The sequence below is a fragment of the Triturus cristatus genome, chromosome 1_1 (genome assembly GCF_964204655.1).
Source record: "Triturus cristatus chromosome 1_1, aTriCri1.1, whole genome shotgun sequence".
Taxonomy (NCBI): domain Eukaryota; kingdom Metazoa; phylum Chordata; class Amphibia; order Caudata; family Salamandridae; genus Triturus; species Triturus cristatus.
Genome location: NC_140579.1, coordinates 589615073 through 589687161, shown reverse-complemented (window position 1 = coordinate 589687161; position 72089 = coordinate 589615073).

The following is a 72089-nucleotide window of genomic DNA, read 5'->3' as shown; positions in this document are numbered from 1 at the left end:
GTGACAAATGCAAAAAGAACTATTGATGGACAGAATGCAGAACAATGTCATACATTCACCCCAGTACAGAGATCAGGGCCTAATACCATCGTTTTTTTGCTCACCATGCCATTCCAGTTTGGGCCTAGCCATATGCAAATCAGTCTACACCCTGTGCCCGATGGGAACAGTCCAACCCGAACTGCCAGGCCAGGTACTCCCTGGACTGGAAACAAGCATCCTAGGACCGGCTTCGGGGTTTCAACCCTCTTCAGCCAGGGTAGCTTGATTCCAGTGGCATGGAGAGCACGGGACTCACGTCTGAGCATACCCGTCCCACTCGGGGTGACAAATGCAAAAAAAACTACTGATGGACAGAATGCAGAACAATGTCATACATTCACCCCAGTACAGAGCTCTGGGCCTAATTCCTTCTTTTTTTTGCTCACCATGCCTTTCCAGTTTGGACCCAGCCATATGCAAATCAATCTTGACCCTGTGCCCAATGGGAACAGTCCAGCCCGAATTACCAGGCCAGGTCCTCCCTGGACTGGAAACAAGCATCCTAGGACCGGTTTCGGGGTTTCACCCCTCTTCAGCCAGGGTAGCTTGATTCCAGTGGCATGGAGAGCATGGGACTCCCGTCTGAGCATACCCGTCCCACTCGGGGAGACAAATGCAAAAAGAACTATTGATGGACAGAATGCAGAACAATTTCATACATTCACCCCAGTACAGAGATCTGGGCCTAATTCCATTGTTTTTTTGCTCACTATGCCATTCCAGTTTGTACACAGCCAAATGCAAATCAGTCTTGACCCTGTACCCAATAGGAACAGTCCAGCCCAAACTGCCAGGCCAGGTCCTCCCTGGACTGGAAACATGCATCCTAGGACCAGTTTTGGGGTTTCACCCCTCTTCAGCCTGGTTAGCTTGATTCCAGTGGCATGGAGAGCATGGGACTCACGTCTGAGCATACCCATCCCACTCGGGGTGACGAATGCAAAAGGAACTATTGATGGTCATAATGCAGAACAATGTCATACATTCACCCCAGTACAGAGATCTGGGCCTAATTCCATTCGTTTTTTTGCTCACTATGCCATTCCAGTTTGTACACAGCCAAATGCAAATCAGTCTTGACCCTGTGCCCAATGGGAACAGTCCAGCCCAAACTGCCAGGCCAGGTCCTCCCTGGACTGGAAACAAGCATCCTAGGACCGGTTTCGGGGTTTCACCCCTCTTCAGCCAGGGTAGCTTGATTCCAGTGGCATAGAGAGCTCGGGACTCACGTCTGAGCATACCCGTTCCACTCGGGGTGACAAATGCAAAAAGAACTATTGTTGGACAGAATGCAGAACAATGTCATACATTCACCCCAGTACAGAGATCTGGGCCTAATTCCATTGTTTTGTTTCTCACTATGCCATTCCAGTATGGACCCAGCTATATGCAAATCAGTCTTGACCCTTTGCCCAATGGGAACAGTCCAGCCCGAACTGCCAGGCCAGGTCCTCCCTGGACTGGAAACAAGCATCCTAGGACCGGTTTCGGGGTTTCACCTCTCTTCAGCCAGGGTAGCTTGATTCCAGTGGCATGGAGAGCACGGGACTCACGTCTGAGCATACCCGTCCCACTCGGGTTGACAAATGCAAAAAGAACTACTGACGGACAGAATGCAGAACAATGTCATACATTCACCCCAGTACAGAGATCAGGGCCTAATACCATCGTTTTTTTGCTCACCATGCCATTCCAGTTTGGACCCAGCCATATGAAAATCAGTCTTGACCCTGTGCTCAATAGGAACAGTCCAGCCCGAACTGCCAGGCCAGGTCCTCCGTGGACTAGAAAAAAGCATCGTAGAACCAGTTTCGGGGTTTCACCCCTCTTCAGCCAGGGTAGCTTGATTCCAGTGGCATGGAGAGCACGGGACTCACGTCTCAGCATACCCGTCCCACTCGGGGTGACAAATGCAAAAAGAACTATTGATGGACAGAATGCAGAACAATGTCATACATTCACCCCAGTACAGAGATCTGGGCCTAATTCCATCTTTTTTTTGCTCACCATGCCATTCCAGTTTGGACCCAGCCATATGCAAATCAATCTTGACCCTGTGCCCAATGGGAACAGTCCAGCCCGAATTGCCAGGCCAGGTCCTCCCTGGACTGGAAACAAGCATCCTAGGACCGGTTTCGGGGTTTCACCCCTCTTCAGCCAGGGTAGCTTGATTCCAGTGGCATGGAGAGCATGGGACTCCCGTCTGAGCATACCCGTCCCACTCGGGGTGACAAATGCAAAAAGAACTATTGATGGACAGAATGCAGAACAATTTCATACATTCACCCCAGTACAGAGATCTGGGCCTAATTCCATTGTTTTTTTGCTCACTATGCCATTCCAGTTTGTACACAGCCAAATGCAAATCAGTCTTGACCCTGTACCCAATAGGAACAGTCCAGCCCAAACTGCCAGGCCAGGTCCTCCCTGGACTGGAAACAAGCATCCTAGGACCAGTTTCGGGGTTTCACCCCTCTTCAGCCTGGTTAGCTTGATTCCAGTGGCATGGAGAGCATGGGACTCACGTCTGAGCATACCCATCCCACTCGGGGTGACGAATGCAAAAGGAACTATTGATGGTCATAATGCAGAACAATGTCATACATTCACCCCAGTACAGAGATCTGGGCCTAATTCCATCCGTTTTTTTGCTCACTATGCCATTCCAGTTTGTACACAGCCAAATGCAAATCAGTCTTGACCCTGTGCCCAATGGGAACAGTCCAGCCCAAACTGCCAGGCCAGGTTCTCCCTGGACTGGAAACAAGCATCCTAGGACCGGTTTCGGGGTTTTACCCCTCTTCAGCCAGGGTAGCTTGATTCCAGTGGCATAGAGAGCACGGGACTCACGTCTGAGCATACCCGTTCCACTCGGGGTGACAAATGCAAAAAGAACTATTGTTGGACAGAATGCAGAACAATGTCATACATTCACCCCAGTACAGAGATCTGGGCCTAATTCCATTGTTTTGTTTCTCACTATGCCATTCCAGTATGGACCCAGCTATATGCAAATCAGTCTTGACCCTTTGCCCAATGGGAACAGTCCAGCCCGAACTGCCAGGCCAGGTCCTCCCTGGACTAGAAACAAGCATCCTAGGACCGGTTTCGGGGTTTCACCCCTCTTCAGCCAGGGTAGCTTGATTCCAGTGGCATGGAGAGCACGGGACTCACGTCTGAGCATACCCGTCCCACTCGGGTTGACAAATGCAAAAAGAACTACTGACGGACAGAATGCAGAACAATGTCATACATTCACCCCAGTACAGAGATCAGGGCCTAATACCATCGTTTTTTTGCTCACCATGCCATTCCAGTTTAGACCCAGCCATATGAAAATCAGTCTTGACCCTGTGCTCAATAGGAACAGTCCAGCCCGAACTGCCAGGCCAGGTCCTCCGTGGACTAGAAAAAAGCATCCTAGAACCAGTTTCGGGGTTTCACCCCTCTTCAGCCAGGGTAGCTTGATTCCAGTGGCATGGAGAGCACGGGACTCACGTCTCAGCATACCCGTCCCACTCGGGGTGACAAATGCAAAAAGAACTATTGATGGACAGAATGCAGAACAATGTCATACATTCACCCCAGTACAGAGATCTGGGCCTAATTCCATCGTTTTTTTGCTCACCATGCCATTCCAGTTTGGACCCAGCCATATGCAAATCAATCTTGACCCTGTGCCCAATGGGAACAGTCCAGCCCGAATTGCCAGGCCAGGTCCTCCCTGGACTGGAAACAAGCATCCTAGGAACGGTTTCGGGGTTTCACCCCTCTTCAGCCAGGGTAGCTTGATTCCAGTGGCATGGAGAGCATGGGACTCCCGTCTGAGCATACCCGTCCCACTCGGGGTGACAAATGCAAAAAGAACTATTGATGGACAGAATGCAGAACAATGTCATACATTCACCCCAGTACAGAGATCTGGGCCTAATTCCATCGTTTTTTTGCTCACCATGCCATTCCAGTTTGGACCAAGCCATATGCAAATCAGTCTTGACCCTGTGCCCAATGGGAACAGTCCAGCCCGAACTGCCAGGCCAGGTCCTCCCTGGACTGGAAACAAGAATCCATTGGACCGGTTTCGGGGTTTCACCCCTCTTAAGCCAGGGTAGCTTAATTCCAGTGGCATGGAGAGCACGGGACTCACGTCTGAGCATACCCGTCCCACTCGGGATGACAAATGCAAAAAGAACTATTGATGGACAGAATGCAGAACAATGTCATACATTCACCCCAGTACAGAGATCTGGGCCTAATTCCATCGTTTTTTTGCTCACCATGCCATTCCAGTATGGACCCAGCTATATGCAAATCAGTCTTGACCCTGTGCTCAATAGGAACAGTCCAGCCCGAACTGCCAGGCCAGGTCCTCCGTGGACTAGAAAAAAGCATCCTAGAACCAGTTTCGGGGTTTCACCCCTCTTCAGCCACGGTAGCTTGATTCCAGTGGCATGGAGAGCACGGGACTCACGTCTCAGCATACCCGTCCCACTCGGGGTGACAAATGCAAAAAGAACTATTGATGGACAGAATGCAGAACAATGTCATACATTCACCCCAGTACAGAGATCTGGGCCTAATTCCATCGTTTTTTTGCTCACCATGCCATTCCAGTTTGGATCCAGCCATATGCAAATCAGTCTTGACCCTGTGCCCAATGGGAACAGTCCAGCCCGAACTGCCAGGCCAGGTCCTCCCTGGACTGGAAACAAGCATCCTAGGACCAGTTTCGGGGTTTCACCCCTCTTCAGCCAGGGTAGCTTGATTCCAGTGGCATGGAGAGCACGGGACTCAAGTCTGAGCATACCCGCCCCACTCGGGATGACAAATGCAAAAAGAACTATTGATGGACAGAATGCAGAACAATGTCATACATTCACCCCAGTACAGAGATCTGGGCCTAATTCCATCTTATTTTTGCTCACCATGCCATTCCAGTTTGGACCCAGCCATATGCAAATCAGTCTTGACCCTGTGCCCAATGGGAACAGTCCAGCCCAAACTGCCAGGCCAGGTCCTCCCTGGACTGGAAACAAGCATCCTAGGACCGGTTTTGGGGTTTCACCCCTCTTCCGCCAGGGTAGCTTGATTCCAGTGGCATGGAGAGCACGAGACTCACGCCTGAGCATACCCGTCCCACTCGGGGTGACAAATTCAAAAAGAACTATTGATGGACAGAATGCAGAACAATGTCATACATTCACCCCAGTACAGAGATCTGGGCCTAATTCCATCGTTTTTTTGCTCACCATGCCATTCCAGTTTGGACCCAGCCATATGCAAATCAGTCTTGACCCTGTGCCCAATGGGAACAGTCCAGCCCGAACTGCCAGGCCAGGTCCTCCCTGGACTGGAAACAAGCATCCTAGGACCGGTTTCGGGGTTTCACCCCTCTTCAGCCAGGGTAGCTTGATTCCAGTGGCATGCAGAGCATGGGACTCCCGTCTGAGCATACCCGTCCCACTCGGGGTGACAAATGCAAAAAGAACTATTGATGGGACAGAATGCAGAACAATGTCATACATTCACCCCAGTACAGAGATCTGGGCCTAATTCCATCGTTTTTTTGCTCACCATGCCATTCCAGTTTGGACCAAGCCATATGCAAATCAGTCTTGACCCTGTGCCCAATGGGAACAGTCCAGCCCGAACTGCCAGGCCAGGTCCTGCCTGGACTGGAAACAAGCATCCTAGGACCGGTTTCGGGGTTTCACCCCTCTTCAGCCAGGGTAGCTTAATTCCAGTGGGATGGAGAGCACGGGACTCACGTCTGAGCATACCCGTCCCACTCGGGGTGACAAATGCAAAAAGAACTATTGATGGACAGAATGCAGAACAATGTCATACATTCACCCCAGTACAGAGATCTGGGCCTAATTCCATCGTATTTTTGCTCACCATGCCATTCCAGTTTGGACCCAGCCATATGCAAATCAGTCTTGACCCTGTGCCCAATGGGAACAGTCCAGCCTGAACTGCCAGGTAAGGTCCTCCCTGGACTGGAAACAAGCAACCTAGGTCCGGTTTCGGGGTCTCAGCCCTCTTCGGCCAATGTGGCTTGATTCCAGTGGCATGGAGAGCATGGGACTGACGTCTGAGCATACCCGTCCCACTCGGGGTGACAAATGCAAAAAGAACTATTGATGGACAGAACGCAGAACAATGTCATACATTCACCCCAGTACAGAGATCTGGGCCTAATTCCATCGTTTTTTTGCTCGCCATGCCACTCCAGTTCGGACCCAGCCATATGCAAATCAGTCTTGACCCTGTGCCCAATGGGAACAGTCCAGCCCGAACTGCTAGGCCAGGTCCTCCCTGGACTGGAAACAAGCATCCTAGGACCGGTTTCGGGGTTTCACCCTTCTTCAGCCAGGGTAGCTTGATTCCAGTGGCATGGAGAGCACGGGACTCACGTCTGAGCATACCCGTCCCACTCGGGGTGACAAATGCAAAAAGAACTATTGATGGACAGAATGCAGAACAATGTCATACATTCACCCCAGTACAGAGATCTGGGCCTAATTCCATCGTTTTTTTGCTCACCATGCCATTCCAGTTTGGACCCAGCCATATGCAAATCAGTTTTGACCCTGTGCCCAATGGGAACAGTCCAGCCCGATCTGCCAGGCCAGGTCCCCCCCGGACTTGAAACAAGCATCCTAGGACCGGTTTCGGGGTTTCACCCTTCTTCAGCCAGGGTAGCTTGGTTCCAGTGGCATGGAGAGCACGGGACTCACGTCTGAGCATACCCGTCCCACTCGGGGTGACAAATGCAAAAGGAACTATTGATGGACAGAATGCAGAACAATGTCATACATTCACCCCAGTACAGAGATCTGGGCCTAATTCCATCGTTTTTTGCTCACCATGCCATTCCAGTTTGGACCAAGCCATATGAAAATCAGTCTTGAACCTGTGCCCAATGGGAACAGTCCAACCCAAACTGCCAGGCCAGGTCCTCCCTGGACTGGAAACAAGCATCCTAGGACCGGTTTCGGGGTTTCAGCCCTCTTCAGCGAGGGTAGCTTGATTCCAGTGGCATGGAGAGCACGGGACTCACGTCTGAGCATACCCGTCCCACTCGGGATGACAAATGCAAAAATAACTATTGATGGACAGAATGCAGAACAATGTCATACATTCACCCCAGTACAGAGATCTGGGCCTAATTCCATCGTATTTTTGCTCACCATGCCATTCCAGTTTGGACCCAGCCATATGCAAATCAGTCTTGACCCTGTGCCCAATGGGAACAGTCCAGCCCAAACTGCCAGGCCAGGTCCTCCCTGGACTGGAAACAAGCATCCTAGGACCAGTTTTGGGGTTTCACCCCTCTTCCGCCAGGGTAGCTTGATTCCAGTGGCATGGGGAGCACGAGACTCACGCCTGAGCATACCCGTTCCACTCTGGGTGACAAATGCAAAAAGAACTATTGATGGACAGAATGCAGAACAATGTCATTTATTCACCCCAGTACATAGATCTGAGCCTAATTCCATCGTTTTTTTGCTCACCATGCCATTCCAGTTTGGACAGAGCCATATGAAAATCAGTCTTGACCCTGTGCCCAATGGGAACAGTCCAGCCCGAACTGCCAGGCCAGGTCCTCCGTGGACTGGAAATAAGCATCCTAGAACCAGTTTCGGGGTTTCACCCCTCTTCAGCCAGGGTAGCTTGATTCCAGTGGCATGGAGAGCACGGGACTCACGTCTGAGCATACCCGTCCCACTCGGGGTGACAAATGCAAAAAGAACTATTGATGGACAGAATGCAGAACAATGTCATACATTCACCCCAGTACAGAGATCTGGGCCTAATTCCATTGTTTTTTTGCTCACCATGCCATTCCAGTTTGGACCCAGCCATATGCAAATCAGTCTTGACCCTGTGCCCAATGGGAACAGTCCAGCCCGATCTGCCAGGCCAGGTCCCCTCCGGACTGGAAACAAGCATCCTAGGACCGGTTTCGGGGTTTCACCCCTCTTCAGCCAGGGTAGCTTGATTCCAGTGGCATAGAGAGCACGGGACTCACGTCTGAGCATACCCTTTCCACTCTGGGTGACAAATGCAAAAAGAACTATTGATGGACAGAATGCAGAACAATGTCATACATTCACCCCAGTACAGAGATCTGGGCCTAATTCCATCGTTTTTTTGCTCACCATGCCATTCCAGTTTGGACCCAGCCATATGCAAATCAGTCTTGACCCTGTGCCCAATGGGAACAGTCCAGCCCGAACTGCCAGGCCAGGTCATCCCTGGACTGGAAACAAGCATCCTAGGACCGGTTTCGGGGTTTCACCCCTCTTTAGCCAGGGTAGCTTGATTCCAGTGGCATGGAGAGCACGGGACTCACGTCTGAGCATACCCGTCCCACTCGGGGTGACAAATGCAAAAAGAACTATTGATGGACAGAATGCAGAACAATGTCATACATTCACCCCAGTACAGAGATCTGGGCCTAATTCCATCGTTTTTTTGCTCACCATGCCATTCCAGTTTGGACCAAGCCATATGCAAATCAGTCTTGACCCTGTGCCCAATGGGAACAGTCCAGCCCGAACTGCCAGGCCAGGTCCTCCCTGGACTGGAAACAAGAATCCATTGGACCGGTTTCGGGGTTTCACCCCTCTTAAGCCAGGGTAGCTTAATTCCAGTGGCATGGAGAGCACGGGACTCACGTCTGAGCATACCCGTCCCACTCGGGATGACAAATGCAAAAAGAACTATTGATGGACAGAATGCAGAACAATGTCATACATTCACCCCAGTACAGAGATCTGGGCCTAATTCCATCGTTTTTTTGCTCACCATGCCATTCCAGTATGGACCCAGCTATATGCAAATCAGTCTTGACCCTGTGCTCAATAGGAACAGTCCAGCCCGAACTGCCAGGCCAGGTCCTCCGTGGACTAGAAAAAAGCATCCTAGAACCAGTTTCGGGGTTTCACCCCTCTTCAGCCACGGTAGCTTGATTCCAGTGGCATGGAGAGCACGGGACTCACGTCTCAGCATACCCGTCCCACTCGGGGTGACAAATGCAAAAAGAACTATTGATGGACAGAATGCAGAACAATGTCATACATTCACCCCAGTACAGAGATCTGGGCCTAATTCCATCGTTTTTTTGCTCACCATGCCATTCCAGTTTGGATCCAGCCATATGCAAATCAGTCTTGACCCTGTGCCCAATGGGAACAGTCCAGCCCGAACTGCCAGGCCAGGTCCTCCCTGGACTGGAAACAAGCATCCTAGGACCAGTTTCGGGGTTTCACCCCTCTTCAGCCAGGGTAGCTTGATTCCAGTGGCATGGAGAGCACGGGACTCAAGTCTGAGCATACCCGCCCCACTCGGGATGACAAATGCAAAAAGAACTATTGATGGACAGAATGCAGAACAATGTCATACATTCACCCCAGTACAGAGATCTGGGCCTAATTCCATCGTTTTTTTGCTCACCATGCCATTCCAGTTTGGACCAAGCCATATGCAAATCAGTCTTGACCCTGTGCCCAATGGGAACAGTCCAGCCCGAACTGCCAGGCCAGGTCCTGCCTGGACTGGAAACAAGCATCCTAGGACCGGTTTCGGGGTTTCACCCCTCTTCAGCCAGGGTAGCTTAATTCCAGTGGGATGGAGAGCACGGGACTCACGTCTGAGCATACCCGTCCCACTCGGGGTGACAAATGCAAAAAGAACTATTGATGGACAGAATGCAGAACAATGTCATACATTCACCCCAGTACAGAGATCTGGGCCTAATTCCATCGTATTTTTGCTCACCATGCCATTCCAGTTTGGACCCAGCCATATGCAAATCAGTCTTGACCCTGTGCCCAATGGGAACAGTCCAGCCCGAACTGCCAGGCCAGGTCCTCCCTGGACTGGAAACAAGCATCCTAGGACCGGTTTCGGGGTTTCACCCCTCTTCAGCCAGGGTAGCTTGATTCCAGTGGCATGCAGAGCATGGGACTCCCGTCTGAGCATACCCGTCCCACTCGGGGTGACAAATGCAAAAAGAACTATTGATGGGACAGAATGCAGAACAATGTCATACATTCACCCCAGTACAGAGATCTGGGCCTAATTCCATCGTTTTTTTGCTCACCATGCCATTCCAGTTTGGACCAAGCCATATGCAAATCAGTCTTGACCCTGTGCCCAATGGGAACAGTCCAGCCCGAACTGCCAGGCCAGGTCCTGCCTGGACTGGAAACAAGCATCCTAGGACCGGTTTCGGGGTTTCACCCCTCTTCAGCCAGGGTAGCTTAATTCCAGTGGGATGGAGAGCACGGGACTCACGTCTGAGCATACCCGTCCCACTCGGGGTGACAAATGCAAAAAGAACTATTGATGGACAGAATGCAGAACAATGTCATACATTCACCCCAGTACAGAGATCTGGGCCTAATTCCATCGTATTTTTGCTCACCATGCCATTCCAGTTTGGACCCAGCCATATGCAAATCAGTCTTGACCCTGTGCCCAATGGGAACAGTCCAGCCTGAACTGCCAGGTAAGGTCCTCCCTGGACTGGAAACAAGCAACCTAGGTCCGGTTTCGGGGTCTCAGCCCTCTTCGGCCAATGTGGCTTGATTCCAGTGGCATGGAGAGCATGGGACTGACGTCTGAGCATACCCGTCCCACTCGGGGTGACAAATGCAAAAAGAACTATTGATGGACAGAACGCAGAACAATGTCATACATTCACCCCAGTACAGAGATCTGGGCCTAATTCCATCGTTTTTTTGCTCGCCATGCCACTCCAGTTCGGACCCAGCCATATGCAAATCAGTCTTGACCCTGTGCCCAATGGGAACAGTCCAGCCCGAACTGCTAGGCCAGGTCCTCCCTGGACTGGAAACAAGCATCCTAGGACCGGTTTCGGGGTTTCACCCTTCTTCAGCCAGGGTAGCTTGATTCCAGTGGCATGGAGAGCACGGGACTCACGTCTGAGCATACCCGTCCCACTCGGGGTGACAAATGCAAAAAGAACTATTGATGGACAGAATGCAGAACAATGTCATACATTCACCCCAGTACAGAGATCTGGGCCTAATTCCATCGTTTTTTTGCTCACCATGCCATTCCAGTTTGGACCCAGCCATATGCAAATCAGTCTTGACCCTGTGCCCAATGGGAACAGTCCAGCCCGATCTGCCAGGCCAGGTCCCCCCCGGACTTGAAACAAGCATCCTAGGACCGGTTTCGGGGTTTCACCCTTCTTCAGCCAGGGTAGCTTGGTTCCAGTGGCATGGAGAGCACGGGACTCACGTCTGAGCATACCCGTCCCACTCGGGGTGACAAATGCAAAAGGAACTATTGATGGACAGAATGCAGAACAATGTCATACATTCACCCCAGTACAGAGATCTGGGCCTAATTCCATCGTTTTTTGCTCACCATGCCATTCCAGTTTGGACCAAGCCATATGAAAATCAGTCTTGAACCTGTGCCCAATGGGAACAGTCCAACCCAAACTGCCAGGCCAGGTCCTCCCTGGACTGGAAACAAGCATCCTAGGACCGGTTTCGGGGTTTCAGCCCTCTTCAGCGAGGGTAGCTTGATTCCAGTGGCATGGAGAGCACGGGACTCACGTCTGAGCATACCCGTCCCACTCGGGATGACAAATGCAAAAATAACTATTGATGGACAGAATGCAGAACAATGTCATACATTCACCCCAGTACAGAGATCTGGGCCTAATTCCATCGTATTTTTGCTCACCATGCCATTCCAGTTTGGACCCAGCCATATGCAAATCAGTCTTGACCCTGTGCCCAATGGGAACAGTCCAGCCCAAACTGCCAGGCCAGGTCCTCCCTGGACTGGAAACAAGCATCCTAGGACCAGTTTTGGGGTTTCACCCCTCTTCCGCCAGGGTAGCTTGATTCCAGTGGCATGGGGAGCACGAGACTCACGCCTGAGCATACCCGTTCCACTCTGGGTGACAAATGCAAAAAGAACTATTGATGGACAGAATGCAGAACAATGTCATTTATTCACCCCAGTACATAGATCTGAGCCTAATTCCATCGTTTTTTTGCTCACCATGCCATTCCAGTTTGGACAGAGCCATATGAAAATCAGTCTTGACCCTGTGCCCAATGGGAACAGTCCAGCCCGAACTGCCAGGCCAGGTCCTCCGTGGACTGGAAATAAGCATCCTAGAACCAGTTTCGGGGTTTCACCCCTCTTCAGCCAGGGTAGCTTGATTCCAGTGGCATGGAGAGCACGGGACTCACGTCTGAGCATACCCGTCCCACTCGGGGTGACAAATGCAAAAAGAACTATTGATGGACAGAATGCAGAACAATGTCATACATTCACCCCAGTACAGAGATCTGGGCCTAATTCCATTGTTTTTTTGCTCACCATGCCATTCCAGTTTGGACCCAGCCATATGCAAATCAGTCTTGACCCTGTGCCCAATGGGAACAGTCCAGCCCGATCTGCCAGGCCAGGTCCCCTCCGGACTGGAAACAAGCATCCTAGGACCGGTTTCGGGGTTTCACCCCTCTTCAGCCAGGGTAGCTTGATTCCAGTGGCATAGAGAGCACAGGACTCACGTCTGAGCATACCCTTTCCACTCTGGGTGACAAATGCAAAAAGAACTATTGATGGACAGAATGCAGAACAATGTCATACATTCACCCCAGTACAGAGATCTGGGCCTAATTCCATCGTTTTTTTGCTCACCATGCCATTCCAGTTTGGACCCAGCCATATGCAAATCAGTCTTGACCCTGTGCCCAATGGGAACAGTCCAGCCCGAACTGCCAGGCCAGGTCATCCCTGGACTGGAAACAAGCATCCTAGGACCGGTTTCGGGGTTTCACCCCTCTTTAGCCAGGGTAGCTTGATTCCAGTGGCATGGAGAGCACGGGACTCACGTCTGAGCATACCCGTCCCACTCGGGGTGACAAATGCAAAAAGAACTATTGATGGACAGAATGCAGAACAATGTCATACATTCACCCCAGTACAGAGATCAGGGCCTAATACCATCGTTTTTTTGCTCACCATGCCATTCCAGTTTGGGCCCAGCCATATGCAAATCAGTCTTGACCCTGTGCCCGATGGGAACAGTCCAACCCAAACTGCCAGGCCAGGTACTCCCTGGACTGGAAACAAGCATCTTAGGACCGGCTTCGGGGTTTCACCCCTCTTCAGCCAGGGTAGCTTGATTCCAGTGGCATGGAGAGCACGGGACTCACGTCTGAGCATACCCGTCCCACTCGGGGTGACAAATGCAAAAAAAACTACTGATGGACAGAATGCAGAACAATGTCATACATTCACCCCAGTACAGAGCTCTGGGCCTAATTCCATCTTTTTTTTGCTCACCATGCCATTCCAGTTTGGACCCAGCCATATGCAAATGTAAATGTAAATGTAAATGTAAATGTAAATGTCAAGGTACTTATAGAGCGCACTGTCACCAGACGGCCACCTTGCAGTGTCGCCTTAGCGGTTTCCTGGCGCTGATACTCATACCGCTGTGGAACCCCTCCTGGCTTTCCCTGTGAAGTGTCCACTCCTGGGCACCCCCAGGGTGAAGCCAGGCATCCTTAGCGCTGTTGGGGCCGGTGTGGAGGCTAAGCAAGCTATTGCCCAGAGTTGCAGCGTGGGGCCCGTGGTTAGAATAGGCACCGAGGCGAGAATAGACAGGTCCAAGGAAATTGAGCCCGAGCCCCGCCGAGGTGGGAATCGAACCCTGGTCCCTGGCCAGAACTCTGCTTCAGGGTCTGCCGCTCTAACCATTGAGCCACACTCCTCCACAAATTAATCTTGACCCTGTGCCGAATGGGAACAGTCCAGCCCGAATTGCCAGGCCAGGTCCTCCCTGGACTGGAAACAAGCATCCTAGGACGGGTTTCGGGGTTTCACCCCTCTTCAGCCAGGGTAGCTTGATTCCAGTGGCATGGAGAGCATGGGACTCCCGTCTGAGCATACCCGTCCCACTCGGGGTGACAAATGCAAAAAGAACTATTGATGGACAGAATGCAGAACAATTTCATAGATTCACCCCAGTACAGAGATCTGGGCCTAATTCCATTGTTTTTTTGCTCACTATGCCATTCCAGTTTGTACACAGCCAAATGCAAATCAGTCTTGACCCTGTGCCCAATGGGAACAGTCCAGCCCAAACTGCCAGGCCAGGTCCTCCCTGGACTGGAAACAAGCATCCTAGGACCAGTTTCGGGGTTTCACCCCTCTTCAGCCTGGTTAGCTTGATTCCAGTGGCATGGAGAGCATGGGACTCACGTCTGAGCATACCCATCCCACTCGGGGTGACGAATGCAAAAGGAACTATTGATGGTCATAATGCAGAACAATGTCGTACATTCACCCCAGTACAGAGATCTGGGCCTAATTCCATCCGTTTTTTTGCTCACTATGCCATTCCAGTTTGTACACAGCCAAATGCAAATCAGTCTTGACCCTGTGCCCAATGGGAACAGTCCAGTTTAAACTGCCAGGCCAGGTCCTCCCTGGACTGGAAACAAGCATCCTAGGACCGGTTTCGGGTTTTTACCCCTCTTCAGCCAGGGTAGCTTGATTCCAGTGGCATAGAGAGCACGGGACTCACGTCTGAGCATACCCGTTCCACTCGGAGTGACAAATGCAAAAAGAACTATTGTTGGACAGAATGCAGAACAATGTCATACATTCACCCCAGTACAGAGATCTGGGCCTAATTCCATCGTTTTTTTGCTCGCCATGCCACTCCAGTTCGGACCCAGCCATATGCAAATCAGTCTTGACCCTGTGCCCAATGGGAACAGTCCAGCCCGAACTGCTAGGCCAGGTCCTCCCTGGACTGGAAACAAGCATCCTAGGACCGGTTTCGGGGTTTCACCCTTCTTCAGCCAGGGTAGCTTGATTCCAGTGGCATGGAGAGCACGGGACTCACGTCTGAGCATACCCGTCCCACTCGGGGTGACAAATGCAAAAAGAACTATTGATGGACAGAATGCAGAACAATGTCATACATTCACCCCAGTACAGAGATCTGGGCCTAATTCCATCGTTTTTTTGCTCACCATGCCATTCCAGTTTAGACCCAGCCATATGCAAATCAGTCTTGACCCTGTGCCCAATGGGAACAGTCCAGCCCGATCTGCCAGGCCAGGTCCCCCCCGGACTTGAAACAAGCATCCTAGGACCGGTTTCGGGGTTTCACCCTTCTTCAGCGAGGGTAGCTTGATTCCAGTGGCATGGAGAGCACGGGACTCACGTCTGAGCATACCCGTCCCACTCGGGATGACAAATGCAAAAAGAACTATTGATGGACAGAATGCAGAACAATGTCATACATTCACCCCAGTACAGAGATCTGGGCCTAATTCTTTTGTATTTTTGCTCACCATGTCATTCCAGTTTGGACCCAGCCATATGCAAATCAGTCTTGACCCTGTGCCCAATGGGAACAGTCCAGCCCAAACTGCCAGGCCAGGTCCTCCCTGGACTGGAAACAAGCATCCTAGGACCAGTTTTGGGGTTTCACCCCTCTTCCGCCAGGGTAGCTTGATTCCAGTGGCATGGGGAGCACGAGACTCACGCCTGAGCATACCCGTTCCACTCTGGGTGACAAATGCAAAAAGAACTATTGATGGACAGAATGCAGAACAATGTCATTTATTCACCCCAGTACATAGATCTGAGCCTAATTCCATCGTTTTTTTGCTCACCATGCCATTCCAGTTTGGACAGAGCCATATGAAAATCAGTCTTGACCCTGTGCCCAATGGGAACAGTCCAGCCCGAACTGCCAGGCCAGGTCCTCCGTGGACTGGAAATAAGCATCCTAGAACCAGTTTCGGGGTTTCACCCCTCTTCAGCCAGGGTAGCTTGATTCCAGTGGCATGGAGAGCACGGGACTCACGTCTGAGCATACCCGTCCCACTCGGGGTGACAAATGCAAAAAGAACTATTGATGGACAGAATGCAGAACAATGTCATACATTCACCCCAGTACAGAGATCTGGGCCTAATTCCATTGTTTTTTGCTCACCATGCCATTCCAGTTTGGACCCAGCCATATGCAAATCAGTCTTGACCCTGTGCCCAATGGGAACAGTCCAGCCCGATCTGCCAGGCCAGGTCCCCTCCGGACTGGAAACAAGCATCCTAGGACCGGTTTCGGGGTTTCACCCCTCATCAGCCAGGGTAGCTTGATTCCAGTGGCATAGAGAGCACGGGACTCACGTCTGAGCATACCCTTTCCACTCTGGGTGACAAATGCAAAAAGAACTATTGATGGACAGAATGCAGAACAATGTCATACATTCACCCCAGTACAGAGATCTGGGCCTAATTCCATCGTTTTTTTGCTCACCATGCCATTCCAGTTTGGACCCAGCCATATGCAAATCAGTCTTGACCCTGTGCCCAATGGGAACAGTCCAGCCCGAACTGCCAGGCCAGGTCATCCCTGGACTGGAAACAAGCATCCTAGGACCGGTTTCGGGGTTTCACCCCTCTTTAGCCAGGGTAGCTTGATTCCAGTGGCATGGAGAGCACGGGACTCACATCTGAGCATACCCGTCCCACTCCGGGTGACAAATGCAAAAAGAACTATTGATGGACAGAATGCAGAACAATGTCATACATTCACCCCAGTACAGAGATCAGGGCCTAATACCATCGTTTTTTTGCTCACCATGCCATTCCAGTTTGGGCCCAGCCATATGCAAATCAGTCTTGACCCTGTGCCCGATGGGAACAGTCCAACCCAAACTGCCAGGCCAGGTACTCCCTGGACTGGAAACAAGCATCTTAGGACCGGCTTCGGGGTTTCACCCCTCTTCAGCCAGGGTAGCTTGATTCCAGTGGCATGGAGAGCACGGGACTCACGTCTGAGCATACCCGTCCCACTCGGGGTGACAAATGCAAAAAAAACTACTGATGGACAGAATGCAGAACAATGTCATACATTCACCCCAGTACAGAGCTCTGGGCCTAATTCCATCTTTTTTTTGCTCACCATGCCATTCCAGTTTGGACCCAGCCATATGCAAATGTAAATGTCAAGGTACTTATAGAGCGCACTGTCACCAGACGGCCACCTTGCAGTGTCGCCTTAGCGGTTTCCTGGCGCTGATACTCATACCGCTGTGGAACCCCTCCTGGCTTTCCCTGTGAAGTGTCCACTCCTGGGCACCCCCAGGGTGAAGCCAGGCATCCTTAGCGCTGTTGGGGCCGGTGTGGAGGCTAAGCAAGCTATTGCCCAGAGTTGCAGCGTGGGGCCCGTGGTTAGAATAGGCACCGAGGCGAGAATAGAGAGGTCCAAGGAAATTGAGCCCGAGCCCCGCCGAGGTGGGAATCGAACCCTGGTCCCTGGCCAGAACTCTGCTTCAGGGTCTGCCGCTCTAACCATTGAGCCACACTCCTCCACAAATCAATCTTGACCCTGTGCCCAATGGGAACAGTCCAGCCCGAATTGCCAGGCCAGGTCCTCCCTGGACTGGAAACAAGCATCCTAGGACGGGTTTCGGGGTTTCACCCCTCTTCAGCCAGGGTAGCTTGATTCCAGTGGCATGGAGAGCATGGGACTCCCGTCTGAGCATACCCGTCCCACTCGGGGTGACAAATGCAAAAAGAACTATTGATGGACAGAATGCAGAACAATTTCATAGATTCACCCCAGTACAGAGATCTGGGCCTAATTCCATTGTTTTTTTGCTCACTATGCCATTCCAGTTTGTACACAGCCAAATGCAAATCAGTCTTGACCCTGTGCCCAATGGGAACAGTCCAGCCCAAACTGCCAGGCCAGGTCCTCCCTGGACTGGAAACAAGCATCCTAGGACCAGTTTCGGGGTTTCACCCCTCTTCAGCCTGGTTAGCTTGATTCCAGTGGCATGGAGAGCATGGGACTCACGTCTGAGCATACCCATCCCACTCGGGGTGACGAATGCAAAAGGAACTATTGATGGTCATAATGCAGAACAATGTCGTACATTCACCCCAGTACAGAGATCTGGGCCTAATTCCATCCGTTTTTTTGCTCACTATGCCATTCCAGTTTGTACACAGCCAAATGCAAATCAGTCTTGACCCTGTGCCCAATGGGAACAGTCCAGTTTAAACTGCCAGGCCAGGTCCTCCCTGGACTGGAAACAAGCATCCTAGGACCGGTTTCGGGTTTTCACCCCTCTTCAGCCAGGGTAGCTTGATTCCAGTGGCATAGAGAGCACGGGACTCACGTCTGAGCATACCCGTTCCACTCGGGGTGACAAATGCAAAAAGAACTATTGTTGGACAGAATGCAGAACAATGTCATACATTCACCCCAGTACAGAGATCTGGGCCTAATTCCATTGTTTTGTTTCTCACTATGCCATTCCAGTATGGACCCAGCTATATGCAAATCAGTCTTGACCCTTTGCCCAATGGGAACAGTCCAGCCCGAACTGCCAGGCCAGGTCCTCCCTGGACTGGAAACAAGCATCCTAGGACCGGTTTCGGGGTTTCACCCCTCTTCAGCCAGGGTAGCTGGATTCCAGTGGCATGGAGAGCACGGGACTCACGTCTGAGCATACCCATCCCACTCGGGGTGACAAATGCAAAAAGAACTATTGATGGACAGAATGCAGAACAATGTCATACATTCACCCCAGTACAGAGATCTGGGCCTAATTCCATCGTTTTTTTGCTCACCATGCCATTCCAGTTTGGACCCAGCCATATGCAAATCAGTCTTGACCCTGTGCCCAATGGGAACAGTCCAGCCCGAACTGCCAGGCCAGGTCATCCCTGGACTGGAAACAAGCATCCTAGGACTGGTTTCGGGGTTTCACCCCTCTTCAGCCAGGGTAGCTTATTTCTAGTGGCATGGAGAGCATGGGACTCACGTCTGAGCATACCCGTCCCACTCGGGGGGACAAATGCAAAAAGAACTACTGATGGACAGAATGCAGAACAATGTCATACATTCACCCCAGTACAGAGATCAGGGCCTAATTCCATCGTTTTTTTGCTCACCATGCCATTCCAGTTTGGACCCAGCCATATGAAAATCAGTCTTGACCCTGTGCTCAATAGGAACAGTCCAGCCCGAACTGCCAGGCCAGGTCCTCCATGGACTGGAAAAAAGCATCCTAGAACCAGTTTCGGGGTTTCACCCCTCTTCAGCCAGGGTAGCTTGATTCCAGTGGCATGGAGAGCACGGGACTCACGTCTCAGCATACCCGTCCCACTCAGGGTGACAAATGCAAAAAGAACTATTGATGGACAGAATGCAGAACAATGTCATACATTCACCCCAGTACAGAGATCTGGGCCTAATTCCATCGTTTTTTTGCTCACCATGCCATTCCAGTTTGGACCCAGCCATATGCAAATCAATCTTGACCCTGTGCCCAATGGGAACAGTCCAGCCCGAATTGCCAGGCCAGGTCCTCCCTGGACTGGAAACAAGCATCCTAGGAACGGTTTCGGGGTTTCACCCCTCTTCAGCCAGGGTAGCTTGATTCCAGTGGCATGGAGAGCATGGGACTCCCGTCTGAGCATACCCGTCCCACTCGGGGTGACAAATGCAAAAAGAACTATTGATGGACAGAATGCAGAACAATGTCATACATTCACCCCAGTACAGAGATCTGGGCCTAATTCCATTGTTTTTTTGCTCACCATGCCATTCCAGTTTGGACCAAGCCATATGCAAATCAGTCTTGACCCTGTGCCCAATGGGAACAGTCCAGCCCGAACTGCCAGGCCAGGTCCTCCCTGGACTGGAAACAAGAATCCATTGGACCGGTTTCGGGGTTTCACCCCTCTTAAGCCAGGGTAGCTTAATTCCAGTGGCATGGAGAGCACGGGACTCACGTCTGAGCATACCCGTCCCACTCGGGGTGAACAAGGCAAAAAGAACTATTGATGGACAGAATGCAGAACAATATCATACATTCACCCCAGTACAGAGATCAGGGCCTAATTCCATCGGTTTTTTGCTCACCATGCCATTCCAGTTTGGACACAGCCATATGCAAATCTGTCTTGTCCCTGTGCCCAATGGGAACAGTCCAGCCCAAACTGCCAGGCCAGGTCCTCCCTGGACTGGAAACAAGCATCCTAGGACCGGTTTCGGGGTTTCAGCCCTCTTCAGCCAGGGTAGCTGGATTCCAGTGGCATGGAGAGCACGGGACTCACGTCTGAGCATACCCATCCCACTCGGGGTGACAAATGCAAAAAGAACTATTGATGGACAGAATGCAGAACAATGTCATACATTCACCCCAGTACAGAGATCTGGGCCTAATTCCATCGTTTTTTTGCTCACCATGCCATTCCAGTTTGGACCCAGCCATATGCAAATCAGTCTTGACCCTGTGCCCAATGGGAACAGTCCAGCCCGAACTGCCAGGCCAGGTCATCCCTGGACTGGAAACAAGCATCCTAGGACTGGTTTCGGGGTTTCACCCCTCTTCAGCCAGGGTAGCTTATTTCTAGTGGCATGGAGAGCATGGGACTCACGTCTGAGCATACCCGTCCCACTCGGGGGGACAAATGCAAAAAGAACTACTGATGGACAGAATGCAGAACAATGTCATACATTCACCCCAGTACAGAGATCAGGGCCTAATTCCATCGTTTTTTTGCTCACCATGCCATTCCAGTTTGGACCCAGCCATATGAAAATCAGTCTTGACCCTGTGCTCAATAGGAACAGTCCAGCCCGAACTGCCAGGCCAGGTCCTCCATGGACTGGAAAAAAGCATCCTAGAACCAGTTTCGGGGTTTCACCCCTCTTCAGCCAGGGTAGCTTGATTCCAGTGGCATGGAGAGCACGGGACTCACGTCTCAGCATACCCGTCCCAATCAGGGTGACAAATGCAAAAAGTACTATTGATGGACAGAATGCAGAACAATGTCATACATTCACCCCAGTACAGAGATCTGGGCCTAATTCCATCGTTTTTTTGCTCACCATGCCATTCCAGTTTGGACCCAGCCATATGCAAATCAATCTTGACCCTGTGCCCAATGGGAACAGTCCAGCCCGAATTGCCAGGCCAGGTCCTCCCTGGACTGGAAACAAGCATCCTAGGAACGGTTTCGGGGTTTCACCCCTCTTCAGCCAGGGTAGCTTGATTCCAGTGGCATGGAGAGCATGGGACTCCCGTCTGAGCATACCCGTCCCACTCGGGGTGACAAATGCAAAAAGAACTATTGATGGACAGAATGCAGAACAATGTCATACATTCACCCCAGTACAGAGATCTGGACCTAATTCCATCGTTTTTTTGCTCACCATGCCATTCCAGTTTGGACCAAGCCATATGCAAATCAGTCTTGACCCTGTGCCCAATGGGAACAGTCCAGCCCGAACTGCCAGGCCAGGTCCTCCCTGGACTGGAAACAAGAATCCATTGGACCGGTTTCGGGGTTTCACCCCTCTTAAGCCAGGGTAGCTTAATTCCAGTGGCATGGAGAGCACGGGACTCACGTCTGAGCATACCCGTCCCACTCGGGGTGAACAAGGCAAAAAGAACTATTGATGGACAGAATGCAGAACAATATCATACATTCACCCCAGTACAGAGATCAGGGCCTAATTCCATCGGTTTTTTGCTCACCATGCCATTCCAGTTTGGACACAGCCATATGCAAATCTGTCTTGTCCCTGTGCCCAATGGGAACAGTCCAGCCCAAACTGCCAGGCCAGGTCCTCCCAGGACTGGAAACAAGCATCCTAGGACCGGTTTCGGGGTTTCAGCCCTCTTCAGCCAGGGTAGCTTGATTCCAGTGGCATGGAGAGCACGGGAGTCACGTTTGAGCATACCCGTCCCACTCGGGGTGACAAATGCAAAAAGAACTATTGATGGAAAGAATGCAGAACAATGTCATACATTCACCCCAGTACAGAGATCTGGGCTTAATTCCATCGTATTTTTGCTCACCATGCCATTCCAGTTTGGACCCAGCCATATGCAAATCAGTCTTGACCCTGTGCCCAATGGGAACAGTCCAGCCTGAACTGCCAGGTCAGGTCTTCCCTGGACTGGAAACAAGCAACCTAGGTCCGGTTTCGGGGTTTCACCCCTCTTCGGCCAGTGTGGCTTGATTCCAGTGGCATGGAGAGCATGGGACTGACGTCTGAGCATACCCGTCCCACTCGGGGTGACAAATGCAAAAAGAACTATTGATGGACAGAATGCAGAACAATGTCATACATTCACCCCAGTACAGAGATCAGGGCCTAATTCCATCGGTTTTTTGCTCACCATGCCATTCCAGTTTGGACACAGCCATATGCAAATCTGTCTTGACCCTGTGCCCAATGGGAACAGTCCAGCCCAAACTGCCAGGCCAGGTCCTCCCTGGACTGGAAACAAGCATCCTAGGACCGGTTTCGGGGTTTCAGCCCTCTTCAGCCAGTGTAGCTTGATTCCAGTGGCATGGAGAGCACGGGAGTCACGTTTGAGCATACCCGTCCCACTCGGGGTGACAAATGCAAAAAGAACTATTGATGGACAGAATGCAGAACAATGTCATACATTCACCCCAGTACAGAGATCTGGGCTTAATTCCATCGTATTTTTGTTCACCATGCCATTCCAGTTTGGACCCAGCCATATGCAAATCAGTTTTGACCCTGTGCCCAATGGGAACAGTCCAGCCTGAATTGCCAGGTCAGGTCTTCCCTGGACTGGAAACAAGCAACCTAGGTCCGGTTTCGGGGTTTCACCCCTCTTCGGCCAGTGTGGCTTGATTCCAGTGGCATGGAGAGCATGGGACTGACGTCTGAGCATACCCGTCCCACTCGGGGTGACAAATGCAAAAAGAATTATTGATGGACAGAATGCAGAACAATGTCATACATTCACCCCAGTACAGAGATCTGGGCCTCATTCCATCGTTTTTTTGCTCGCCATGCCACTCCAGTTTGGATCCAGCCATATGCAAATCAGTCTTGACCCTGTGCCCAATGGGAACAGTCCAGCCCGAACTGCCAGGCCAGGTCCTCCCTGGACTGGAAACAAGCATCCTAGGACCGGTTTCGGGGTTTCACCCTTCTTCAGCCAGGGTAGCTTGATTCCAGTGGCATGGAGAGCACGGGACTCACGTCTGAGCATACCCGTCCCACTCGGGGTGACAAATGCAAAAAGAACTATTGATGGACAGAATGCATAACAATGTCATACATTCACCCCAGTACAGAGATCTGGGCCTAATTCCATCGTTTTTTTGCTCACCATGCCAGTCCAGTTTGGACCCAGCCATATGCAAATCAGTCTTGACCCTGTGCCCAATGGGAACAGTCCAGCCCGATCTGCCAGGCCAGGTCCCCCCCGGTCTTGAAACTAGAATCCTAGGACCGGTTTCGGGGTTTCACCCTTCTTCAGCCAGGGTAGCTTGGTTCCAGTGGCATGGAGAGCACGGGACTCACGTCTGAGCATACCCGTCACACTCGGGATGACAAATGCAAAAAGAACTATTGATGGACAGAATGCAGAACAATGTCATACATTCACCCCAGTACAGAGATCTGGGACTAATTCCATCGTATTTTTGCTCACCATGCCATTCCAGTTTGGACCCAGCCATATGCAAATCAGTCTTGACCCTGTGCCCAATGGGAACAGTCCAGCCCAAACTGCCAGGCCAGGTCCTCCCTGGACTGGAAACAAGCATCCTAGGACCGGTTTTGGGGTTTCACCCCTCTTCCACCAGGGTAGCTTGATTCCAGTGGCATGGAGAGCACGGGACTCACGTCTGAGCATACCCGTCCCATTCGGGGTGACAAATGCAAAAGGAACTATTGATGGACAGAATGCAGAACAATGTCATACATTCACCCCAGTACATAGATCTGGGCCTAATTCCATCGTTTTTTTGCTCACCATGCCATTCCAGTTTGGACCAAGCCATATGCAAATCAGTCTTGACCCTGTGCCCAATGGGAACAGTCCAACCCAAACTGCCAGGCCAGGTCCTCCCTGGACTGGAAACAAGCATCCTAGGACCGGTTTCGGGGTTTCACCCCTCTTCAGCCAGGGTAGCTTGATTCCAGTGGCATGGAGAGCACGGGACTCACGTCTGAGCATACCCGTCCCACTCGGGATGACAAATGCAAAAAGAACTATTGATGGACAGAATGCAGAACAATGTCATACATTCACCCCAGTACAGAGATCAGGGCCTAATTCCATCGGTTTTTTGCTCACCATGCCATTCCAGTTTGGACACAGCCATATGCAAATCTGTCTTGTCCCTGTGCCCAATGGGAACAGTCCAGCCCAAACTGCCAGGCCAGGTCCTCCCTGGACTGGAAACAAGCATCCTAGGACCGGTTTCGGGGTTTCAGCCCTCTTCAGCCAGGGTAGCTTGATTCCAGTGGCATGGAGAGCACGGGAGTCACGTTTGAGCATACCCGTCCCACTCGGGGTGACAAATGCAAAAAGAACTATTGATGGAAAGAATGCAGAACAATGTCATACATTCACCCCAGTACAGAGATCTGGGCTTAATTCCATCGTATTTTTGCTCACCATGCCATTCCAGTTTGGACCCAGCCATATGCAAATCAGTCTTGACCCTGTGCCCAATGGGAACAGTCCAGCCTGAACTGCCAGGTCAGGTCTTCCCTGGACTGGAAACAAGCAACCTAGGTCCGGTTTCGGGGTTTCACCCCTCTTCGGCCAGTGTGGCTTGATTCCAGTGGCATGGAGAGCATGGGACTGACGTCTGAGCATACCCGTCCCACTCGGGGTGACAAATGCAAAAAGAACTATTGATGGACAGAATGCAGAACAATGTCATACATTCACCCCAGTACAGAGATCAGGGCCTAATTCCATCGGTTTTTTGCTCACCATGCCATTCCAGTTTGGACACAGCCATATGCAAATCTGTCTTGACCCTGTGCCCAATGGGAACAGTCCAGCCCAAACTGCCAGGCCAGGTCCTCCCTGGACTGGAAACAAGCATCCTAGGACCGGTTTCGGGGTTTCAGCCCTCTTCAGCCAGTGTAGCTTGATTCCAGTGGCATGGAGAGCACGGGAGTCACGTTTGAGCATACCCGTCCCACTCGGGGTGACAAATGCAAAAAGAACTATTGATGGACAGAATGCAGAACAATGTCATACATTCACCCCAGTACAGAGATCTGGGCTTAATTCCATCGTATTTTTGTTCACCATGCCATTCCAGTTTGGACCCAGCCATATGCAAATCAGTTTTGACCCTGTGCCCAATGGGAACAGTCCAGCCTGAATTGCCAGGTCAGGTCTTCCCTGGACTGGAAACAAGCAACCTAGGTCCGGTTTCGGGGTTTCACCCCTCTTCGGCCAGTGTGGCTTGATTCCAGTGGCATGGAGAGCATGGGACTGACGTCTGAGCATACCCGTCCCACTCGGGGTGACAAATGCAAAAAGAATTATTGATGGACAGAATGCAGAACAATGTCATACATTCACCCCAGTACAGAGATCTGGGCCTCATTCCATCGTTTTTTTGCTCGCCATGCCACTCCAGTTTGGATCCAGCCATATGCAAATCAGTCTTGACCCTGTGCCCAATGGGAACAGTCCAGCCCGAACTGCCAGGCCAGGTCCTCCCTGGACTGGAAACAAGCATCCTAGGACCGGTTTCGGGGTTTCACCCTTCTTCAGCCAGGGTAGCTTGATTCCAGTGGCATGGAGAGCACGGGACTCACGTCTGAGCATACCCGTCCCACTCGGGGTGACAAATGCAAAAAGAACTATTGATGGACAAAATGCATAACAATGTCATACATTCACCCCAGTACAGAGATCTGGGCCTAATTCCATCGTTTTTTTGCTCACCATGCCAGTCCAGTTTGGACCCAGCCATATGCAAATCAGTCTTGACCCTGTGCCCAATGGGAACAGTCCAGCCCGATCTGCCAGGCCAGGTCCCCCCCGGTCTTGAAACTAGAATCCTAGGACCGGTTTCGGGGTTTCACCCTTCTTCAGCCAGGGTAGCTTGGTTCCAGTGGCATGGAGAGCACGGGACTCACGTCTGAGCATACCCGTCACACTCGGGATGACAAATGCAAAAAGAACTATTGATGGACAGAATGCAGAACAATGTCATACATTCACCCCAGTACAGAGATCTGGGACTAATTCCATCGTATTTTTGCTCACCATGCCATTCCAGTTTGGACCCAGCCATATGCAAATCAGTCTTGACCCTGTGCCCAATGGGAACAGTCCAGCCCAAACTGCCAGGCCAGGTCCTCCCTGGACTGGAAACAAGCATCCTAGGACCGGTTTTGGGGTTTCACCCCTCTTCCACCAGGGTAGCTTGATTCCAGTGGCATGGAGAGCACGGGACTCACGTCTGAGCATACCCGTCCCATTCGGGGTGACAAATGCAAAAGGAACTATTGATGGACAGAATGCAGAACAATGTCATACATTCACCCCAGTACAGAGATCTGGGCCTAATTCCATCGTTTTTTTGCTCACCATGCCATTCCAGTTTGGACCAAGCCATATGCAAATCAGTCTTGACCCTGTGCCCAATGGGAACAGTCCAACCCAAACTGCCAGGCCAGGTCCTCCCTGGACTGGAAACAAGCATCCTAGGACCGGTTTCGGGGTTTCACCCCTCTTCAGCCAGGGTAGCTTGATTCCAGTGGCATGGAGAGCACGGGACTCACGTCTGAGCATACCCGTCCCACTCGGGATGACAAATGCAAAAAGAACTATTGATGGACAGAATGCAGAACAATGTCATACATTCACCCCAGTACAGAGATCTGGGCCTAATTCCATCGTATTTTTGCTCACCATGCCATTCCAGTTTGGACCCAGCCATATGCAAATCAGTCTTGACCCTGTGCCCAATGGGAACAGTCCAGCCCAAACTGCCAGGCCAGGTCCTCCCTGGACTGGAAACAAGCATCCTAGGACCGGTTTTGGGGTTTCACCCCTCTTCCGCCAGGGTAGCTTGATTCCAGTGGCATGGAGAGCACGAGACTCACGCCTGAGCATACCCGTTCCACTCAGGGTGACAAATTCAAAAAGAACTATTGATGGACAGAATGCAGAACAATGTCATTCATTCACCCCAGTACATAGATCTGGGCCTAATTCCATCGTTTTTTTGCTCACCATGCCATTCCAGTTTGGACAGAGCCATATGCAAATCAGTCTTGACCCTGTGCCCAATGGGAACAGTCCAGCCCGAACTGCCAGGCCAGGTCATCCCTGGACTGGAAACAAGCATCCTAGGACCGGTTTTGGGGTTTCACCCCTCTTTAGCCAGGGTAGCTTGATTCCAGTGGCATGGAGAGCACGGGACTCACGTCTGAGCATACCCGTCCCACTCGGGGTGACAAATGCAAAAAGAACTATTGATGGACAGAATGCAGAACAATGTCATACATTCACCCCAGTACAGAGATCAGGGCCTAATACCATCGTTTTTTTGCTCACCATGCCATTCCAGTTTGGGCCTAGCCATATGCAAATCAGTCTTGACCCTGTGCCCGATGGGAACAGTCCAACCCGAACTGCCAGGCCAGGTACTCCCTGGACTGGAAACAAGCATCCTAGGACCGGCTTCGGGGTTTCAACCCTCTTCAGCCAGGGTAGCTTGATTCCAGTGGCACGGAGAGCACGGGACTCACGTCTGAGCATACCCGTCCCACTCGGGGTGACAAATGCAAAAAAAACTACTGATGGACAGAATGCAGAACAATGTCATACATTCACCCCAGTACAGAGCTCTGGGCCTAATTCCTTCTTTTTTTTGCTCACCATGCCTTTCCAGTTTGGACCCAGCCATATGCAAATCAATCTTGACCCTGTGCCCAATGGGAACAGTCCAGCCCGAATTACCAGGCCAGGTCCTCCCTGGACTGGAAACAAGCATCCTAGGACCGGTTTCGGGGTTTCACCCCTCTTCAGCCAGGGTAGCTTGATTCCAGTGGCATGGAGAGCATGGGACTCCCGTCTGAGCATACCCGTCCCACTCGGGGAGACAAATGCAAAAAGAACTATTGATGGACAGAATGCAGAACAATTTCATACATTCACCCCAGTACAGAGATCTGGGCCTAATTCCATTGTTTTTTTGCTCACTATGCCATTCCAGTTTGTACACAGCCAAATGCAAATCAGTCTTGACCCTGTACCCAATAGGAACAGTCCAGCCCAAACTGCCAGGCCAGGTCCTCCCTGGACTGGAAACATGCATCCTAGGACCAGTTTCGGGGTTTCACCCCTCTTCAGCCTGGTTAGCTTGATTCCAGTGGCATGGAGAGCATGGGACTCACGTCTGAGCATACCCATCCCACTCGGGGTGACGAATGCAAAAGGAACTATTGATGGTCATAATGCAGAACAATGTCATACATTCACCCCAGTACAGAGATCTGGGCCTAATTCCATCCGTTTTTTTGCTCACTATGCCATTCCAGTTTGTACACAGCCAAATGCAAATCAGTCTTGACCCTGTGCCCAATGGGAACAGTCCAGCCCAAACTGCCAGGCCAGGTCCTCCCTGGACTGGAAACAAGCATCCTAGGACCGGTTTCGGGGTTTCACCCCTCTTCAGCCAGGGTAGCTTGATTCCAGTGGCATAGAGAGCACGGGACTCACGTCTGAGCATACCCGTTCCACTCGGGGTGACAAATGCAAAAAGAACTATTGTTGGACAGAATGCAGAACAATGTCATACATTCACCCCAGTACAGAGATCTGGGCCTAATTCCATTGTTTTGTTTCTCAGTATGCCATTCCAGTATGGACCCAGCTATATGCAAATCAGTCTTGACCCTTTGCCCAATGGGAACAGTCCAGCCCGAACTGCCAGGCCAGGTCCTCCCTGGACTGGAAACAAGCATCCTAGGACCGGTTTCGGGGTTTCACCTCTCTTCAGCCAGGGTAGCTTGATTCCAGTGGCATGGAGAGCACGGGACTCACGTCTGAGCATACCCGTCCCACTCGGGTTGACAAATGCAAAAAGAACTACTGACGGACAGAATGCAGAACAATGTCATACATTCACCCCAGTACAGAGATCAGCGCCTAATACCATCGTTTTTTTGCTCACCATGCCATTCCAGTTTGGACCCAGCCATATGAAAATCAGTCTTGACCCTGTGCTCAATAGGAACAGTCCAGCCCGAACTGCCAGGCCAGGTCCTCCGTGGTCTAGAAAAAAGCATCGTAGAACCAGTTTCGGGGTTTCACCCCTCTTCAGCCAGGGTAGCTTGATTCCAGTGGCATGGAGAGCACGGGACTCACGTCTCAGCATACCCGTCCCACTCGGGGTGACAAATGCAAAAAGAACTATTGATGGACAGAATGCAGAACAATGTCATACATTCACCCCAGTACAGAGATCTGGGCCTAATTCCATCTTTTTTTTGCTCACCATGCCATTCCAGTTTGGACCCAGCCATATGCAAATCAATCTTGACCCTGTGCCCAATGGGAACAGTCCAGCCCGAATTGCCAGGCCAGGTCCTCCCTGGACTGGAAACAAGCATCCTAGGACCGGTTTCGGGGTTTCACCCCTCTTCAGCCAGGGTAGCTTGATTCCAGTGGCATGGAGAGCATGGGACTCCCGTCTGAGCATACCCGTCCCACTCGGGGTGACAAATGCAAAAAAAACTATTGATGGACAGAATGCAGAACAATTTCATACATTCACCCCAGTACAGAGATCTGGGCCTAATTCCATTGTTTTTTTGCTCACTATGCCATTCCAGTTTGTACACAGCCAAATGCAAATCAGTCTTGACCCTGTACCCAATAGGAACAGTCCAGCCCAAACTGCCAGGCCAGGTCCTCCCTGGACTGGAAACAAGCATCCTAGGACCAGTTTCGGGGTTTCACCCCTCTTCAGCCTGGTTAGCTTGATTCCAGTGGCATGGAGAGCATGGGACTCACGTCTGAGCATACCCATCCCACTCGGGGTGACGAATGCAAAAGGAACTATTGATGGTCATAATGCAGAACAATGTCATACATTCACCCCAGTACAGAGATCTGGGCCTAATTCCATCCGTTTTTTTGCTCACTATGCCATTCCAGTTTGTACACAGCCAAATGCAAATCAGTCTTGACCCTGTGCCCAATGGGAACAGTCCAGCCCAAACTGCCAGGCCAGGTTCTCCCTGGACTGGAAACAAGCATCCTAGGACCGGTTTCGGGGTTTTACCCCTCTTCAGCCAGGGTAGCTTGATTCCAGTGGCATAGAGAGCACGGGACTCACGTCTGAGCATACCCGTTCCACTCGGGGTGACAAATGCAAAAAGAACTATTGTTGGACAGAATGCAGAACAATGTCATACATTCACCCCAGTACAGAGATCTGGGCCTAATTCCATTGCTTTGTTTCTCACTATGCCATTCCAGTATGGACCCAGCTATATGCAAATCAGTCTTGACCCTTTGCCCAATGGGAACAGTCCAGCCCGAACTGCCAGGCCAGGTCCTCCCTGGACTAGAAACAAGCATCCTAGGACCGGTTTCGGGGTTTCACCCCTCTTCAGCCAGGGTAGCTTGATTCCAGTGGCATGGAGAGCACGGGACTCACGTCTGAGCATACCCGTCCCACTCGGGTTGACAAATGCAAAAAGAACTACTGACGGACAGAATGCAGAACAATGTCATACATTCACCCCAGTACAGAGATCAGGGCCTAATACCATCGTTTTTTTGCTCACCATGCCATTCCAGTTTGGACCCAGCCATATGAAAATCAGTCTTGACCCTGTGCTCAATAGGAACAGTCCAGCCCGAACTGCCAGGCCAGGTCCTCCGTGGACTAGAAAAAAGCATCCTAGAACCAGTTTCGGGGTTTCACCCCTCTTCAGCCACGGTAGCTTGATTCCAGTGGCATGGAGAGCACGGGACTCACGTCTCAGCATACCCGTCCCACTCGGGGTGACAAATGCAAAAAGAACTATTGATGGACAGAATGCAGAACAATGTCATACATTCACCCCAGTACAGAGATCTGGGCCTAATTCCATCGTTTTTTTGCTCACCATGCCATTCCAGTTTGGACCCAGCCATATGCAAATCAATCTTGACCCTGTGCCCAATGGGAACAGTCCAGCCCGAATTGCCAGGCCAGGTCCTCCCTGGACTGGAAACAAGCATCCTAGGAACGGTTTCGGGGTTTCACCCCTCTTCAGCCAGGGTAGCTTGATTCCAGTGGCATGGAGAGCATGGGACTCCCGTCTGAGCATACCCGTCCCACTCGGGGTGACAAATGCAAAAAGAACTATTGATGGACAGAATGCAGAACAATGTCATACATTCACCCCAGTACAGAGATCTGGGCCTAATTCCATCGTTTTTTTGCTCACCATGCCATTCCAGTTTGGACCAAGCCATATGCAAATCAGTCTTGACCCTGTGCCCAATGGGAACAGTCCAGCCCGAACTGCCAGGCCAGGTCCTCCCTGGACTGGAAACAAGAATCCATTGGACCGGTTTCGGGGTTTCACCCCTCTTAAGCCAGGGTAGCTTAATTCCAGTGGCATGGAGAGCACGGGACTCACGTCTGAGCATACCCGTCCCACTCGGGGTGAACAAGGCAAAAAGAACTATTGATGGACAGAATGCAGAACAATATCATACATTCACCCCAGTACAGAGATCAGGGCCTAATTCCATCGGTTTTTTGCTCACCATGCCATTCCAGTTTGGACACAGCCATATGCAAATCTGTCTTGTCCCTGTGCCCAATGGGAACAGTCCAGCCCAAACTGCCAGGCCAGGTCCTCCCTGGACTGGAAACAAGCATCCTAGGACCGGTTTCGGGGTTTCACCCCTCTTCAGCCTGGTTAGCTTGATTCCAGTGGCATGGAGAGCATGGGACTCACGTCTGAGCATACCCATCCCACTCGGGGTGACGAATGCAAAAGGAGCTATTGATGGTCATAATGCAGAACAATGTCATACATTCACCCCAGTACAGAGATCTGGGCCTAATTCCATCCGTTTTTTTGCTCACTATGCCATTCCAGTTTGTACACAGCCAAATGCAAATCAGTCTTGACCCTGTGCCCAATGGGAACAGTCCAGCCCAAACTGCCAGGCCAGGTTCTCCCTGGACTGGAAACAAGCATCCTAGGACCGGTTTCGGGGTTTTACCCCTCTTCAGCCAGGGTAGCTTGATTCCAGTGGCATAGAGAGCACGGGACTCACGTCTGAGCATACCCGTTCCACTCGGGGTGACAAATGCAAAAAGAACTATTGTTGGACAGAATGCAGAACAATGTCATACATTCACCCCAGTACAGAGATCTGGGCCTAATTCCATTGTTTTGTTTCTCACTATGCCATTCCAGTATGGACCCAGCTATATGCAAATCAGTCTTGACCCTTTGCCCAATGGGAACAGTCCAGCCCGAACTGCCAGGCCAGGTCCTCCGTGGACTAGAAAAAAGCATCCTAGAACCGGTTTCGGGGTTTCACACCTCTTCAGCCACGGTAGCTTGATTCCAGTGGCATGGAGAGCACGGGACTCACGTCTCAGCATACCCGTCCCACTCGGGGTGACAAATGCAAAAAGAACTATTGATGGACAGAATGCAGAACAATGTCATACATTCACCCCAGTACAGAGATCTGGGCCTAATTCCATCGTTTTTTTGCTCACCATGCCATTCCAGTTTGGACCCAGCCATATGCAAATCAGTCTTGACCCTGTGCCCAATGGGAACAGTCCAGCCCGAACTGCCAGGCCAGGTCCTCCCTGGACTGGAAACAAGCATCCTAGGACCAGTTTTGGGGTTTCACCCCTTTTCAGCCAGGGTAGCTTGATTCCAGTGGCATGGAGAGCACGGGACTCACGTCTGAGCATACCCGTCCCACTCGGGATGACAAATGCAAAAAGAACTATTGATGGACAGAATGCAGAACAATGTCATACATTCACCCCAGTACAGAGATCTGGGCCTAATTCCATCTTATTTTTGCTCACCATGCCATTCCAGTTTGGACCCAGCCATATGCAAATCAGTCTTGACCCTGTGCCCAATGGGAACAGTCCAGCCCAAACTGCCAGGCCAGGTCCTCCCTGGACTGGAAACAAGCATCCTAGGACCGGTTTTGGGGTTTCACCCCTCTTCCGCCAGGGTAGCTTGATTCCAGTGGCATGGAGAGCACGAGACTCACGCCTGAGCATACCCGTCCCACTCGGGGTGACAAATGCAAAAAGAACTATTGATGGACAGAATGCAGAACAATGTCATACATTCACCCCAGTACAGAGATCTGGGCCTAATTCCATCGTTTTTTTGCTCACCATGCCATTCCAGTTTGGACCCAGCCATATGCAAATCAGTCTTGACCCTGTGCCCAATGGGAACAGTCCAGCCCGAACTGCCAGGCCAGGTCCTCCCTGGACTGGAAACAAGCATCCTAGGACCGGTTTCGGGGTTTCACCCCTCTTCAGCCAGGGTAGCTTGATTCCAGTGGCATGCAGAGCATGGGACTCCCGTCTGAGCATACCCGTCCCACTCGGGGTGACAAATGCAAAAAGAACTATTGATGGGACAGAATGCAGAACAATGTCATACATTCACCCCAGTACAGAGATCTGGGCCTAATTCCATCGTTTTTTTGCTCACCATGCCATTCCAGTTTGGACCAAGCCATATGCAAATCAGTCTTGACCCTGTGCCCAATGGGAACAGTCCAGCCCGAACTGCCAGGCCAGGTCCTGCCTGGACTGGAAACAAGCATCCTAGGACCGGTTTCGGGGTTTCACCCCTCTTCAGCCAGGGTAGCTTAATTCCAGTGGGATGGAGAGCACGGGACTCACGTCTGAGCATACCCGTCCCACTCGGGGTGACAAATGCAAAAAGAACTATTGATGGACAAAATGCAGAACAATGTCATACATTCACCCCAGTACAGAGATCTGGGCCTAATTCCATCGTATTTTTGCTCACCATGCCATTCCAGTTTGGACCCAGCCATATGCAAATCAGTCATGACCCTGTGCCCAATGGGAACAGTCCAGCCTGAACTGCCAGGTAAGGTCCTCCCTGGACTGGAAACAAGCAACCTAGGTCCGGTTTCGGGGTCTCAGCCCTCTTCGGCCAATGTGGCTTGATTCCAGTGGCATGGAGAGCATGGGACTGACGTCTGAGCATACCCGTCCCACTCGGGGTGACAAATGCAAAAAGAACTATTGATGGACAGAATGCAGAACAATGTCATACATTCACCCCAGTACAGAGATCTGGGCCTAATTCCATCGTTTTTTTGCTCGCCATGCCACTCCAGTTCGGACCCAGCCATATGCAAATCAGTCTTGACCCTGTGCCCAATGGGAACAGTCCAGCCCGAACTGCTAGGCCAGGTCCTCCCTGGACTGGAAACAAGCATCCTAGGACCGGTTTCGGGGTTTCACCCTTCTTCAGCCAGGGTAGCTTGATTCCAGTGGCATGGAGAGCACGGGACTCACGTCTGAGCATACCCGTCCCACTCGGGGTGACAAATGCAAAAAGAACTATTCATGGACAGAATGCAGAACAATGTCATACATTTACCCCAGTACAGAGATCTGGGCCTAATTCCATTGTTTTTTTGCTCACCATGCCATTCCAGTTTGGACCCAGCCATATGCAAATCAGTCTTGACCCTGTGCCCAATGGGAACAGTCCAGCCCGATCTGCCAGGCCAGGTCCCCCCCGGACTTGAAACAAGCATCCTAGGACCGGTTTCGGGGTTTCACCCTTCTTCAGCCAGGGTAGCTTGGTTCCAGTGGCATGGAGAGCACGGGACTCACGTCTGAGCATACCCGTCCCACTCGGGGTGACAAATGCAACAGGAACTATTGATGGACAGAATGCAGAACAATGTCATACATTCACCCCAGTACAGAGATCTGGGCCTAATTCCATCGTTTTTTGCTCACCATGCCATTCCAGTTTGGACCAAGCCATATGAAAATCAGTCTTGAACCTGTGCCCAATGGGAACAGTCCAACCCAAACTGCCAGGCCAGGTCCTCCCTGGACTGGAAACAAGCATCCTAGGACCGGTTTCGGGGTTTCACCCCTCTTCAGCGAGGGTAGCTTGATTCCAGTGGCATGGAGAGCACGGGACTCACGTCTGAGCATACCCGTCCCACTCGGGATGACAAATGCAAAAAGAACTATTGATGGACAGAATGCAGAACAATGTCATACATTCACCCCAGTACAGAGATCTGGGCCTAATTCCATCGTATTTTTGCTCACCATGCCATTCCAGTTTGGACCCAGCCATATGCAAATCAGTCTTGACCCTGTGCCCAATGGGAACAGTCCAGCCCAAACTGCCAGGCCAGGTCCTCCCTGGACTGGAAACAAGCATCCTAGGACCAGTTTTGGGGTTTCACCCCTCTTCCGCCAGGGTAGCTTGATTCCAGTGGCATGGGGAGCACGAGACTCACGCCTGAGCATACCCGTTCCACTCTGGGTGACAAATGCAAAAAGAACTATTGATGGACAGAATGCAGAACAATGTCATTTATTCACCCCAGTACATAGATCTGAGCCTAATTCCATCGTTTTTTTGCTCACCATGCCATTCCAGTTTGGACAGAGCCATATGAAAATCAGTCTTGACCCTGTGCCCAATGGGAACAGTCCAGCCCGAACTGCCAGGCCAGGTCCTCCGTGGACTGGAAATAAGCATCCTAGAACCAGTTTCGGGGTTTCACCCCTCTTCAGCCAGGGTAGCTTGATTCCAGTGGCATGGAGAGCACGGGACTCACGTCTGAGCATACCTGTCCCACTCGGGGTGACAAATGCAAAAAGAACTATTGATGGACAGAATGCAGAACAATGTCATACATTCACCCCAGTACAGAGATCTGGGCCTAATTCCATTGTTTTTTTGCTCACCATGCCATTCCAGTTTGGACCCAGCCATATGCAAATCAGTCTTGACCCTGTGCCCAATGGGAACAGTCCAGCCCGATCTGCCAGGGCAGGTCCCCTCCGGACTGGAAACAAGCATCCTAGGACCGGTTTCGGGGTTTTACCCCTCTTCAGCCAGGGTAGTTTGATTCCAGTGGCATAGAGAGCACGGGACTCACGTCTGAGCATACCCTTTCCACTCTGGGTGACAAATGCAAAAAGAACTATTGATGGACAGAATGCAGAACAATGTCATACATTCACCCCAGTACAGAGATCTGGGCCTAATTCCATCGTTTTTTTGCTCACCATGCCATTCCAGTTTGGACCCAGCCATATGCAAATCAGTCTTGACCCTGTGCCCAATGGGAACAGTCCAGCCCGAACTGCCAGGCCAGGTCATCCCTGGACTGGAAACAAGCATCCTAGGACCGGTTTCGGGGTTTCACCCCTCTTTAGCCAGGGTAGCTTGATTCCAGTGGCATGGAGAGCACGGGACTCACGTCTGAGCATACCCGTCCCACTCGGGGTGACAAATGCAAAAAGAACTATTGATGGACAGAATGCAGAACAATGTCATACATTCACCCCAGTACAGAGATCAGGGCCTAATACCATCGTTTTTTTGCTCACCATGCCATTCCAGTTTGGGCCCAGCCATATGCAAATCAGTCTTGACCCTGTGCCCGATGGGAACAGTCCAACCCAAACTGCCAGGCCAGGTACTCCCTGGACTGGAAACAAGCATCTTAGGACCGGCTTCGGGGTTTCACCCCTCTTCAGCCAGGGTAGCTTGATTCCAGTGGCATGGAGAGCACGGGACTCACGTCTGAGCATACCCGTCCCACTTGGGGTGACAAATGCAAAAAAAACTACTGATGGACAGAATGCAGAACAATGTCATACATTCACCCCAGTACAGAGCTCTGGGCCTAATTCCATCTTTTTTTTGCTCACCATGCCATTCCAGTTTGGACCCAGCCATATGCAAATGTAAATGTAAATGTAAATGTAAATGTAAATGTCAAGGTACTTATAGAGCGCACTGTCACCAGACGGCCACCTTGCAGTGTCGCCTTAGCGGTTTCCTGGCGCTGATACTCATACCGCTGTGGAACCCCTCCTGGCTTTCCCTGTGAAGTGTCCACTCCTGGGCACCCCCAGGGTGAAGCCATGCATCCTTAGCGCTGTTGGGGCCGGTGTGGAGGCTAAGCAAGCTATTGCCCAGAGTTGCAGCGTGGGGCCCGTGGTTAGAATAGGCACCGAGGCGAGAATAGACAGGTCCAAGGAAATTGAGCCCGAGCCCCGCCGAGGTGGGAATCGAACCCTGGTCCCTGGCCAGAACTCTGCTTCAGGGTCTGCCGCTCTAACCATTGAGCCACACTCCTCCACAAATCAATCTTGACCCTGTGCCCAATGGGAACAGTCCAGCCCGAATTGCCAGGCCAGGTCCTCCCTGGACTGGAAACAAGCATCCTAGGACCGGTTTCGGGGTTTCACCCCTCTTCAGCCAGGGTAACTTGATTCCAGTGGCATGGAGAGCATGGGACTCCCGTCTGAGCATACCCGTCCCACTCGGGGTGACAAATGCAAAAAGAACTATTGATGGACAGAATGCAGAACAATTTCATAGATTCACCCCAGTACAGAGATCTGGGCCTAATTCCATTGTTTTTTTGCTCACTATGCCATTCCAGTTTGTACACAGCCAAATGCAAATCAGTCTTGACCCTGTGCCCAATGGGAACAGTCCAGCCCAAACTGCCAGGCCAGGTCCTCCCTGGACTGGAAACAAGCATCCTAGGACCAGTTTCGGGGTTTCACCCCTCTTCAGCCTGGTTAGCTTGATTCCAGTGGCATGGAGAGCATGGGACTCACGTCTGAGCATACCCATCCCACTCGGGGTGATGAATGCAAAAGGAACTATTGATGGTCATAATGCAGAACAATGTCGTACATTCACCCCAGTACAGAGATCTGGGCCTAATTCCATCCGTTTTTTTGCTCACTATGCCATTCCAGTTTGTACACAGCCAAATGCAAATCAGTCTTGACCCTGTGCCCAATGGGAACAGTCCAGTTTAAACTGCCAGGCCAGGTCCTCCCTGGACTGGAAACAAGCATCCTAGGACCGGTTTCGGGTTTTCACCCCTCTTCAGCCAGGGTAGCTTGATTCCAGTGGCATAGAGAGCACGGGACTCACGTCTGAGCATACCCGTTCCACTCGGGGTGACAAATGCAAAAAGAACTATTGTTGGACAGAATGCAGAACAATGTCATACATTCACCCCAGTACAGAGATCTGGGCTTAATTCCATCGTTTTTTTGCTCGCCATGCCACTCCAGTTCGGACCCAGCCATATGCAAATCAGTCTTGACCCTGTGCCCAATGGGAACAGTCCAGCCCGAACTGCTAGGCCAGGTCCTCCCTGGACTGGAAACAAGCATCCTAGGACCGGTTTCGGGGTTTCACCCTTCTTCAGCCAGGGTAGCTTGATTCCAGTGGCATGGAGAGCACGGGACTCACGTCTGAGCATACCCGTCCCACTCGGGGTGACAAATGCAAAAAGAACTATTGATGGACAGAATGCAGAACAATGTCATACATTCACCCCAGTACAGAGCTCTGGGCCTAATTCCATCTTTTTTTTGCTCACCATGCCATTCCAGTTTGGACCCAGCCATATGCAAATGTAAATGTAAATGTAAATGTAAATGTAAATGTCAAGGTACTTATAGAGCGCACTGTCACCAGACGGCCACCTTGCAGTGTCGCCTTAGCGGTTTCCTGGCACTGATACTCATACCGCTGTGGAACCCCTCCTGGCTTTCCCTGTGAAGTGTCCACTCCTGGGCACCCCCAGGGTGAAGCCATGCATCCTTAGCGCTGTTGGGGCCGGTGTGGAGGCTAAGCAAGCTATTGCCCAGAGTTGCAGCGTGGGGCCCGTGGTTAGAATAGGCACCGAGGCGAGAATAGACAGGTCCAAGGAAATTGAGCCCGAGCCCCGCCGAGGTGGGAATCGAACCCTGGTCCCTGGCCAGAACTCTGCTTCAGGGTCTGCCGCTCTAACCATTGAGCCACACTCCTCCACAAATCAATCTTGACCCTGTGCCCAATGGGAACAGTCCAGCCCGAATTGCCAGGCCAGGTCCTCCCTGGACTGGAAACAAGCATCCTAGGACGGGTTTCGGGGTTTCACCCCTCTTCAGCCAGGGTAGCTTGATTCCAGTGGCATGGAGAGCATGGGACTCCCGTCTGAGCATACCCGTCCCACTCGGGGTGACAAATGCAAAAAGAACTATTGATGGACAGAATGCAGAACAATTTCATAGATTCACCCCAGTACAGAGATCTGGGCCTAATTCCATTGTTTTTTTGCTCACTATGCCATTCCAGTTTGTACACAGCCAAATGCAAATCAGTCTTGACCCTGTGCCCAATGGGAACAGTCCAGCCCAAACTGCCAGGCCAGGTCCTCCCTGGACTGGAAACAAGCATCCTAGGACCAGTTTCGGGGTTTCACCCCTCTTCAGCCTGGTTAGCTTGATTCCAGTGGCATGGAGAGCATGGGACTCACGTCTGAGCATACCCATCCCACTCGGGGTGACGAATGCAAAAGGAACTATTGATGGTCATAATGCAGAACAATGTCGTACATTCACCCCAGTACAGAGATCTGGGCCTAATTCCATCCGTTTTTTTGCTCACTATGCCATTCCAGTTTGTACACAGCCAAATGCAAATCAGTCTTGACCCTGTGCCCAATGGGAACAGTCCAGTTTAAACTGCCAGGCCAGGTCCTCCCTGGACTGGAAACAAGCATCCTAGGACCGGTTTCGGGTTTTCACCCCTCTTCAGCCAGGGTAGCTTGATTCCAGTGGCATAGAGAGCACGGGACTCACGTCTGAGCATACCCGTTCCACTCGGGGTGACAAATGCAAAAAGAACTATTGTTGGACAGAATGCAGAACAATGTCATACATTCACCCCAGTACAGAGATCTGGGCCTAATTCCATCGTTTTTTTGCTCGCCATGCCACTCCAGTTCGGACCCAGCCATATGCAAATCAGTCTTGACCCTGTGCCCAATGGGAACAGTCCAGCCCGAACTGCTAGGCCAGGTCCTCCCTGGACTGGAAACAAGCATCCTAGGACCGGTTTCGGGGTTTCACCCTTCTTCAGCCAGGGTAGCTTGATTCCAGTGGCATGGAGAGCACGGGACTCACGTCTGAGCATACCCGTCCCACTCGGGGTGACAAATGCAAAAAGAACTATTGATGGACAGAATGCAGAACAATGTCATACATTCACCCCAGTACAGAGATCTGGGCCTAATTCCATCGTTTTTTTGCTCACCATGCCATTCCAGTTTAGACCCAGCCATATGCAAATCAGTCTTGACCCTGTGCCCAATGGGAACAGTCCAGCCCGATCTGCCAGGCCAGGTCCCCCCCGGACTTGAAACAAGCATCCTAGGACCGGTTTCGGGGTTTCACCCTTCTTCAGCGAGGGTAGCTTGATTCCAGTGGCATGGAGAGCACGGGACTCACGTCTGAGCATACCCGTCCCACTCGGGATGACAAATGCAAAAAGAACTATTGATGAACAGAATGCAGAACAATGTCATACATTCACCCCAGTACAGAGATCTGGGCCTAATTAGATCGTATTTTTGCTCACCATGCCATTCCAGTTTGGACCCAGCCATATGCAAATCAGTCTTGACCCTGTGCCCAATGGGAACAGTCCAGCCCAAACTGCCAGGCCAGGTCCACCCTGGACTGGAAACAAGCATCCTAGGACCAGTTTTGGGGTTTCACCCCTCTTCCGCCAGGGTAGCTTAATTCCAGTGGCATGGGGAGCACGAGACTCACGCCTGAGCATACCCGTTCCACTCTGGGTGACAAATGCAAAAAGAACTATTGATGGACAGAATGCAGAACAATGTCATTTATTCACCCCAGTACATAGATCTGAGCCTAATTCCATCGTTTTTTTGCTCACCATGTCATTCCAGTTTGGACAGAGCCATATGAAAATCAGTCTTGACCCTGTGCCCAATGGGAACAGTCCAGCCCGAACTGCCAGGCCAGGTCCTCCGTGGACTGGAAATAAGCATCCTAGAACCAGTTTCGGGGTTTCACCCCTCTTCAGCCAGGGTAGCTTGATTCCAGTGGCATGGAGAGCACGGGACTCACGTCTGAGCATACCCGTCCCACTCGGGGTGACAAATGCAAAAAGAACTATTGATGGACAGAATGCAGAACAATGTCATACATTCACCCCAGTACAGAGATCTGGGCCTAATTCCATTGTTTTTTTGCTCACCATGCCATTCCAGTTTGGACCCAGCCATATGCAAATCAGTCTTGACCCTGTGCCCAATGGGAACAGTCCAGCCCGATCTGCCAGGCCAGGTCCCCTCCGGACTGGAAACAAGCATCCTAGGACCGGTTTCGGGGTTTCACCCCTCTTCAGCCAGGGTAGCTTGATTCCAGTGGCATAGAGAGCACGGGACTCACGTCTGAGCATACCCTTTCCACTCTGGGTGACAAATGCAAAAAGAACTATTGATGGACAGAATGCAGAACAATGTCATACATTCACCCCAGTACAGAGATCTGGGCCTAATTCCATCGTTTTTTTGCTCACCATGCCATTCCAGTTTGGACCCAGCCATATGCAAATCAGTCTTGACCCTGTGCCCAATGGGAACAGTCCAGCCCGAACTGCCAGGCCAGGTCATCCCTGGACTGGAAACAAGCATCCTAGGACCGGTTTCGGGGTTTCACCCCTCTTTAGCCAGGGTAGCTTGATTCCAGTGGCATGGAGAGCACGGGGCTCACATCTGAGCATACCCGTCCCACTCGGGGTGACAAATGCAAAAAGAACTATTGATGGACAGAATGCAGAACAATGTCATACATTCACCCCAGTACAGAGATCAGGGCCTAATACCATCGTTTTTTTGCTCACCATGCCATTCCAGTTTGGGCCCAGCCATATGCAAATCAGTCTTGACCCTGTGCCCGGTGGGAACAGTCCAACCCAAACTGCCAGGCCAGGTACTCCCTGGACTGGAAACAAGCATCTTAGGACCGGCTTCGGGGTTTCACCCCTCTTCAGCCAGGGTAGCTTGATTCCAGTGGCATGGAGAGCACGGGACTCACGTCTGAGCATACCCGTCCCACTCGGGGTGACAAATGCAAAAAAAACTACTGATGGACAGAATGCAGAACAATGTCATACATTCACCCCAGTACAGAGCTCTGGGCCTAATTCCATCTTTTTTTTGCTCACCATGCCATTCCAGTTTGGACCCAGCCATATGCAAATGTAAATGTAAATGTAAATGTAAATGTAAATGTAAATGTCAAGGTACTTATAGAGCGCACTGTCACCAGACGGCCACCTTGCAGTGTCGCCTTAGCGGTTTCCTGGCGCTGATACTCATACCGCTGTGGAACCCCTCCTGGCTTTCCCTGTGAAGTGTCCACTCCTGGGCACCCCCAGGGTGAAGCCAGGCATCCTTAGCGCTGTTGGGGCCGGTGTGGAGGCTAAGCAAGCTGTTGCCCAGAGTTGCAGCGTGGGGCCCGTGGTTAGAATAGGCACCGAGGCGAGAATAGACAGGTCCAAGGAAATTGAGCCCGAGCCCCGCCGAGGTGGGAATCGAACCCTGGTCCCTGGCCAGAACTCTGCTTCAGGGTCTGCCGCTCTAACCATTGAGCCACACTCCTCCACAAATCAATCTTGACCCTGTGCCCAATGGGAACAGTCCAGCCCGAATTGCCAGGCCAGGTCCTCCCTGGACTGGAAACAAGCATCCTAGGACGGGTTTCGGGGTTTCACCCCTCTTCAGCCAGGGTAGCTTGATTCCAGTGGCATGGAGAGCATGGGACTCCCGTCTGAGCATACCCGTCCCACTCGGGGTGACAAATGCAAAAAGAACTATTGATGGACAGAATGCAGAACAATTTCATAGATTCACCCCAGTACAGAGATCTGGGCCTAATTCCATTGTTTTTTTGCTCACTATGCCATTCCAGTTTGTACACAGCCAAATGCAAATCAGTCTTGACCCTGTGCCCAATGGGAACAGTCCAGCCCAAACTGCCAGGCCAGGTCCTCCCTGGACTGGAAACAAGCATCCTAGGACCAGTTTCGGGGTTTCACCCCTCTTCAGCCTGGTTAGCTTGATTCCAGTGGCATGGAGAGCATGGGACTCACGTCTGAGCATACCCATCCCACTCGGGGTGACGAATGCAAAAGGAACTATTGATGGTCATAATGCAGAACAATGTCGTACATTCACCCCAGTACAGAGATCTGGGCCTAATTCCATCCGTTTTTTCGCTCACTATGCCATTCCAGTTTGTACACAGCCAAATGCAAATCAGTCTTGACCCTGTGCCCAATGGGAACAGTCCAGTTTAAACTGCCAGGCCAGGTCCTCCCTGGACTGGAAACAAGCATCCTAGGACCGGTTTCGGGTTTTCACCCCTCTTCAGCCAGGGTAGCTTGATTCCAGTGGCATAGAGAGCACGGGACTCACGTCTGAGCATACCCGTTCCACTCGGGGTGACAAATGCAAAAAGAACTATTGTTGGACAGAATGCAGAACAATGTCATACATTCACCCCAGTACAGAGATCTGGGCCTAATTCCATTGTTTTGTTTCTCACTATGCCATTCCAGTATGGACCCAGCTATATGCAAATCAGTCTTGACCCTTTGCCCAATGGGAACAGTCCAGCCCGAACTGCCAGGCCAGGTCCTCCCTGGACTGGAAACAAGCATCCTAGGACCGGTTTCGGGGTTTCACCCCTCTTCAGCCAGGGTAGCTGGATTCCAGTGGCATGGAGAGCACGGGACTCACGTCTGAGCATACCCATCCCACTCGGGGTGACAAATGCAAAAAGAACTATTGATGGACAGAATGCAGAACAATGTCATACATTCACCCCAGTACAGAGATCTGGGCCTAATTCCATCGTTTTTGTGCTCACCATGCCATTCCAGTTTGGACCCAGCCATATGCAAATCAGTCTTGACCCTGTGCCCAATGGGAACAGTCCAGCCCGAACTGCCAGGCCAGGTCATCCCTGGACTGGAAACAAGCATCCTAGGACTGGTTTCGGGGTTTCACCCCTCTTCAGCCAGGGTAGCTTATTTCTAGTGGCATGGAGAGCACGGGACTCACGTCTGAGCATACCCGTCCCACTCGGGGGGACAAATGCAAAAAGAACTACTGATGGACAGAATGCAGAACAATGTCATACATTCACCCCAGTACAGAGATCAGTGCCTAATTCCATCGTTTTTTTGCTCACCATGCCATTCCAGTTTGGACCCAGCCATATGAAAATCAGTCTTGACCCTGTGCTCAATAGGAACAGTCCAGCCCGAACTGCCAGGCCAGGTCCTCCATGGACTGGAAAAAAGCATCCTAGAACCAGTTTCGGGGTTTCACCCCTCTTCAGCCAGGGTAGCTTGATTCCAGTGGCATGGAGAGCACGGGACTCACGTCTCAGCATACCCGTCCCACTCAGGGTGACAAATGCAAAAAGAACTATTGATGGACAGAATGCAGAACAATGTCATACATTCAACCCAGTACAGAGATCTGGGCCTAATTCCATCGTTTTTTTGCTCGCCATGCCACTCCAGTTTGGATCCAGCCATATGCAAATCAGTCTTGACCCTGTGCCCAATGGGAACAGTCCAGCCCGAACTGCCAGGCCAGGTCCTCCCTGGACTGGAAACAAGCATCCTAGGACCGGTTTCGGGGTTTCACCCTTCTTCAGCCAGGGTAGCTTGATTCCATAGGCATGGAGAGCACGGGACTCACGTCTGAGCATACCCGTCCCACTCGGGGTGACAAATGCAAAAAGAACTATTGATGGACAGAATGCAGAACAATGTCATACATTCACCCCAGTACAGAGATCTGGGCCTAATTCCATCGTTTTTTTGCTCACTATGCCATTCCAGTTTGGACCCAGCCATATGCAAATCAGTCTTGACCCTGTGCCCAATGGGAACAGTCCAGCCCGATCTGCCAGGCCAGGTCCCCCCCGGACTTGAAACAAGCATCCTAGGACCGGTTTCGGAGTTTCACCCCTCTTCAGCCAGGGTAGCTTGATTCCAGTGGTATGGAGAGCACGGGACTCACGTCTGAGCATACCCGTCCCACTCGGGATGACAAATGCAAAAAGAGCTATTGATGGACAGAATGCAGAACAATGTCATACATTCACCCCAGTACAGAGATCTGGGCCTAATTCCATCGTATTTTTGCTCACCATGCCATTCCAGTTTGGACCCAGCCATATGCAAATCAGTCTTGACCTTGTGCCCAATGGGAACAGTCCAGCCCAAACTGCCAGGCCAGGTCCTCCCTGGACTGGAAACAAGCATCCTAGGACCGGTTTTGGGGTTTCACCCCTCTTCCGCCAGGGTAGCTTGATTCCAGTGGCATGGGGAGCACGAGACTCACGCCTGAGCATACCCGTTCCACTCTGGGTGACAAATGCAAAAAGAACTATTGATGGAGAGAATGCAGAACAATGTCATTTATTCACCCCAGTACATAGATCTGAGCATAATTCCATCGTTTTTTTGCTCACCATGCCATTCCAGTTTGGACAGAGCCATATGCAAATCAGTCTTGACCCTGTGCCCAATGGTAACAGTCCAGCCCGAACTGCCAGGCCAGGTCCTCCCTGGACTGGAAACAAGCATCCTAGGACCGGTTTCGGGGTTTCACCCCTCTTCAGCCAGGGTAGCTTGATTCCAGTGGCATGCAGAGCATGGGACTCCCGTCTGAGCATACCCGTCCCACTCTGGGTGACAAATGCAAAAAGAACTATTGATGGGACAGAATGCAGAACAATGTCATACATTCACCCCAGTACAGAGATCTGGGCCGAATTCCATCGTTTTTTTGCTCACCATGCCATTCCAGTTTGGACCCAGCCATATGCAAATCAGTCTTGACCCTGTGCCCAATGGGAACAGTCCAGCCCGATCTGCCAGGCCAGGTCCCCCCCGGACTGGAAACAAGCATCCTAGGACCGGTTTTGGTGTTTCACCCCTCTTCAGCCAGGGTAGCTTGATTCCAGTGGCATGGAGAGCATGGGACTCGCGTCTGAGCATACCCGTCCCACTCGGGGTTACAAATGCAAAAGGAACTATTGATGGACAGAATGCAGAACAATGTAATACATTGACCCCAGTACAGAGATCTGGGCCTAATTCCATCCTTTTTTTGCTCACCATGCCATTCCAGTTTGTACACAGCCAAATGCAAATCAGTCTTGACCCTGTGCCCAATGGGAACAGTCCAGCCCGAACTGCCAGGCCAGGTCCTCCCTGGACTGGAAACAAGCATTCTAGGACCGGTTTCGGGTTTTCACCCCTCTTCAGCCAGGGTAGCTTAATTCCAGTGGGATGGAGAGCACGGGACTCACGTCTGAGCATACCCGTCCCACTCGGGGTGACAAATGCAAAAAGAACTATTGATGGACAGAATGCAGAACAATGTCATACATTCACCCCAGTACAGAGATCTGGGCCTAATTCCATTGTATTTTTGCTCACCATGCCATTCCAGTTTGGACCCAGCCATATGCAAATCAGTCTTGACCCTGTGCCCAATGGGAAAAGTCCAGCCTGAACTGCCAGGTAAGGTCCTCCCTGGACTGGAAACAAGCAACCTAGGTCTGGTTTCGGGGTTTCAGCCCTCTTCGGCCAATGTGGCTTGATTCCAGTGGCATGGAGAGCATGGGACTGACGTCTGAGCATACCCGTCCCACTCGGGGTGACAAATGCAAAAAGAACTATTGATGGACAGAATGCAGAACAATGTCATACATTCACCCCAGTACAGAGATCTGGGCCTAATTCCATCGTTTTTTTGCTCGCCATGCCACTCCAGTTCAGACCCAGCCATATGCAAATCAGTCTTGACCCTGTGCCCAATGGGAACAGTCCAGCCCGAACTGCTAGGCCAGGTCCTCCCTGGACTGGAAACAAGCATCCTAGGACCGGTTTCGGGGTTTCACCCTTCTTCAGCCAGGGTAGCTTGATTCCAGTGGCATGGAGAGCACGGGATTCACGTCTGAGCATACCCGTCCCACTCGGGGTGACAAATGCAAAAAGAACTATTGATGGACAGAATGCAGAACAATGTCATACATTCACCCCAGTACAGAGATCTGGGCCTAATTCCATCGTTTTTTTGCTCACCATGCCATTCCAGTTTGGACCCAGCCATATGCAAATCAGTCTTGACCCTGTGCCCAATGGGAACAGTCCAGCCCAAACTGCCAGGCCAGGTCCTCCCTGGACTGGAAACAAGCATCCTAGGACCGGTTTTGGGGTTTCACCCCTCTTCCACCAGGGTAGCTTGATTCCAGTGGCATGGAGAGCACGAGACTCACGCCTGAGCATACCCGTTCCACTCAGGGTGACAAATGCAAAAAGAACTATTGATGGACAGAATGCAGAACAATGTCATTCATTCACCCCAGTACATAGATCTGGGCCTAATTCCATCGTTTTTTTGCTCACCATGCCATTCCAGTTTGGACAGAGCCATATGCAAATCAGTCTTGACCCTGTGCCCAATGGGAACAGTCCAGCCCGAACTGCCAGGCCAGGTCCTCCCTGGACTGGAAACAAGCATCCTAGGACCGGTTTCGGGGTTTCACCCCTCTTCAGCCAGGGTAGCTTGATTCCAGTGGCATGCAGAGCATGGGACTCCCGTCTGAGCATACCCGTCCCACTCGGGGTGACAAATGCAAAAAGAACTATTGATGGGACAGAATGCAGAACAATGTCATACATTCACCCCAGTACAGAGATCTGGGCCTAATTCCATCGTATTTTTGCTCACCATGCCATTCCAGTTTGGACCCAGCCATATGCAAATCAGTCTTGACCCTGTGCCCAATGGGAACAGTCCAGCCCAAACTGCCAGGCCAGGTCCTCCCTGGACTGGAAACAAGCATCCTAGGACCGGTTTTGGGGTTTCACCCCTCTTCCGCCAGGGTAGCTTGATTCCAGTGGCATGGGGAGCACGAGACTCACGCCTGAGCATACCCGTTCCACTCTGGGTGACAAATGCAAAAAGAACTATTGATGGAGAGAATGCAGAACAATGTCATTTATTCACCCCAGTACATAGATCTGAGCCTAATTCCATCGTTTTTTTGCTCACCATGCCATTCCAGTTTGGACAGAGCCATATGCAAATCAGTCTTGACCCTGTGCCCAATGGTAACTGTCCAGCCCGAACTGCAAGGCCAGGTCCTCCCTGGACTGGAAACAAGCATCCTAGGACCGGTTTCGGGGTTTCACCCCTCTTCAGCCAGGGTAGCTTGATTCCAGTGGCATGCAGAGCATGGGACTCCCGTCTGAGCATACCCGTCCCACTCGGGGTGACAAATGCAAAAAGAACTATTGATGGGACAGAATGCAGAACAATGTCATACATTCACCCCAGTACAGAGATCTGGGCCTAATTCCATCGTTTTTTTGCTCACCATGCCATTCCAGTTTGGACCCAGCCATATGCAAATCAGTCTTGACCCGGTGTCCAATGGGAACAGTCCAGCCCGATCTGCCAGGCCAGGTCCCCCCCGGACTGGAAACAAGCATCCTAGGACCGGTTTCGGGGTTTCACCCTTCTTCAGCCAGGGTAGCTTGATTCCAGTGGCATGGAGAGCACGGGACTCACGTCTGAGCATACCCGTCCCACTCGGGGTTACAAATGCAAAAGGAACTATTGATGGACAGAATGCAGAACAATGTCATACATTGACCCCAGTACAGAGATCTGGGCCTAATTCCATCCTTTTTTTGCTCACCATGCCATTCCAGTTTGTACACAGCCAAATGCAAATCAGTCTTGACCCTGTGCCCAATGGGAACAGTCCAGCCCGAACTGCCAGGCCAGGTCCTCCCTGGACTGGAAACAAGCATCCTAGGACCGGTTTCGGGGTTTCACCCCTCTTCAGCCAGGGTAGCTTAATTCCAGTGGGATGGAGAGCACGGGACTCACGTCTGAGCATACCCGTCCCACTCGGGGTGACAAATGCAAAAAGAACTATTGATGGACAGAATGCAGAACAATGTCATACATTCACCCCAGTACAGAGATGTGGGCCTAATTCCATTGTATTTTTGCTCACCATGCCATTCCAGTTTGGACCCAGCCATATGCAAATCAGTCTTGACCCTGTGCCCAATGGGAACAGTCCAGCCTGAACTGCCAGGTAAGGTCCTCCCTGGACTGGAAACAAGCAACCTAGGTCCGGTTTCGGGGTTTCAGCCCTCTTCGGCCAATGTGGCTTGATTCCAGAGGCATGGAGAGCATGGGACTGACGTCTGAGCATACCCGTCCCACTCGGGGTGACAAATGCAAAAAGAACTATTGATGGACAGAATGCAGAACAATGTCATACATTCACCCCAGTACAGAGATCTGGGCCTAATTCCATCGTTTTTTTGCTCGCCATGCCACTCCAGTTCGGACCCAGCCATATGCAAATCAGTCTTGACCCTGTGCCCAATGGGAACAGTCCAGCCCGAACTGCTAGGCCAGGTCCTCCCTGGACTGGAAACAAGCATCCTAGGACCGGTTTCGGGGTTTCACCCTTCTTCAGCCAGGGTAGCTTGATTCCAGTGGCATGGAGAGCACGGGACTCACGTCTGAGCATACCCGTCCCACTCGGGGTGACAAATGCAAAAAGAACTATTGATGGACAGAATGCAGAACAATGTCATACATTCACCCCAGTACAGAGATCTGGGCCTAATTCCATCGTTTTTTTGCTCACCATGCCATTCCAGTTTGGACCCAGCCATATGCAAATCAGTCTTGACCCTGTGCCCAATGGGAACAGTCCAGCCCAAACTGCCAGGCCAGGTCCTCCCTGGACTGGAAACAAGCATCCTAGGACCGGTTTTGGGGTTTCACCCCTCTTCCGCCAGGGTAGCTTGATTCCAGTGGCATGGAGAGCACGAGACTCACGCCTGAGCATACCCGTTCCACTCAGGGTGACAAATGCAAAAAGAACTATTGATGGACAGAATGCAGAACAATGTCATTCATTCACCCCAGTACATAGATCTGGGCCTAATTCCATCGTTTTTTTGCTCACCATGCCATTCCAGTTTGGACAGAGCCATATGCAAATCAGTCTTGACCCTGTGCCCAATGGGAACAGTCCAGCCCGAACTGCCAGGCCAGGTCCTCCCTGGACTGGAAACAAGCATCCTAGGACCGGTTTCGGGGTTTCACCCCTCTTCAGCCAGGGTAGCTTGATTCCAGTGGCATGCAGAGCATGGGACTCCCGTCTGAGCATACCCGTCCCACTCGGGGTGACAAATGCAAAAAGAACTATTGATGGGACAGAATGCAGAACAATGTCATACATTCACCCCAGTACAGAGATCTGGGCCTAATTCCATCGTTTTTTTGCTCACCATGCCATTCCAGTTTGGACCAAGCCATATGCAAATCAGTCTTGACCCTGTGCCCAATGGGAACAGTCCAGCCCGAACTGCCAGGCCAGGTCCTCCCTGGACTGGAAACAAGCATCCTAGGACCGGTTTCGGGGTTTCACCCCTCTTCAGCCAGGGTAGCTTAATTCCAGTGGGATGGAGAGCACGGGACTCACGTCTGAGCATACCCATCCCACTCGGGGTGACAAATGCAAAAAGAACTATTGATGGACAGAATGCAGAACAATGTCATACATTCACCCCAGTACAGAGATCTGGGCCTAATTCCATCGTATTTTTGCTCACCATGCCATTCCAGTTTGGACCCAGCCATATGCAAATCAGTCTTGACCCTGTGCCCAATGGGAACAGTCCAGCCTGAACTGCCAGGTAAGGTCCTCCCTGGACTGGAAACAAGCAACCTAGGTCCGGTTTCGGGGTTTCAGCCCTCTTCGGCCAATGTGGCTTGATTCCAGTGGCATGGAGAGCATGGGACTGACGTCTGAGCATACCCGTCCCACTCGGGGTGACAAATGCAAAAAGAACTATTGATGGACAGAATGCAGAACAATGTCATACATTCACCCCAGTACAGAGATCTGGGCCTAATTCCATCGTTTTTTTGCTCGCCATGCCACTCCAGTTCGGACCCAGCCATATGCAAATCAGTCTTGACCCTGTGCCCAATGGGAACAGTCCAGCCCGAACTGCTAGGCCAGGTCCTCCCTGGACTGGAAACAAGCATCCTAGGACCGGTTTCGGGGTTTCACCCTTCTTCAGCCAGGGTAGCTTGATTCCAGTGGCATGGAGAGCACGGGACTCACGTCTGAGCATACCCGTCCCACTCGGGGTGACAAATGCAAAAAGAACTATTGATGGACAGAATGCAGAACAATGTCATACATTCACCCCAGTACAGAGATCTGGGCCTAATTCCATCGTTTTTTTGCTCACCATGCCATTCCAGTTTGGACCCAGCCATATGCAAATCAGTCTTGACCCTGTGCCCAATGGGAACAGTCCAGCCCGATCTGCCAGGCCAGGTCCCCCCCGGACTTGAAACAAGCATCCTAGGACCGGTTTCGGGGTTTCACCCTTCTTCAGCCAGGGTAGCTTGGTTCCAGTGGCATGGAGAGCACGGGACTCACGTCTGAGCATACCCGTCCCACTCGGGGTGACAAATGCAAAAGGAACTATTGATGGACAGAATGCAGAACAATGTCATACATTCACCCCAGTACAGAGATCTGGGCCTAATTCCATCGTTTTTGTTGCTCACCATGCCATTCCAGTTTGGACCAAGCCATATGCAAATCAGTCTTGAACCTGTGCCCAATGGGAACAGTCCAACCCAAACTGCCAGGCCAGGTCCTCCCTGGACTGGAAACAAGCATCCTAGGACCGGTTTCGGGGTTTCACCCCTCTTCAGCGAGGGTAGCTTGATTCCAGTGGCATGGAGAGCACGGGACTCACGTCTGAGCATACCCGTCCCACTCGGGATGACAAATGCAAAAAGAACTATTGATGGACAGAATGCAGAACAATGTCATACATTCACCCCAGTACAGAGATCTGGGCGTAATTCCATCGTATTTTTGCTCACCATGCCATTCCAGTTTGGACCCAGCCATATGCAAATCAGTCTTGACCCTGTGCCCAATGGGAACAGTCCAGCCCAAACTGCCAGGCCAGGTCCTCCCTGGACTGGAAACAAGCATCCTAGGACCAGTTTTGGGGTTTCACCCCTCTTCCGCCAGGGCAGCTTGATTCCAGTGGCATGGGGAGCACGAGACTCACGCCTGAGCATACCCGTTCCACTCTGGGTGACAAATGCAAAAAGAACTATTGATGGACAGAATGCAGAACAATGTCATTTATTCACCCCAGTTCATAGATCTGAGCCTAATTCCATCGTTTTTTTGCTCACCATGCCATTCCAGTTTGGACAGAGCCATATGAAAATCAGTCTTGACCCTGTGCCCAATGGGAACAGTCCAGCCCGAACTGCCAGGCCAGGTCCTCCGTGGACTGGAAAAAAGCATCCTAGAACCAGTTTCGGGGTTTCACCCCTCTTCAGCCAGGGTAGCTTGATTCCAGTGGCATGGAGAGCATGGGACTCACGTCTGAGCATACCCGTCCCACTCGGGGTGACAAATGCAAAAAGAACTATTGATGGACAGACTGCAGAACAATGTCATACATTCACCCCAGTACAGAGATGTGGGCCTAATTCCATCGTATTTTTGCTCACCATGCCATTCCAGTTTGGACCCAGCCATATGCAAATCAGTCTTGACCCTGTGCCCAATGGGAACAGTCCAGCCTGAACTGCCAGGTAAGGTCCTCCCTGGACTGGAAACAAGCAACCTAGGACCGGTTTCGGGGTTTCAGCCCTCTTCGGCCAATGTGGCTTGATTCCAGTGGCATGGAGAGCATGGGACTGACGTCTGAGCATACCCGTCTCACTCGGGGTGACAAATGCAAAAAGAACTATTGATGGACAGAATGCAGAACAATGTCATACATTCACCCCAGTACAGAGATCTGGGCCTAATTCCATCGTTTTTTTGCTCGCCATGCCACTCCAGTTCGGACCCAGCCATATGCAAATCAGTCTTGACCCTGTGCCCAATGGGAACAGTCCAGCCCGAACTGCTAGGCCAGGTCCTCCCTGGACTGGAAACAAGCATCCTAGGACCGGTTTCGGGGTTTCACCCTTCTTCAGCCAGGGTAGCTTGATTCCAGTGGCATGGAGAGCACGGGACTCACGTCTGAGCATACCCGTCCCACTCGGGGTGACAAATGCAAAAAGAACTATTGATGGACAGAATGCAGAACAATGTCATACATTCACCCCAGTACAGAGATCTGGGCCTAATTCCATCGTTATTTTGCTCACCATGCCATTCCAGTTTGGACCCAGCCATATGCAAATCAGTCTTGACCCTGTGCCCAATGGGAACAGTCCAGCCCGATCTGCCAGGCCAGGTCCCCCCCGGACTTGAAACAAGCATCCTAGGACCGGTTTCGGGGTTTCACCCTTCTTCAGCCAGGGTAGCTTGGTTCCAGTGGCATGGAGAGCACGGGACTCACGTCTGAGCATACCCGTCCCACTCGGGATGACAAATGCAAAAGGAACTATTGATGGACAGAATGCAGAACAATGTCATACATTCACCCCAGTACAGAGATCTGGGCCTAATTCCATCGTTTTTTTGCTCACCATGCCATTCCAGTTTGGACCAAGCCATATGCAAATCAGTCTTGAACCTGTGCCCAATGGGAACAGTCCAACCCAAACTGCCAGGCCAAGTCCTCCCTGGACTGGAAACAAGCATCCTAGGACCGGTTTCGGGGTTTCACCCCTCTTCAGCGAGGGTAGCTTGATTCCAGTGGCATGGAGAGCACGGGACTCACGCCTGAGCATACCCGTTCCACTCTGGGTGACAAATGCAAAAAGAACTATTGATGGACAGAATGCAGAACAATGTCATTTATTCACCCCAGTACATAGATCTGAGCCTAATTCCATCGTTTTTTTGCTCACCATGCCATTCCAGTTTGGACAGAGCCATATGAAAATCAGTCTTGACCCTGTGCCCAATGGGAACAGTCCAGCCCGAACTGCCAGGCCAGGTCCTCCGTGGACTGGAAAAAAGCATCCTAGAACCAGTTTCGGGGTTTCACCCCTCTTCAGCCAGGGTAGCTTGATTCCAGTGGCATGGAGAGCATGGGACTCACGTCTGAGCATACCCGTCCCACTCGGGGTGACAAATGCAAAAAGAACTATTGATGGACAGAATGCAGAACAATGTCATACATTCACCCCAGTACAGAGATCTGGGCCTAATTCCATTGTTTTTTTGCTCACCATGCCATTCCAGTTTGGACCCAGCCATATGCAAATCAGTCTTGACCCTGTGCCCAATGGGAACAGTCCAGCCCGATCTGCCAGGCCAGGTCCCCTCCGGACTGGAAACAAGCATCCTAGGACCAGTTTTGGGGTTTCACCCCTCTTTAGCCAGGGTAGCTTGATTCCAGTGGCATGGAGAGCACGGGACTCACGTCTGAGCATACCCGTCCCACTCGGGGTGACAAATGCAAAAAGAACTATTGATGGACAGAATGCAGAACAATGTCATACATTCACCCGAGTACAGAGATCAGGGCCTAATACCATCGTTTTTTTGCTCACCATGCCATTCCAGTTTGGGCCCAGCCATATGCAAATCAGTCTTGACGCTGTGCCCGATGGGAACAGTCCAACCCAAACTGCCAGGCCAGGTACTCCCTGGACTGGAAACAAGCATCTTAGGACCGGCTTCGGGGTTTCACCCCTCTTCAGCCAGGGTAGCTTGATTCCAGTGGCATGGAGAGCACGGGACTCACGTGTGAGCATACCCGTCCCACTCGGGGTGACAAATGCAAAAAAAACTACTGATGGACAGAATGCAGAACAATGTCATACATTCACCCCAGTACAGAGCTCTGGGCCTAATTCCATCTTTTTTTTGCTCACCATGCCATTCCAGTTTGGACCCAGCCATATGCAAATCAATCTTGACCCTGTGCCCAATGGGAACAGTCCAGCCCGAATTGCCAGGCCAGGTCCTCCCTGGACTGGAAACAAGCATCCTAGGACGGGTTTCGGGGTTTCACCCCTCTTCAGCCAGGGTAGCTTGATTCCAGTGGCATGGAGAGCACGAGACTCACGCCTGAGCATACCCGTTCCACTCAGGGTGACAAACGCAAAAAGAACTATTGATGGACAGAATGCAGAACAATGTCATTCATTCACCCCAGTACATAGATCTGGGCCTAATTCCATCGTTTTTTTGCTCACCATGCCATTCCAGTTTGGACAGAGCCATATGCAAATCAGTCTTGACCCTGTGCCCAATGGGAACAGTCCAGCCCGAACTGCCAGGCCAGGTCCTCCCTGGACTGGAAACAAGCATCCTAGGACCGGTTTCGGGGTTTCACCCCTCTTCAGCCAGGGTAGCTTGATTGCAGTGGCATGCAGAGCTTGGGACTCCCGTCTGAGCATACCCGTCCCACTCGGGGTGACAAATGCAAAAAGAACTATTGATGGACAGAATGCAGAACAATGTCATAAATTCACCCCAATACAGAGATCTGGGCCTAAATCCATCGTATTTTTGCTCACCATGCCATTCCAGTTTGGACCCAGCCATATGCAAATCAGTCGTGAGCCTGTGCCCAATGGGAACAGTCCAGCCTGAACTGCCAGGTAAGGTCCTGCCTGGACTGGAAACAAGCAACCTAGGTCCGGTTTCGGGGTTTCACCCCTCTTCGGCCAATGTGGCTTGATTCCAGTGGCATGGAGAGCATGGGACTGACGTCTGAGCATACCCGTCCCACTCGGGGTGACAAATGCAAAAAGAACTATTGATGGATAGAATGCAGAACAATGTCATACATTCACCCCAGTACAGAGATCTGGGCCTAATTCCATCGTTTTTTTGCTCACCATGCCATTCCAGTTTGGACCCAGCCATATGCAAATCAGTCTCGACCCGGTGTCCAATGGGAACAGTCCAGCCCGATCTGCCAGGCCAGGTCCCCCCCGGACTGGAAACAAGCATCCTAGGACCGGTTTTGGGGTTTCACCCTTCTTCAGCCAGGGTAGCTTGATTCCAGTGGCATGGAGAGCACGGGACTCACGTCTGAGCATACCCGTCCCACTCGGGGTGACAAATGCAAAAAGAACTATTGATGGACAGAAGGCAGAACAATGTCATACATTCACCCCAGTACAGAGATCTGGGCCTAATTCCATTGTTTTTTTGCTCACCATGCCATTCCAGTTTGGACCCAGCCATATGCAGATCAGTCTTGACCCTGTGCCCAATGGGAACAGTCCAGCCCGATCTGCCAGGCCAGGTCCCCCCCGGACTGGAAACAAGCATCCTAGGACCGGTTTTGCTGTTTCACCCCTCTTCAGCCAGGGTAGCTTGATTCCAGTGGCATGGAGAGCATGGGACTCTCGCCTGAGCATACCCGTCCCACTCGGGGTTACAAATGCAAAAGGAACTATTGATGGACAGAATGCAGAACAATGTCATACATTCACCCCAGTACAGAGATCTGGGCCTAATTCCATCCTTTTTTTGCTCACTATGCTATTCCAGTTTGTACACAGCCAAATGCAAATCAGTCTTGACCCTGTGCCCAATGGGAACAGTCCAGCCCGAACTGCCAGGCCAGGCCCTCCCTGGACTGGAAACAAGCATCCTAGGACCGGTTTCGGGGTTTCAGCCCTCTTCAGCCAGGGTAGCTTGATTGCAATGGCATGGAGAGCACGGGACTCACGTTTGAGCATACCCGTCCCACTCGGGGTGACAAATGCAAAAAGAACTATTGATGGACATAATGCAGAACAATGTCATACATTCACCCCAGTACACAGATCTGGGACTAATTCCATCCTTTATTTGCTCACTATGCCATTCCAGTTTGTACACAGCCAAATGCAAATCAGTCTTGACCCTGTGCCCAATGGGAACAGTCCAGCCCGAACTGCCAGGCCAGGTCCTCCCTCGACTGGAAACAAGCATCCTAGGACCGGTTTCGGGGTTTCACCCCTCTTCAGCCAGGGTAGCTTGATTCCAGCGGCATGGAGAGCACGGGAGTCACGTCTGAGCATACCCGTCCCACTCGGGGTGACAAATGCAAAAAGAACTATTGATAGACAGAATGCAGAACAATGTCATACATTCACCCCAGTACAGAGATCTGGGCTTAATTCCATCGTATTTTTGCTCACCATGCCATTCCAGTTTGGACCCAGCCATATGCAAATCAGTCTTGACCCTGTGCCCAATGGGAACAGTCCAGCCTGAACTGCCAGGTCAGGTCCTCCCTGGACTGGAAACAAGCAACCTAGGTCCGGTTTCGGGGTTTCACCCCTCTTCGGCCAGTGTGGCTTGATTCCAGTGGCATGGAGAGCATGGGACTGACGTCTGAGCATACCCGTCCCACTCGGGGTGACAAATGCAAAAAGAACTATTGATGGACAGAATGCAGAACAATGTCATACATTCACCCCAGTACAGAGATCTGGGCCTAATTCCATCGTATTTTTGCTCACCATGCCATTCCAGTTTGGACCCAGCCATATGCAAATCAGTCTTGACCCTGTGCCCAATGGGAACAGTCCAGCCTGAACTGCCAGGTCAGGTCCTCCCTGGACTGGAAACAAGCAACCTAGGTCCGGTTTCGGGGTTTCACCCCTCTTCGGCCAGTGTGGCTTGATTCCAGTGGCATGGAGAGCATGGGACTGACGTCTGAGCATACCCGTCCCACTCGGGGTGACAAATGCAAAAAGAACTATTGATGGACAGAATGCAGAACAATGTCATACATTCACCCCAGTACAGAGATCTGGGCCTAATTCCATCGTTTTTTTGCTCACCATGCCATTCCAGTTTGGACCTAGCCATATGCAAATCAGTCTTGACCCTGTGCCCAATGGGAACAGTCCAGCCCGATCTTCCAGGCCAGGTCCCCCCGGACTTGAAACAAGCATCCTAGGACCGGTTTCGGGGTTTCACCCTTCTTCAGCCAGGGTAGCTTGGTTCCAGTGGCATGGAGAGCACAGGACTCACGTCTGAGCATACCCGTACCACTCGGGGTGACAAATGCAAAAGGAACTATTGATGGACAGAATGCAGAACAATGTCATACATTCACCCCAGTACAGAGATCTGGGCCTAATTCCATCGTTTTTTTGCTCACCATGCCATTCCAGTTTGGACCAAGCCATATGCAAATCAGTCTTGACCCTGTGCCCAATGGGAACAGTCCAGCCCGATCTGCCAGGCCAGGTCCCCCCCGGACTGGAAACAAGCATCCTAGGACCGGTTTTGCTGTTTCACCCCTCTTCAGCCAGGGTAGCTTGATTCCAGTGGCATGGAGAGCATGGGACTCTCGCCTGAGCATACCCGTCCCACTCGGGGTTACAAATGCAAAAGGAACTATTGATGGACAGAATGCAGAACAATGTCATACATTCACCCCAGTACAGAGATCTGGGCCTAATTCCATCCTTTTTTTGCTCACTATGCTATTCCAGTTTGTACACAGCCAAATGCAAATCAGTCTTGACCCTGTGCCCAATGGGAACAGTCCAGCCCGATCTGCCAGGCCAGGTCCCCCCCGGACTGGAAACAAGCATCCTAGGACCGGTTTCGGGGTTTCACCCTTCTTCAGCCAGGGTAGCTTGATTCCAGTGGCATGGAGAGCACGGGACTCACGTCTGAGCATACCCGTCCCACTCGGGGTGACAAATGCAAAAAGAACTATTGATGGACAGAATGCAGAACAATGTCATACATTCACCCCAGTACAGAGATCTGGGCCTAATTCCATAGTTTTTTTGCTCACCATGCCATTCCAGTTTGGACCAAGCCATATGCAAATCAGTCTTGACCCTGTGCCCAATGGGAACAGTCCAACCCAAACTGCCAGGCCAGGTCCTCCCTGGACTGGAAACAAGCATCCTAGGACCGGTTTCGGAGTTTCACCCCTCTTCAGCCAGGGTAGCTTGATTCCAGTGGTATGGAGAGCACGGGACTCACGTCTGAGCATACCCGTCCCACTCGGGATGACAAATGCAAAAAGAACTATTGATGGACAGAATGCAGAACAATGTCATACATTCACCCCAGTACAGAGATCTGGGCCTAATTCCATCGTATTTTTGCTCACCATGCCATTCCAGTTTGGACCCAGCCATATGCAAATCAGTCTTGACCCTGTGCCCAATGGGAACAGTCCAGCCCAAACTGCCAGGCCAGGTCCTCCCTGGACTGGAAACAAGCATCCTAGGACCGGTTTTGGGGTTTCACCCCTCTTCCGCCAGGGTAGCTTGATTCCAGTGGCATGGGGAGCACGAGACTCACGCCTGAGCATACCCGTTCCACTCTGGGTGACAAATGCAAAAAGAACTATTGATGGAGAGAATGCAGAACAATGTCATTTATTCACCCCAGTACATAGATCTGAGCCTAATTCCATCATTTTTTTGCTCACCATGCCATTCCAGTTTGGACAGAGCCATATGCAAATCAGTCTTGACCCTGTGCCCAATGGTAACAGTCCAGCCCGAACTGCCAGGCCAGGTCCTCCCTGGACTGGAAACAAGCATCCTAGGACCGGTTTCGGGGTTTCACCCCTCTTCAGCCAGGGTAGCTTGATTCCAGTGGCATGCAGAGCATGGGACTCCCGTCTGAGCATACCCGTCCCACTCTGGGTGACAAATGCAAAAAGAACTATTGATGGGACAGAATGCAGAACAATGTCATACATTCACCCCAGTACAGAGATCTGGGCCTAATTCCATCGTTTTTTTGCTCACCATGCCATTCCAGTTTGGACCCAGCCATATGCAAATCAGTCTTGACCCGGTGTCCAATGGGAACAGTCCAGCCCGATCTGCCAGGCCAGGTCCCCCCCGGACTGGAAACAAGCATCCTAGGACCGGTTTCGGGGTTTCACCCTTCTTCAGCCAGGGTAGCTTGATTCCAGTGGCATAGAGAGCACGGGACTCACGTCTGAGCATACCCTTTCCACTCTGGGTGACAAATGCAAAAAGAACTATTGATGGACAGAATGCAGAACAATGTCATACATTCACCCCAGTACAGAGATCTGGGCCTAATTCCATCGTTTTTTTGCTCACCATGCCATTCCAGTTTGGACCCAGCCATATGCAAATCAGTCTTGACCCTGTGCCCAATGGGAACAGTCCAGCCCGAACTGCCAGGCCAGGTCATCCCTGGACTGGAAACAAGCATCCTAGGACGGGTTTCGGGGTTTCACCCCTCTTCAGCCAGGGTAGCTTGATTCCAGTGGCATGGAGAGCACGAGACTCACGCCTGAGCATACCCGTTCCACTCAGGGTGACAAACGCAAAAAGAACTATTGATGGACAGAATGCAGAACAATGTCATTCATTCACCCCAGTACATAGATCTGGGCCTAATTCCATCGTTTTTTTGCTCACCATGCCATTCCAGTTTGGACAGAGCCATATGCAAATCAGTCTTGACCCTGTGCCCAATGGGAACAGTCCAGCCCGAACTGCCAGGCCAGGTCCTCCCTGGACTGGAAACAAGCATCCTAGGACCGGTTTCGGGGATTCACCCCTCTTCAGCCAGGGTAGCTTGATTCCAGTGGCATGCAGAGCTTGGGACTCCCGTCTGAGCATACCCGTCCCACTCGGGGTGACAAATGCAAAAAGAACTATTGATGGACAGAATGCAGAACAATGTCATACATTCACCCCAGCACAGAGATCTGGGCCTAATTCCATCGTTTTTTTGCTCACCATGCCATTCCAGTTTGGACCAAGCCATATGCAAATCAGTCTTGACCCTGTGCCCAATGGGAACAGTCCAGCCCGAACTGCCAGGCCAGGTCCTCCCTGGACTGGAAACAAGCATCCTAGGACCGGTTTCGGGGTTTCACCCCTCTTCAGCCAGGGTAGCTTAATTCCAGTGGGATGGAGAGCACGGGACTCACGTCTGAGCATACCCGTCCCACTCGGGGTGACAAATGCAAAAAGAACTATTGATGGACAGAATGCAGAACAATGTCATACATTCACCCCAGTACAGAGATCTGGGCCTAATTCCATCGTATTTTTGCTCACCATGCCATTCCAGTTTGGACCCAGCCATATGCAAATCAGTCTTGACCCTGTGCCCAATGGGAACAGTCCAGCCTGAACTGCCAGGTAAGGTCCTCCCTGGACTGGAAACAAGCAACCTAGGTCCGGTTTCGGGGTTTCAGCCCTCTTCGGCCAATGTGGCTTGATTCCAGTGGCATGGAGAGCATGGGACTGACGTCTGAGCATACCCGTCCCACTCGGGGTGACAAATGCAAAAAGAACTATTGATGGACAGAATGCAGAACAATGTCATACATTCACCCCAGTACAGAGATCTGGGCCTAATTCCATCGTTTTTTTGCTCGCCATGCCACTCCAGTTCGGACCCAGCCATATGCAAATCAGTCTTGACCCTGTGCCCAATGGGAACAGTCCAGCCCGAACTGCTAGGCCAGGTCCTCCCTGGACTGGAAACAAGCATCCTAGGACCGGTTTCGGGGTTTCACCCTTCTTCAGCCAGGGTAGCTTGATTCCAGTGGCATGGAGAGCACGGGACTCACGTCTGAGCATACCCGTCCCACTCGGGGTGACAAATGCAAAAAGAACTATTGATGGACAGAATGCAGAACAATGTCATACATTCACCCCAGTACAGCGATCTGGGCCTAATTCCATCGTTTTTTTGCTCACCATGCCATTCCAGTTTGGACCCAGCCATATGCAAATCAGTCTTGACCCTGTGCCCAATGGGAACAGTCCAGCCCGATCTGCCAGGCCAGGTCCCCCCCGGACTTGAAACAAGCATCCTAGGACCGGTTTCGGGGTTTCACCCTTCTTCAGCCAGGGTAGCTTGGTTCCAGTGGCATGGAGAGCACGGGACTCACGTCTGAGCATACCCGTCCCACTCGGGGTGACAAATGCAAAAGGAACTATTGATGGACAGAATGCAGAACAATGTCATACATTCACCCCAGTACAGAGATCTGGGCCTAATTCCATCGTTTTTTTGCTCACCATGCCATTCCAGTTTGGACCAAGCCATATGCAAATCAGTCTTGAACCTGTGCCCAATGGGAACAGTCCAACCCAAACTGCCAGGCCAAGTCCTCCCTGGACTGGAAACAAGCATCCTAGGACCGGTTTCGGGGTTTCACACCTCTTCAGCGAGGGTAGCTTGATTCCAGTGGCATGGAGAGCACGGGACTCACGTCTGAGCATACCCGTCCCACTCGGGATGACAAATGCAAAAAGAACTATTGATGGACAGAATGCAGAACAATGTCATACATTCACCCCAGTACAGAGATCTGGGCGTAATTCCATCGTATTTTTGCTCACCATGCCATTCCAGTTTGGACCCAGCCATATGCAAATCAGTCTTGACCCTGTGCCCAATGGGAACAGTCCAGCCCAAACTGCCAGGCCAGGTCCTCCCTGGACTGGAAACAAGCATCCTAGGACCAGTTTTGGGGTTTCACCCCTCTTCCGCCAGGGTAGCTTGATTCCAGTGGCATGGGGAGCACGAGACTCACGCCTGAGCATACCCGTTCCACTCTGGGTGACAAATGCAAAAAGAACTATTGATGGACAGAATGCAGAACAATGTCATTTATTCACCCCAGTACATAGATCTGAGACTAATTCCATCGTTTTTTTGCTCACCATGCCATTCCAGTTTGGACAGAGCCATATGAAAATCAGTCTTGACCCTGTGCCCAATGGGAACAGTCCAGCCCGAACTGCCAGGCCAGGTCCTCCGTGGACTGGAAAAAAGCATCCTAGAACCAGTTTCGGGGTTTCACCCCTCTTCAGCCAGGGTAGCTTGATTCCAGTGGCATGGAGAGCATGGGACTCACGTCTGAGCATACCCGTCCCACTCGGGGTGACAAATGCAAAAAGAACTATTGATGGACAGAATGCAGAACAATGTCATACATTCACCCCAGTACAGAGATCTGGGCCTAAATCCATTGTTTTTTTGCTCACCATGCCATTCCAGTTTGGACCCAGCCATATGCAAATCAGTCTTGACCCTGTGCCCAATGGGAACAGTCCAGCCCGATCTGCCAGGCCAGGTCCCCTCCGGACTGGAAACAAGCATCCTAGGACCGGTTTCGGGGTTTCACCCCTCTTCAGCCAGGGTAGCTTGATTCCAGTGGCATAGAGAGCACGGGACTTACGTCTGAGCATACCCTTTCCGCTCTGGGTGACAAATGCAAAAAGAACTATTGATGGACAGAATGCAGAACAATGTCATACATTCACCCCAGTACAGAGATCTGGGCCTAATTCCATCGTTTTTTTGCTCACCATGCCATTCCAGTTTGGACCCAGCCATATGCAAATCAGTCTTGACCCTGTGCCCAATGGGAACAGTCCAGCCCGAACTGCCAGGCCAGGTCATCCCTGGACTGGAAACAAGCATCCTAGGACCGGTTTCGGGGTTTCACCCCTCTTTAGCCAGGGTAGCTTGATTCCAGTGGCATGGAGAGCATGGGACTCACGTCTGAGCATACCCGTCCCACTCGGGGTGACAAATGCAAAAAGAACTATTGATGGACAGAATGCAGAACAATGTCATACATTCACCCCAGTACAGAGATCAGGGCCTAATACCATCGTTTTTTTGCTCACCATGCCATTCCAGTTTGGGCCCAGCCATATGCAAATCAGTCTTGACGCTGTGCCCGATGGGAACAGTCCAACCCAAACTGCCAGGCCAGGTACTCCCTGGACTGGAAACAAGCATCTTAGGACCGGCTTCGGGGTTTCACCCCTCTTCAGCCAGGGTAGCTTGATTCCAGTGGCATGGAGAGCACGGGACTCACGTCTGAGCATACCCGTCCCACTCGGGGTGACAAATGCAAAAAAAACTACTGATGGACAGAATGCAGAACAATGTCATACATTCACCCCAGTACATAGCTCTGGGCCTAATTCCATCTTTTTTTTGCTCACCATGCCATTCCAGTTTGGACCCAGCCATATGCAAATCAATCTTGACCCTGTGCCCAATGGGAACAGTCCAGCCCGAATTGCCAGGCCAGGTCCTCCCTGGACTGGAAACAAGCATCCTAGGACGGGTTTCGGGGTTTCACCCCTCTTCAGCCAGGGTAGCTTGATTCCAGTGGCATGGAGAGCACGAGACTCACGCCTGAGCATACCCGTTCCACTCAGGGTGACAAACGCAAAAAGAACTATTGATGGACAGAATGCAGAACAATGTCATTCATTCACCCCAGTACATAGATCTGGGCCTAATTCCATCGTTTTTTTGCTCACCATGCCATTCCAGTTTGGACAGAGCCATATGCAAATCAGTCTTGACCCTGTGCCCAATGGGAACAGTCCAGCCCGAACTGCCAGGCCAGGTCCTCCCTGGACTGGAAACAAGCATCCTAGGACCGGTTTCGGGGTTTCACCCCTCTTCAGCCAGGGTAGCTTGATTGCAGTGGCATGCAGAGCTTGGGACTCCCGTCTGAGCATACCCGTCCCACTCGGGGTGACAAATGCAAAAAGAACTATTGATGGACAGAATGCAGAACAATGTCATAAATTCACCCCAATACAGAGATCTGGGCCTAATTCCATCGTATTTTTGCTCACCATGCCATTCCAGTTTGGACCCAGCCATATGCAAATCAGTCTTGACCCTGTGCCCAATGGGAACAGTCCAGCCTGAACTGCCAGGTAAGGTCCTGCCTGGACTGGAAACAAGCAACCTAGGTCCGGTTTCGGGGTTTCACCCCTCTTCGGCCAATGTGGCTTGATTCCAGTGGCATGGAGAGCATGGGACTGACGTCTGAGCATACCCGTCCCACTCGGGGTGACAAATGCAAAAAGAACTATTGATGGATAGAATGCAGAACAATGTCATACATTCACCCCAGTACAGAGATCTGGGCCTAATTCCATCGTTTTTTTGCTCACCATGCCATTCCAGTTTGGACCCAGCCATATGCAAATCAGTCTCGACCCGGTGTCCAATGGGAACAGTCCAGCCCGATCTGCCAGGCCAGGTCCCCCCCGGACTGGAAACAAGCATCCTAGGACCGGTTTCGGGGTTTCACCCTTCTTCAGCCAGGGTAGCTTGATTCCAGTGGCATGGAGAGCACGGGACTCACGTCTGAGCATACCCGTCCCACTCGGGGTGACAAATGCAAAAAGAACTATTGATGGACAGAAGGCAGAACAATGTCATACATTCACCCCAGTACAAAGATCTGGGCCTAATTCCATTGTTTTTTTGCTCACCATGCCATTCCAGTTTGGACCCAGCCATATGCAAATCAGTCTTGACCCTGTGCCCAATGGGAACAGTCCAGCCCGATCTGCCAGGCCAGGTCCCCCCCGGACTGGAAACAAGCATCCTAGGACCGGTTTTGCTGTTTCACCCCTCTTCAGCCAGGGTAGCTTGATTCCAGTGGCATGGAGAGCATGGGACTCTCGCCTGAGCATACCCGTCCCACTCGGGGTTACAAATGCAAAAGGAACTATTGATGGACAGAATGCAGAACAATGTCATACATTCACCCCAGTACAGAGATCTGGGCCTAATTCCATCCTTTTTTTGCTCACTATGCTATTCCAGTTTGTACACAGCCAAATGCAAATCAGTCTTGACCCTGTGCCCAATGGGAACAGTCCAGCCCGAACTGCCAGGCCAGGTCCTCCCTGGACTGGAAACAAGCATCCTAGGACCGGTTTCGGGGTTTCAGCCCTCTTCAGCCAGGGTAGCTTGATTGCAATGGCATGGAGAGCACGGGACTCACGTTTGAGCATACCCGTCCCACTCGGGGTGACAAATGCAAAAAGAACTATTGATGGACATAATGCAGAACAATGTCATACATTCACCCCAGTACACAGATCTGGGACTAATTCCATCCTTTATTTGCTCACTATGCCATTCCAGTTTGTACACAGCCAAATGCAAATCAGTCTTGACCCTGTGCCCAATGGGAACAGTCCAGCCCGAACTGCCAGGCCAGGTCCTCCCTCGACTGGAAACAAGCATCCTAGGACCGGTTTCGGGGTTTCACCCCTCTTCAGCCAGGGTAGCTTGATTCCAGCGGCATGGAGAGCACGGGAGTCACGTCTGAGCATACCCGTCCCACTCGGGGTGACAAATGCAAAAAGAACTATTGATAGACAGAATGCAGAACAATGTCATACATTCACCCCAGTACAGAGATCTGGGCTTAATTCCATCGTATTTTTGCTCACCATGCCATTCCAGTTTGGACCCAGCCATATGCAAATCAGTCTTGACCCTGTGCCCAATGGGAACAGTCCAGCCTGAACTGCCAGGTCAGGTCCTCCCTGGACAGGAAACAAGCAACCTAGGTCCGGTTTCGGGGTTTCACCCCTCTTCGGCCAGTGTGGCTTGATTCCAGTGGCATGGAGAGCATGGGACTGACGTCTGAGCATACCCGTCCCACTCGGGGTGACAAATGCAAAAAGAACTATTGATGGACAGAAGGCAGAACAATGTCATACATTCACCCCAGTACAGAGATCTGGGCCTAATTCCATTGTTTTTTTGCTCACCATGCCATTCCAGTTTGGACCCAGCCATATGCAAATCAGTCTTGACCCTGTGCCCAATGGGAACAGTCCAGCCCGATCTGCCAGGCCAGGTCCCCCCCGGACTGGAAACAAGCATCCTAGGACCGGTTTTGCTGTTTCACCCCTCTTCAGCCAGGGTAGCTTGATTCCAGTGGCATGGAGAGCATGGGACTCTCGCCTGAGCATACCCGTCCCACTCGGGGTTACAAATGCAAAAGGAACTATTGATGGACAGAATGCAGAACAATGTCATACATTCACCCCAGTACAGAGATCTGGGCCTAATTCCATCCTTTTTTTGCTCACTATGCTATTCCAGTTTGTACACAGCCAAATGCAAATCAGTCTTGACCCTGTGCCCAATGGGAACAGTCCAGCCCGAACTGCCAGGCCAGGTCCTCCCTGGACTGGAAACAAGCATCCTAGGACCGGTTTCGGGGTTTCAGCCCTCTTCAGCCAGGGTAGCTTGATTGCAATGGCATGGAGAGCACGGGACTCACGTTTGAGCATACCCGTCCCACTCGGGGTGACAAATGCAAAAAGAACTATTGATGGACATAATGCAGAACAATGTCATACATTCACCCCAGTACACAGATCTGGGACTAATTCCATCCTTTATTTGCTCACTATGCCATTCCAGTTTGTACACAGCCAAATGCAAATCAGTCTTGACCCTGTGCCCAATGGGAACAGTCCAGCCCGAACTGCCAGGCCAGGTCCTCCCTCGACTGGAAACAAGCATCCTAGGACCGGTTTCGGGGTTTCACCCCTCTTCAGCCAGGGTAGCTTGATTCCAGCGGCATGGAGAGCACGGGAGTCACGTCTGAGCATACCCGTCCCACTCGGGGTGACAAATGCAAAAAGAACTATTGATAGACAGAATGCAGAACAATGTCATACATTCACCCCAGTACAGAGATCTGGGCTTAATTCCATCGTATTTTTGCTCACCATGCCATTCCAGTTTGGACCCAGCCATATGCAAATCAGTCTTGACCCTGTGCCCAATGGGAACAGTCCAGCCTGAACTGCCAGGTCAGGTCCTCCCTGGACTGGAAACAAGCAACCTAGGTCCGGTTTCGGGGTTTCACCCCTCTTCGGCCAGTGTGGCTTGATTCCAGTGGCATGGAGAGCATGGGACTGACGTCTGAGCATACCCGTCCCACTCGGGGTGACAAATGCAAAAAGAACTATTGATGGACAGAATGCAGAACAATGTCATACATTCACCCCAGTACAGAGATCTGGGCCTAATTCCATCGTTTTTTTGCTCGCCATGCCACTCCAGTTTGGATCCAGCCATATGCAAATCAGTCTTGACCCTGTGCCCAATGGGAACAGTTCAGCCCGAACTGCCAGGCCAGGTCCTCCCTGGACTGGAAACAAGCATCCTAGGACCGGTTTTGGGGTTTCACCCTTCTTCAGCCAGGGTAGCTTGATTCCAGTGGCATGGAGAGCACGGGACTCACGTCTGAGCATACCCGTCCCACTCGGGGTGACAAATGCAAAAAGAACTATTGATGGACAGAATGCAGAACAATGTCATACATTCACCCCAGTACAGAGATCTGGGCCTAATTCCATCGTTTTTTTGCTCACCATGCCATTCCAGTTTGGACCCAGCCATATGCAAATCAGTCTTGACCCTGTGCCCAATGGGAACAGTCCAGCCCGATCTGCCAGGCCAGGTCCCCCCCGGACTTGAAACAAGCATCCTAGGACCGGTTTCGGGGTTTCACCCTTCTTCAGCCAGGGTAGCTTGGTTCCAGTGGCATGGAGAGCACAGGACTCACGTCTGAGCATACCCGTACCACTCGGGGTGACAAATGCAAAAGGAACTATTGATGGACAGAATGCAGAACAATGTCATACATTCACCCCAGTACAGAGATCTGGGCCTAATTCCATCGTTTTTTTGCTCACCATGCCATTCCAGTTTGGACCAAGCCATATGCAAATCAGTCTTGACCCTGTGCCCAATGGGAACAGTCCAACCCAAACTGCCAGGCCAGGTCCTCCCTGGACTGGAAACAAGCATCCTAGGACCGGTTTCGGAGTTTCACCCCTCTTCAGCCAGGGTAGCTTGATTCCAGTGGTATGGAGAGCACGGGACTCACGTCTGAGCATACCCGTCCCACTCGGGATGACAAATGCAAAAAGAACTATTGATGGACAGAATGCAGAACAATGTCATACATTCACCCCAGTACAGAGATCTGGGCCTAATTCCATCGTATTTTTGCTCACCATGCCATTCCAGTTTGGACCCAGCCATATGCAAATCAGTCTTGACCCTGTGCCCAATGGGAACAGTCCAGCCCAAACTGCCAGGCCAGGTCCTCCCTGGACTGGAAACAAGCATCCTAGGACCGGTTTTGGGGTTTCACCCCTCTTCCGCCAGGGTAGCTTGATTCCAGTGGCATGGGGAGCACGAGACTCACGCTTGAGCATACCCGTTCCACTCTGGGTGACAAATGCAAAAAGAACTATTGATGGAGAGAATGCAGAACAATGTCATTTATTCACCCCAGTACATAGATCTGAGCCTAATTCCATCATTTTTTTGCTCACCATGCCATTCCAGTTTGGACAGAGCCATATGCAAATCAGTCTTGACCCTGTGCCCAATGGTAACAGTCCAGCCCGAACTGCCAGGCCAGGTCCTCCCTGGACTGGAAACAAGCATCCTAGGACCGGTTTCGGGGTTTCACCCCTCTTCAGCCAGGGTAGCTTGATTCCAGTGGCATGCAGAGCATGGGACTCCCGTCTGAGCATACCCGTCCCACTCTGGGTGACAAATGCAAAAAGAACTATTGATGGGACAGAATGCAGAACAATGTCATACATTCACCCCAGTACAGAGATCTGGGCCTAATTCCATCGTTTTTTTGCTCACCATGCCATTCCAGTTTGGACCCAGCCATATGCAAATCAGTCTTGACCCGGTGTCCAATGGGAACAGTCCAGCCCGATCTGCCAGGCCAGGTCCCCCCCGGACTGGAAACAAGCATCCTAGGACCGGTTTCGGGGTTTCACCCTTCTTCAGCCAGGGTAGCTTGATTCCAGTGGCATAGAGAGCACGGGACTCACGTCTGAGCATACCCTTTCCACTCTGGGTGACAAATGCAAAAAGAACTATTGATGGACAGAATGCAGAACAATGTCATACATTCACCCCAGTACAGAGATCTGGGCCTAATTCCATCGTTTTTTTGCTCACCATGCCATTCCAGTTTGGACCCAGCCATATGCAAATCAGTCTTGACCCTGTGCCCAATGGGAACAGTCCAGCCCGAACTGCCAGGCCAGGTCATCCCTGGACTGGAAACAAGCATCCTAGGACGGGTTTCGGGGTTTCACCCCTCTTCAGCCAGGGTAGCTTGATTCCAGTGGCATGGAGAGCACGAGACTCACGCCTGAGCATACCCGTTCCACTCAGGGTGACAAACGCAAAAAGAACTATTGATGGACAGAATGCAGAACAATGTCATTCATTCACCCCAGTACATAGATCTGGGCCTAATTCCATCGTTTTTTTGCTCACCATGCCATTCCAGTTTGGACAGAGCCATATGCAAATCAGTCTTGACCCTGTGCCCAATGGGAACAGTCCAGCCCGAACTGCCAGGCCAGGTCCTCCCTGGACTGGAAACAAGCATCCTAGGACCGGTTTCGGGGATTCACCCCTCTTCAGCCAGGGTAGCTTGATTCCAGTGGCATGCAGAGCTTGGGACTCCCGTCTGAGCATACCCGTCCCACTCGGGGTGACAAATGCAAAAAGAACTATTGATGGACAGAATGCAGAACAATGTCATACATTCACCCCAGCACAGAGATCTGGGCCTAATTCCATCGTTTTTTTGCTCACCATGCCATTCCAGTTTGGACCAAGCCATATGCAAATCAGTCTTGACCCTGTGCCCAATGGGAACAGTCCAGCCCGAACTGCCAGGCCAGGTCCTCCCTGGACTGGAAACAAGCATCCTAGGACCGGTTTCGGGGTTTCACCCCTCTTCAGCCAGGGTAGCTTAATTCCAGTGGGATGGAGAGCACGGGACTCACGTCTGAGCATACCCGTCCCACTCGGGGTGACAAATGCAAAAAGAACTATTGATGGACAGAATGCAGAACAATGTCATACATTCACCCCAGTACAGAGATCTGGGCCTAATTCCATCGTATTTTTGCTCACCATGCCATTCCAGTTTGGACCCAGCCATATGCAAATCAGTCTTGACCCTGTGCCCAATGGGAACAGTCCAGCCTGAACTGCCAGGTAAGGTCCTCCCTGGACTGGAAACAAGCAACCTAGGTCCGGTTTCGGGGTTTCAGCCCTCTTCGGCCAATGTGGCTTGATTCCAGTGGCATGGAGAGCATGGGACTGACGTCTGAGCATACCCGTCCCACTCGGGGTGACAAATGCAAAAAGAACTATTGATGGACAGAATGCAGAACAATGTCATACATTCACCCCAGTACAGAGATCTGGGCCTAATTCCATCGTTTTTTTGCTCGCCATGCCACTCCAGTTCGGACCCAGCCATATGCAAATCAGTCTTGACCCTGTGCCCAATGGGAACAGTCCAGCCCGAACTGCTAGGCCAGGTCCTCCCTGGACTGGAAACAAGCATCCTAGGACCAGTTTCGGGGTTTCACCATTTTCAGCCAGGGTAGCTTGATTCCAGTGGCATGGAGAGCACGGGACTCACGTCTGAGCATACCCGTCCCACTCGGGGTGACAAATGCAAAAAGAACTATTGATGGACAGAATGCAGAACAATGTCATACATTCACCCCAGTACAGAGATCTGGGCCTAATTCCATCGTATTTTTGCTCACCATGCCATTCCAGTTTGGACCCAGCCATATGCAAATCAGTCTTGACCCTGTGCCCAATGGTAACAGTCCAGCCCGAACTGCCAGGCCAGGTCCTCCCTGGACTGGAAACAAGCATCCTAGGACCGGTTTCGGGGTTTCACCCCTCTTCAGCCAGGGTAGCTTGATTCCAGTGGCATGCAGAGCATGGGACTCCCGTCTGAGCATACCCGTCCCACTCTGGGTGACAAATGCAAAAAGAACTATTGATGGGACAGAATGCAGAACAATGTCATACATTCACCCCAGTACAGAGATCTGGGCCTAATTCCATCGTTTTTTTGCTCACCATGCCATTCCAGTTTGGACCCAGCCATATGCAAATCAGTCTTGACCCGGTGTCCAATGGGAACAGTCCAGCCCGATCTGCCAGGCCAGGTCCCCCCCGGACTGGAAACAAGCATCCTAGGACCGGTTTCAGGGTTTCACCCCTCTTCAGCCAGGGTAGCTTGATTCCAGTGGCATAGAGAGCACGGGACTCACGTCTGAGCATACCCTTTCCGCTCTGGGTGACAAATGCAAAAAGAACTATTGATGGACAGAATGCAGAACAATGTCATACATTCACCCCAGTACAGAGATCTGGGCCTAATTCCA